General features: G+C 38.8%; 1 protein-coding gene across 1 annotated transcript; it reads right to left on the bottom strand.

Moving 5' to 3' along the window:
• Positions 1 to 43,001: 43,001 nt before the first annotated feature.
• On the bottom strand, positions 43,002 to 46,219 carry LOC131688041 (uncharacterized protein K02A2.6-like). Its single transcript, XM_058972167.1, has one exon. It carries the CDS (start codon positions 45,981 to 45,983, stop codon positions 43,002 to 43,004), a length of 2,982 nt encoding a protein of 993 aa, XP_058828150.1. The 5' UTR covers positions 45,984 to 46,219.
• Positions 46,220 to 72,089: the final 25,870 nt, after the last annotated feature.

The raw sequence follows: 72,089 nt of genomic DNA, 5'->3' as shown, positions 1-72,089 counted from the left end.
ATATATATATATATATATATATATATATATATATATATATATATATATATATATATATATATATATATATATATATATATATATGCCAATTTCTCTCGCCAGTAATTCGTTTGTAACTGGACGCGTATGGTGCTACTTCAGGTTCGAGTAATTCTATAACTATTTTGGATGAGCTTTGGATGATTCTTTTGGATGATCCTTAGATCCAGCTTGGATGCCAAAATTTAAAAATTTTCGGGAATTTTGGTGGCTTCTTCGTATTAACAAGTCCGGTTCAGATCGAAAAATTTCGGAATCAGATTTTGAAAATACCGGGTTCGGGTTTTACAATATTTTTATTTTCTGGTTCGGGTCGGGTTCAGATTTTGCAATTTTAAAATGTTTAAAAGCTTTCGGGTTCGGGTCGGGTTCGGGTTCGAAAAAATTGAAACCCGACCATCTCTACTGGCAAGCTGCGATCTCCGCTATATATTCCTCGTATACACCTTCCTAAAAACCATTAACATACAGATTTAACTGTCCCTATTATTTTTCTTATCATTCTCAGAAGTGCTCACCTTCGTCTGTACCGTACACTATCGAGGGTTTGATGCCACTTTAAGGTGACACGAACATCTTTGTCGTATGAATTAACAAACACGAGACCTACAGCACGAAAATCAAACGCGCAACTCGGTGTGTTGCCGATCCGCATTTAAGCTGTACTGCGAAATCGTTAGGAGGAACCCCTACCAAGGACGAGGATCACCAGGCACCCCTTCTGATGCTTCCTGATGTTGGCCATCCGAATCTGTAATTGATACCATTGATATTCCGTTGCCGGAGACTTGGATGTTGATATTTTTCTCCCCCTATCATCATCGTCCACTCTCTCTCTCTCGCCCTGTCTCTGAGACCTAGATGAAGGAACTCACCCCTCCTCCTGAATGTCTCCCCAAATATACCAAAAATATTTGCCCTCTCTGTGGTTTTCCAGTTTTATGTATTCAATTCTACAATCTCGTTAAGAAACAAACTGTACTACTACTCTTATAAATAGCTCTAATTGACTCCCCTAGACTTAGTAAAATTCAATCACTCCTTCTAGTATATCAAAAGGTATTCCTAGTTTAAAGCTGGTTGTAAAATTGTTCCCCTTAGTTTAATATAGTTAATTGTCGCAACATTCTACCTTGATAAAAATTCATAATTAGATTACTACTCATAAAAACAGCTCTAATTGTTCCTCTAATCTTAATAAAAATTATATTATCTCCTCCTGTAAATGTATAGGATATCTGCAAACAAAACATATTTCCATGTATAATCCCCTAGTTTTAAGACATTCAAAATGTATAACAAAGAAGTTGGCACAGCAAACCTAACGCAATTGTGCCTTATCAACTAAAGCAATTGAATAAACAAAGAGATCCAGCAGTGAGGCCACCATGGACGAATTATGTACAGGCATCTATTAATGAAAACCTGCAGCCGTTGCGTGTTCTCCACTGATACGCACCAGGTTTCACTGGCATATAGCAGTACAGATTTCATGTTCGAGTTGAATATTCGGGTTTTGGTGCGTCGACTAATCTGATTGTTTTTCCAAATATTTCTTTAACTCGCAAAAGCAGCCCTCGCCTTCTTGATCCGTGCTCCTATGTCGATCTTGGTGCATCCATCAGACGCCATTTGGTTACCAAGATATTGGAAGCTTTCGATATTCTCCACTGCTTGCCCAGCTACCGTAAAGCTGGAAGGGTTGACCATGTTTTTATCCAACGATTTGGTCTTGTTGACGTTGATTTTGAGACCTGCCGCTGAGGATCATCAAGCTTACTCTACATGTCAGAGCGCCATTGTGCTAGGAGAGCAATGTCATCAGCCAATTCGAAGTCATTCAGATACTCCATAGTAATAGTTTGTCACAGCAACCCACGATCTGGTTCGCGGTCAATCGCTCCTACCAGGATCTCGTCGATTACGATGAGGAACAGTAGCGGTGATAGAATACATCCTTGTCTAACTCCAGCCACGACCCGGATGGGGCCAGACAAGACACCATCGTGCAATATTCTGCACGAAAATGCCCCGCACTGTGCTTCAATTAAACCGATGATTTTCTCAGGGACTCCCTTGCGTCTCAGGGCTCCCCACATATTTTCGTGATTGAGACGGTCGAAAGCTTTTTCGTAGTCGATGAACACTAAATAGAGAGACTCTTGGAATTCATTGACTTGCTCCAGGATGATACGGAGCGTGACAATATGGTCCGCACAGGATCGTCCGGCACGGAATCCTGCCTGCTGCCGTCGGAGAGTTGCGCCAATCTTCTCCTGTATCTGGTTCAGGATCACTTTGCAGCGAACTTTGAGAACGATACACAGTAACATGATGCCCCGCCAATTATCGCATACAGTCAGGTCACCCTTTTTGGGTACCTTCACTAAGACACCTTGCATCCAGTCGGCCGGAAAAGTCGTGGTGTTCCAGATATTGTAGAATAATTTATGCAACAGTTGTGCAGATAGTACGGGGTCAGTTTTGAGCATCTCTGCTGATATGCGATCGAACCCGGGGGCTCTGTTCGATTTCATGCACCGGATGGCTGCTTCTATCTCTTGCAATGATGGAGCTTTGGTGTTGACGCGGATAATACGTCGAACCCTTGGAGGATAATGCCGAGTTGTTGGTGGCGTGGCCGACACTTGAAAAAGGTTTTCAAAGTGTGCGAACCAGCGTTTCAGCTGATCAGCGCGGTCGGTTAACAACTGTCCAGGCGTGTCTTTCACGGGTATCGTAGCATTAATCTTTGTCCCACTAAAGCGGCGTGATATATCGAAGAGGAGAGAGATGTCGGCAGTGTTTGCGGCTTTCTCACCTTCGTCGGCAAGGGAGTCTGCCCACGCTCTTTTGTCCCGTGTACATGAGCGTTTCACTTCCTTCTCTAGAGCCGAATAGCGCTGACGGGCTGCGGCTTTGTCTCCCCGTGTTTTAGCTCGCTCAATCGCGGCTTTGGAGTCTCTTCGTTACTCCATCTTATTCTAGGTGTCATCTGTGATCCACTTTTTTCTCTGGGTACGTAGCTCACCCAGATTATTCTCGCCGGTGGCGATGAAGGCGTTCTTGATGGCGGTCCATTGATCTTCTACGCTTCCACCTTTCGGAATATCTGTAGCATGGTTCTTCATCTCCTCGACGAAGGACCTTCTTACCGCAGCATCTTCCAGACGACGTGTGTTAAACCGACGCCCGATCTTCTCCTCCAGCCGGATCTCGCCGATTAGGAGATGGTGGTCGGACGCTATATCGGCGCTACGCTTGTTACGCACATCAAGGAGGCTCCTTCTCCATTTTCGGCTGATGCAGATGTGGTCGATTTGATCCTCCGTGAAGTCATCGCGGGAAACCCATGTCACTTTGTGTACTGGCCGATGGGGGGAAGAGCGATCGCCCGATCACCATGCCATTGTTGCCACAAAACTCTGAAAGCAGCTCTCCGTTTTCGCTCATTTCTCCGAGGCCATGACGTCCCATGACGTGTTCATAGTCCGAGTTATCGGAGCCCACCTTCGCGTTGAAGTCTCCCAATTGGATCTTGATCTTGATCACCTTTCGGAATTTTATCCACGACTGCATTCCGTTGACTGTAAAAGTTCTCCTTTTCTTGCATTTCGGCAGTATCAGTTGGCGCGTAACATTGGATCATGGTAAGGTTTCGAACCCGTGTTCTAAATCTGGCAACGATTATTTTCTCATTAATAGGCTCCCACTTCATTAGCACAGTGTAGGCGAACGCGCTGAACAGGAAGCCAACTCCACGGTGACGAGGAGCGTGTTCACCTCGTAGACCAGAGTATAGCAGAATTTGACCCGACGGCAATCTGTGTCCTCCAAAGTACGGCCAACGCTGAGTTCTAGGATCTCAAGCTTCATGTGACATGCCTCATTGGAATGTTGTGCCAATTTACCCTGCTGGGCTACGGTTAATACATTCCAAGTTCCAATTCGTGTCCGTTGTTTCATGTCAAAAGTCGCCGTTTAATGTGGTTAGCCTATGTATGGAGAACCAAAAATCCGGATACTCAATTGCATTGCTGCTGGGCAGTTACATATCAAATGATGTGAACTACGTAATCGGATTCACAAAGATCACACGGATAATGCTCAGCACGCTGACTAGTAGCCATGTCATATTTGAGTTTGTAATGTTCAGACTTGAATACTGCAACTGTGCTTGGAAAAATGCAGCAAATTCTTTGAAATTTTTGGACTCGCATCCGGCAGAAAAGTCGTTGTTGTTGCAAACTACGCCAATGGTAAGCATGTTCGGATGCTGCCCAAGAGCGAATCTTGTGCTTTATCCAACTTATGGAAAGTGGCTGAGCTGGTTTTGAACTAACGAAGTCAGTTGCAGCGCCCGCTCTAGCCAATTCGGCCACCGATTCATTTCCAGTAATATCGGAATGACCGAGATGTCAGTTGCTAAGCATTGCATGTATCCAGTTCGTGATATATGAAGGTACTCCATGGCCTCGTGCTGCTTCCAAAATGGATTCGAAAGACACGTTGTCAAAAGTACCTTTAATATCGAGAAAAATTCCTGAACTTTTTTGAAAAAGCTTTTTCAATGTTGTTGACAACATAGTGTAACAGGGTGGAAGAAGGCTTCTCCCGTTGATATGCATGTTGCATTGCATGCTGTAGGTGCTCGCCCCAGCTAGCATCCCGAATGTAATGGTCGATTAAACGTTCCACTGATTTGAGAAGGAAGGAGGTCAGACCGATCGGTCTAAACAAACTTATTTGCCTCCTCATAAGTGACGCGGCCACTTTTGGAAATGAATTTTACAGTTATTTCCCGCCTCGCCAATGGAATGTATCCTGTTGCAAGACTACCAGTAAGAATCTTTTTTGAAATATGGTTGAAGTGTTCATATCATCTTGGTAGTAGAACTGGAATGATTCCATTTTTTCTCGAAGACTTGTACGGAGCAAAACTATCAATCGTCCATTTGATCGATTCAGTTGTAACAATTCTACGAGCAAATACCCAAGAATCACTCAGAGGTAGTCGTTAGCGATGGTGCCGTACAATCTGGAAAGTGTGTGTCAAAAAGACAGTTGAGTACTACATCTTCGTCAGATGAGTATTCACTATTAGCAGTTCCAATCGAACTGACATGAAAGTCTTTCGATTTCGAAAGTAACTTATTTAATCTGCTAGTCTCGTTGAGACTTTTGTGCAGAGGCTTTTCCAACTATTTCGCTCAGAGGATCGAACGGCTCTTCTGTATGCTTTGCGAGCCAACTTAAATGTGTCCGAGCCGTCCCTGCGTTTGCAATTCCAAGCTCTCCAGCATAACTTTTTGAGTCGAACAAGTTCGGTATTCCACCTAGGTGTTCCTCTAGAAGTACGCATAACTCGAAACGGACAAGCCTCTTGGTATGCTGCTACTATGAGTGAGCTTGTTTTATCCACGACCTCATCCAAGTCACTTGGAGATTCAATCGTCGGAAGATACCCACGAAACCTAGTCGCCACGCCCTCTTCGTAGAGGTCCCAGTTCGTAAGATTTGGGATTACGATATGTGACGATATCTAGTGAGACGTTTAAATGATCAAATACGATGTACCTATGATCAGATAAAGACGGTTCGAACTTGTTTGGTACGAGCCAGTTTGCCAACTCATGCGTAATACCGTCAGAGCAGAGAGTTACATCTAATATCTCTTCTCTGCCAGCTCGTGCAAATGTTGGGCGGTTTCCTGCATTAAGAATGTGAAAATTTGTACTGCTTAAGTATTCCATTAATTCGGTGCCTTTCGATATCTGCCCTAAATTATGTGGTGGACATTTGCATCACTGCCGATTATGAGGTGAAACCCATTTCTGCCACAGTATGATACAACCCATTTGAAATCATCAGAAGGTGATGGTTCATTATGCGGCAAATATGTCGAACAATAGACGTATTTCTTGTTTATATTGTCAACCGTCATATTTACCGTGATAGCACAAATATCGCGAGTTGTGAGGTCGGATATAGGACATGCGCCAATAGCACTATTCGCAAGTATACATGCACGAGGCATTTCACGTGGATTTGTCATGCCATTTTTGTTGAAAGCTACGAAGACGGGGTTAAGTAACTTTCCAACATAGAAGCTTCCTTTATGGAAATACGGTTCTTGAACCAATGCTATGGAAGCTTTTCCTTCCTGCACAAGACGGGATAGATTCATAGTTGCAGTACGTTTATGCTAAAGATTGATTTGTGCTACTCCATCCATACTCGATCACTGTACTACATATTTCATCATCAGCACTTGTTGTACAGCATCTAGGAGATACCATACATGCTGGCTTATAATCGCCTATAGCGAACCCCAACATTGGTATTAGGGACATGACCATCAATTGAATGACCATCAATTGAATCCCGAATTGCGAAGAAACAAACGTCCACTCTATCAGAGATTTGCGAAACACAGCGCGACACTCCGTGCGCTACTGGCATATTTTAGTCCTGACAACCATTCAGTCGTCTTCACGGAGAAACACCTTGACTTGAGGACTCCTGTTTTCAGTTGTCTATTACGATATGAGAGTAGGAACCCAGTGGATTAATTCTTGGTTGAGATACTTCAATCCGCCGGATGCCACACGGCCTCTAGGTTGGTTTTGTCCGGAGAAAGATAATAGACTGTTTTCGATCTCCAAGTGGACCACAGCCGGCAGTTGATTTTTCGAAAATGCTTAAATTTAATGCAAGTTTGATAAATTAGTGAAAAACTAATTTATCAAACTTGCATTAAATTCAGAAACAAAGTTAGTCAAACAGATGTCTTTTATAATTTCTTTTATAATATGTCAATGAAGTGAAATAATGCAAATACAGAGTGCACTTTTAAAGTGGAATAAATGTTCAAAAACTTTTCTAACGGTCAAGATCGCATAATTTCGAAACCATGTAACCCGTCAGGGTAACAATTTAGCACTGGGTGGAAATATACCCTTTTTTGCGTATACACTCCGTAGAGTGTATTGTTTACGTAATGTTATGCTCACCGCTGTTCGATGCCGTTCACATTTAGTTTGTAAATTTTTTGTTCATTTTCTCGTTTGTGAACGGTTTTGTTTGTGTTTGTTGTGGTCGAGTGCGGAAGGCGGCCATCGTAAAAGTTTTAGAAAGTGACGGACCACGAACTAGAACAAACGTCCAGAATATTCACGTTTCAACGTTTAACCGGAAGGTGAATTGCGAAAAGTGCCGGCTCGTGGTTCGGGCACAGTGCATAGTGTGGTGTCGGTTCGCCAAAAGGGGTTAGCTAATTTCAAAGGAGTTCTTTCGCTACCCCGGCTAATTAACAAGGAACCGAACATCGACCTTTCTCGCTATAGAGGACAAGTCGAACGAGCTTAGCTCTCCTCTACAGCTTATGGCCAAGGAGAACGAAGCAGGGACAAAGGAAGTTTACTGCGGTAACTTCCGGGATCGTTTACGGCGAGTAGACGATCCGGCGATTCGTCGCCAACGTCGCTAGGGAGGTTCCAGCAAAGGAGCCAAGCTCACCTTCCTAGCTAAACGCCAAGGACCGCTGCCGGAGCAGCCAACGAAACCCAGACGAGTACGCGGCCGTTATTGTCCCGGCCTGCCGGAAGGAAACCGCCCGCCTTCCGTTCACCAGCAGCATTGGGATCCCGCATCAGCAGCAGTGGAGAGTAGGAGAGAAATAAACACGGTAAATTTAATTCATTTGTTTGTTTACTTTTTTTGTTGTTACGAAAATCCGAAATTCTGTAGAGGCACCTAGGCCGGGCAAACAAGAACCCGAGTAGTGGAAAACCCCTACTTACAACCATCAACGTTAAAGGTTTAACAACCTCAAAGAAGTTTTCCAACATAAAAAACGAATCATTTGATATAGTCATTTTGGTGATCGAATCTCCTAAAGGTAAGTATGGCTTTACTACTCTTCAAAAATAGTAAGAGACGTGGTGTCTTCAGCAAAGTTGTTGATAATGTCATTTAAAAACAAACTTTGTTGAAAATATGAAGGCTACATAAATGCAATATATCGAGATATAAAAGGATATTTAAGAAATTTCGACTGTAGAGGCTTTAACCTTAGGATTTTTTTGCGCTTTTCTATGCTTATATGCGGGGGTTGGGAATCGAACCTAGGAGAGCTACGTATAAGGCAATCGACTTACCAACTACGCTCTGCCCCATTCAGCAAAGTTGTTTCGAAAACTTTATGCTGAAGACTACACTCGAACTAAACTTATTTTGAAGAATAAATACTTTATAATTATTTACAGGAGCATTAACCAAAATATACACCATTAAGGGGAGATTCTCATTCAAATGACCGAAAAGTAAGCAAAATTTGGATTTTTTGTGGGCCAATGAAAAAACTTAGAATGAACTTAGGTTTCACAAAGCTTATATTTTTGTCAGAATTTACAATTTTTTCAAGACAAAATAGCGTCGTTGGTGACGTTTCGTACAAGCTTAGGTGCGCGTGGAATTCCAAAACTGCGTACAGCTTGCTTCCTAAGGATCGATCTGAAACACAAAACTAAAAATAAGGCTCTAAAGAAAACTAAATTTGTTGGAGTAATGACTTAAGAAGGGGTAAAGAACTTCAAAGTTCATGTAATGGTGTGATCTAAAACTTTGAAATCGATCTTTTAGCCCTTTTTTCCGCTTCAAGGCTTCACTAAAAAAATAATGCAAAGAATTTCTAGATTTTTTAGGTCATTCCTCCAATGAAAAAGGTTTACTTTCGAGAGGTGACCTCGCACGCAGTTTTGAAAAGTCATGTTTTGAGATAAACGCGTTTAAAGTTTTGAGAACACTTTCGTGGTATAATGTCAATATTTTGTAAGAATTACATGTAATTTTGGGACATCGCTGACTAGAAATCTCAAGTTAGTTTTTCGAAATTCAAAATGGCCGATTCAATATGGCGGACTACTACTAAAAAAATTACTGCTATTTCAGCCAAAATCAAGAAATAAAGGCTTTGTGATTTATAAACCACGAATTTAAGTTTATATGTATCAAAATCAAAAAAATATAATTGGCGATTCTAATAAGACGGGCTAAAATGTGAGTTTAACAATTTTGACCAAAATTTTTCGTTTTTTCACCGTTCTCTGTGGTTTCATACTTCATGATTAGTCGACCATGCCAGTGGCGTCCTTTACAGATCAAGCCGTGAAATGCGTTTTCAAGACACATGTACAGTAGGGAGGGACAAAAATTAGATTCCTGCAACTTTTTGGATTGTGTATGTATATAATTCGACCGTCAGCAGCAGTGATGCTATGAAAATTGAAATTTTCATCAATCAATAGAGCATCAATTGGTTTTTGCCTAATTCTATTTTCCACAAGCGTCAGATTGTTTGACAGTTTTTGAGACTTTGTTTCCTTGATAAATTTCCTATGAAAACAATATATAGATTTATTTTTAAAAGGTTTGGTTGGGCGACTCCTGGAGGAATTATTTTGTGAGTCAGTTTCTCCATATGAAATCCCATGTAAACTTTAAACAGTGAGCGCAAAAATATAGTTTCACTGATCGAGCTAAGAATTTGCACAGTTGTTCTGGGGCCTAAATAGTACTCAAAAAGTTGCTCGGAGCATTTTTTTTTATATAACCGTGTCACACTCTAATGTATAGTGCAACGCGAAGCATTCTGCGAACGAGCATAATGCCATAAAAAGGTTTCTACCTGAGGCGCGTGCCTCGAGCCGAGAGCGTCCCGTGGAAGCCAGGATGCCGCTTCGAACAGCGGCTTGTAGACATTTTTGAAAATTTTGAATGATAATCTCCCCTTAATAGCCGCTTACTTCAAAGATTTCAATTTTTTTTTCTAATCCTGCTTAGAGGTTATTTATATAATTTAAAATACAACAAAAATCAAATGCTCATAAGAACCGATGCTGACCTACAAAACGAAACCAAACGGAAAACGTTATTTTTCATCATTTCCAAAATATGATTATCGTTGTTAATAACATTGAGTTTTGCTCCACGCATTATCAAAAATACAGTGAAGGTATATTATACCGTTCTTGCAATGCCGCGTTTCGCTGGAATAAAGAAACAGTAAATGCTAAAATCGTTGATATGCCGCCTGAAAAATATATGATTAAACTGAATATAAGTAACACTCCCGATAGTCAGTTATCCGGAGTAAAAGTTGCATATTTTACAAACTGAGAATTTTCCGATTTTCATCAAGAAACGATAAATCTATCATAAATTTTCGACAGCGGGCTGCCCAGAGTAACAAATACATAATAAAATTTCTGAGAGTTGCATAGATTGTACCTCTTATCAAGATGAATCCAGATTTCTTTAACTCTTTACCCCATCCCTATAACAAAAACTCTTTCCCGTGGCAAACGTGCAGATGCAGAGGTATACACGGTTTCCATAACAATGTTTGTTAAACCTTCCCCGATGACTGTAAGGACGTGACCAGCGTCGTTATTGACATTTCAAAGCATGGAACTCTCGAAATGTGCACATTGAAGATGGAGAGCTAGTCCCAGGCTCCATTTGTTAATTATCTGTGTAATTTCGCTTGTTCTGGTTAATCACGGAGTAGCAACTATGAATTGTATGGTCATCACTCTCGTGCTCATGCCCATCTTTAGTCCCACATATTTCAAAATGCACTATTTTACAATAGACGAATCTACATCTCATCCCAGGTTAATAATGCGATACACTAGTGTAATCAATGCAAGATAACCAATAATCTCCGAATAACGTGAAGAATGTGCCGTTTGAGTCAGTTTGTTCTGATTGCTGTCTTCGGCGTTCCATCGATTTGTGCCCGGCGTTCCATCGAACTGTGCCCGTACCATCGGTCGACACTGTTGCGAAATACCAGAACACGGTTCAATACTCGATTGTTTGGCCGGTTTCAATTCTGGTCCAATCTATGCATCTTCCCCTACCTCGTAACTCCATTGTGCAACTCGCAACTCTAAAGCTGCAGAGATACCGGGATGCGAAACGGGGGCGCAATTAATGGCGTTTTTCGATATAGGATAAACTAGCCTCCAACTGGTTGGAAAATCGATTTTGTTCAGTTTAGTCGTAAAAGGGCTGCCTGCCAAGGCTGGAGAGGATACAAGCCAGTACATCCTCGTCGTCGTGCTGGGATTTCGTGTAGAGTTCGGTGCATGGCGGGGTAGAGTGGTTTTCCACAACAGACAAATACGAATTGATGTCCTGTCGTTCGCCGACCGGCTTGTAAGGGCTTTTTGGCCGATTGGTTATTCGTTGATGGCAGTTGGAAATGAGTTGATTTTAATCTTGATTTCCCGTTCATTTACGTTCCTACCAGTCCTTTCCATGACGCGATGCGGAGCTTTTCGCAGTTCATTTAATTTTGCCGGCTTGAAATTGGGCGACTTTTCCAATGCGGACGTTTGGATTCTAGACAGCGCGAATTCGAAGGCGATCGTTAGCGTGACAGGGACGATTGAATTTTAAATTTATTGGCTATGAAAATTACACTTTTACCGGGTTGGATTTGATGTTCGGTAGTACAATACGGTTAGGCGGCTTTTGTTTTATATAGCCGTCAGTATAATACTTTATGGTGCCAGCACATTGGAGAGACATAAAAAGCGTTCGAGAAATATCGTTTCAAAACAGATAACGAAAAAGTAATGAAAAGTTTAGAGAAAGAAGGGTCGATTGGCTCGTGCAACATTCCTCGGAGTTTAACTAAATTAAAATTGCATAACTTTATCACACCAGTCACGCCTGGAATGCTATTAAAATGGCAATTCTACTAATAATGAACCATTCCTGAAGCCAGACTAAAGCAAGGAAACTGCAGGATAGGATCTTATAATTCACAGCACACCTTCTCAGGTGGAACTCGAAAACGCAGCCAATCTAGAAGAGCAGCACTTTATTCCATTCCTTTAGTTGGCATCGGATGCGGAAGAATCCTTTTTCCCACGTTTTCATTAAATCTGAATGCATACATGCAGATTGAAGATGCAAGACCGCGACGATGAACACGCACTGCTCGAGCCACTCTGGATGATGACGTTAGAGAAAATGAATATTTTCCAATTAGTGCAAGTTCTACAGTTTTGCTCATCTGCACATCCTAGACATAGCTAGAGGAAAAGGTTCTCTCGCAGTACCTAGAGAACTAATATAGCAATTATCAATTAATTGGTGAAAAGCACTCGAAAATGAATGTCCACTAAAGAGGGACTCATGTGCTGGCAGTTTTATTCATTCTTATCATGCTAGGATTTAATCGGATACTAACCAATTTTATAGGATTTCGTAGTATATTGATCACTGCTGTTTCAAACTAATCCTGTTTCATCTGCAATCAATCGGATACTAACCAATTTTATAGGATTTCGTAGTATATTGATCACTGCTGTTTCAAACTAATCCTGTTTCATCTGCATTCAATTAGGATAACTGTGTGTATAATATTTTTTGTTTTGATACGATCCAGTTCATTAGCTTAACTGCGCCATGGTGCATTTATATTTTTACATGGTGTTAGTTATGAAAATTATAATTCGAATCTACTGAAGCAAGCGGTCTGTCTCACGTTGCACAGCAGGAAGAAGCTATCAAAAACGCGGCTTTACTTAATGCCTTGATAGAGGGCTAAGTGCTGTTACCCAAAATGCGTACTCCTTATGTAAAAATGTGTGAAGAATTGATTTCATGTATTTAAAAAGACCGTAAGATAAGCTATCTTGATCGTTTTGTCCCAATTCTTGTTTGTGTTCATTTTCGAGGCTGGCTGTATAACTTGGAATCAAACTGAATGAGGTCGGCCAACGTTAGTGTTCCTTAGGTGAAAAAGTCTGTTCGACACAGTAGGATTGACCGCACGAAACGTTTATTCCGTTATATCCCAAATCTTCGCAAAACTCAAGTTTATAGTTGAACCTGACTGTTTGTTTCGGAAGGAGGCTGAATGCTACTGAATAAAGGTAATATTTTTTTTGTAAAAAAGGTCCAGGGAATATATTGCAGGTAGTTAGAATGACCGCTCGAAACGTGTGTATTCCGTGGTGTCTATGGTAGAAGATATTTAGACAAAAAATCAGTATCGCTAAGGTACTTACTAATCAAAAGCATAGATACTCCTCTTTCATTTGAGCATAATTTTGAAGTGTTCTACCGGGGGGTCTAGAACGTTTATTTTTTAACATTTTGATGATCAATTTTTTAGATAATTTTTCAAGGAGGTTAACTCAGAGAACACACATTATCAGAAGAACGGAGTAATAACGTTATTGAAATCCTGCGAAGACACCATTTAGCTAGTTTCGCGTTGGTAATTAAGTGTCTTGAAATTTGTAAAAGAAAACGTTTCCATTAACTTATTTTTCTTCCAAATATATTTTTTCTCGGGGCTCCTATGTTATTAATTTCCGAATTGTTTATTTGTTCAAAGTAGCAATTCTCTTATAGGAAATATGGGAAAGTTGAAATTTTAAAGAGCACTTTATCAAGTATTTGATTCGACGAAACAAAGGATCTAAATACATCAAATAAAGGTAAAATAGTCTTAGAAATCCGAAAATGATATAATTTTGAACAAGAAAAACGCTTTTCATACGTCTCCCAACCTTTGAACGGAACGGATCGTTATATTTCACAGTGGTGTTCGGTGTGTAAATTTCAGTGATTGAAGGTCATCCTTTGTTCGTTCGTTAGCTGCCATTCTGCTGGTGCCGGCAGTAAATCCAGTACATTGTTTTCGCTGGTGCGGAACAATCGACGTTGTTTGCAGATAAGTTTTGCTTTATTTTTTTTCCTCGTTTGCTTTCTTTCCTTTTCCCTACTTTTACTCTACCTTGTAATCAAATAATAAGACACATTCCCGTTTATATAACGCTCTGCCCTCGTGCTTAAATGGCCGAGGGCGAAATACCATCTGATGTAATCATGGAAGTCCCTGATCCCCCTAATACTCGCATTGCTCCCCGTATAAAGCAGTACCCAGAAGGTTCCTCTGGGCCATGGGTGGTATATTTTCGGACCGGAGAGAAACCGGTTAATATATTAAAACTTTCTCGAGATCTGACTGCTAATTACCCGGCCGTAACTCAGATAACACGTGTTCGGGCAAACAAGATACGTGTTCTAGTGAATGATCTCGGCCAGGCAAACGCGATTGCTTGCTGTGAGCGCTTTACGCGGGAATTTAAAGCGTACGTGCCTTGTGTGGCCTGTGAAATCGATGGGGTAGTGTCCGAACCGGGCCTGAAATGCGAAGAACTGTTGGAGCACGGGGTTGGCTGCTTTAAGGACCCCTCTCTTGAACAGATGAAGATCTTAGAATGCAAACAATTGTATACCGCAAACACCGAGGGGAGGTAAGACTACCTACTCTCTATCAGGCTCGCTTCGGGTGACATTCGCCGGGTCCTCTCTTCCCAACTACATCCTCCTTGACAAGGTTCGCCTACCAGTTCGCCTGTTTGTACCGCGGGTCATGAGCTGCAGCAATTGCAAGCAGTTGGGCCACACAGCCACATATTGTGGAAATAAGAAATGTTACTGATCCTCTTAAAAGCCTTCTGATACGTTTTCTCCCTATAGTGCAAACATTTTTGAAGCAGTTGACTACTAAATGGCCCCTCCTTGCAGCGATCGTATCCTTCGATGGCTAAGTCATCGAACGAGGTCACCGATTCGATCACTGTTCTACAGTGGAACAGCAGATGTATCCTCCCGAAAATCGATTCCTTTAAATTTTTACTAAATAGTTTAAAATGTGATGCTTTCGCATTATGTGAAACTTGATTAACTTCCGATATAAATCTCAACTTCCACGACTTTAATATAATTCGTCTGGATCGAGAAAACCCCTATGGAGGAGTACTTTTGGGGATCAAAAAGTGCTATTCTTTCAACCGAATTAACTTCCCTTCGACACCAGGCATTGAAATTGTCGCTTGTCAAGTTTTAATCAAAGGTAAAGACCTTTGCATTGCTTCCATCTACATTCCTCCTAGAGCCTCGGTAGGGCACCGAACGCTTTGTAATATCACGGAATCCTTACCGGCACCGCGGCTAGTTCTGGGAGACTTTAACTCGCACGGTACAGTATGGGGTTGTCTTCATGATGATAATAGATCAACATTAATCCAAGATCTTTGCGACAATTTCAACATGACCATCTTAAACACGGGAGAAATGACGCGGATTCCTACACCACCAGCACGCGCAAGCGCGTTGGATTTGTCGCTTTGCTCGACATCGCTACAGTTAGATTGCATGTGGAAGGTGATCCCTGATCCCCACGGTAGCGATCATTTGCCTATCGTGATTTCAATTGCTAACGGTTCAAGACCATCGGAAACAATCAATGTCTCGTATGACCTCACACGGAACATTGATTATAAGAGTTATGCGACCGCGATATCCGTTAAAATCGAATCCACTCAAGAACTTCCTCCGGAAAAGAGTACAGGTTTTTGGCTGGCTTGATTCTCGACAGTGCGAATCAAGCTCAGACTAAACCAGTACCCAGCGCGAATACCCATGGACGGTCTCCCACCCTGTGGTGGGATAAAGAGTGCTCAGAGCTGTACGCGGAAAAGTCCACTGCATATAAGGCCTTCCGGGAAGACGGGTTACCCGCTAGCTATCAACAGTACGCGTCGTTAGAAAGGCGAATGAAGAGTCTAATGAAAGCCAAAAAACGCAGTTATTGGCGCCGGTTCGTCGACGGGTTAACGAGAGAAACAGCGATGAGCACTCTTTGGGGTACGGCTCGACGTATGCGTAACCGTAATAGTACCAACGAGAACGTGGAATATTCAAACCGTTGGATATTCGCTTTCGCCAAGAAGATCTGTCCGGATTCTGTCCCGGTACAGAAAACGTGCCGCGCCGCGTCTCCTCACGATACCGCGAACGAAACACCGTTTTCGATGGTGGAGTTCTCACTTGCTCTCTTATCGTGCAACAATAACGCCACAGGGTTAGACAGAATCAAATTCAACTTGCTGAAGAATCTGCCTGACACTGCAAAAAGGCGCTTGTTGAATTTATTTAACAAGTTTCTTGAGGGTAACATTGTCCCTTATGAATGGAGGCAAGTGAAGGTCATCGCCATCCAAAAACCAGGAAAACCAGCCTCCGACCACAACTCGTATCGGCCGATTGCAATGCTATCCTGTATTCGGAAGTTGTTCGAGAAAATGGTCTTGTTTCGCCTCGACAATTGGGTTGAAGCAAATGGCTTACTGTCAGATACACAATTTGGCTTCCGCAAAGGCAAAGGGACGAACGATTGCCTTGCGTTGCTTTCTACAGAAATCCAAATGGCCTATGCTAACAAAGAGCAGATGGCATCAGTCTTCTTGGATATTAAGGGGGCTTTTGACTCAGTTTCTATCAACATTCTGTCAGAGAAGCTGCACCAGCATGGTCTTTCACCAATTTTGAATAACTTTTTGCTAAACCTGTTGTCTGAAAAGCACATGCACTTTTCGCATGGCGATTTAACAACATCGCGATTTAGCTACATGGGTCTTCCCCAGGGCTCATGTCTAAGTCCCCTGCTCTACAATTTTTACGTGAATGACATTGACGATAGTCTTGCCAATTCATGCACGCTAAGGCAACTTGCAAACGACGGGGTGGTCTCTGTTACAGGGCCCAAAACTGCCGACTTGCAAGGACCATTACAAAATACCTTGGACAATTTGTCTGCTTGGGCTCTTCTGCTGGGTATTGAGTTCTCCACGGAGAAAACTGAGTTGGTTGTTTTTTCTAGGAAGCGTGAGCCGGCGCAACTTCAGCTTCTATTAATGGGTGCAACGATCAACCAGGTTTTCACATTTAAATATCTCGGGGTCTGGTTCGACTCTAAAGGTACCTGGGGATGTCACATTAGGTATCTGAAACAGAAATGCCAACAAAGGATCAATTTTCTCCGAACAATAACTGGAACATGGTGGGGTGCTCACCCAGGAGACCTGATCAGGTTATACCAAACAACGATATTGTCGGTGATGGAGTACGGGTGTTTCTGTTTCCGCTCCGCTGCGAACATACACTTCATCAAACTGGAGAGAATCCAGTATCGTTGCTTGCGTATTGCCTTGGGTTGCATGCACTCGACCCATACGATGAGTCTCGAAGTGCTGGCGGGCGTTCTTCCGCTAAAAAATCGATTTTGGAAACTCTCCTATCGATTGCTCATCCGATGCGACATTCTGAACCCGTTGGTGATTGAAAACTTCGAGAGGCTCGTCGAGCTTAATTCTCAAACCCGATTTATGGCCTTGTACTTCGACTACATGGCACAGAGCATTAATCCTTCTTCATATACTCCCAACCGTGTTCGTTTCCTAGATACTTCTGATTCTACTGTATTCTTCGACACATCCATGAAGGAAGAGATTCGTGGAATCCCGGACCATATACGCCCGCAAGTGATCCCCAATATATTTTATAATAAATTCCGAGAAGTTGACTGTGACAAAGTGTTCTACACTGACGGATCAAATCTCGATGGGTCCACTGGCTTCGGTATCTTCAACAATACTATCACCGCTTCATTCAAGCTCAATGATCCCGCTTCAGTTTACGTCGCAGAGTTAGCTGCAATTCAGTACACCCTTGGGATCATCGACACTCTGCCCACAGATCACTACTTCATCGTTTCGGACAGCCTCAGCTCTATTGAGGCTCTTCGTGCGGTGAAGCCTAAAAAGCAACTCCCGTATTTTCTGGGGATGATACAGGAGTCCTTGTGTACGTTATCTGAAAAATCTTATCAGATTACCTTTGTTTGGGTCCCCTCTCATTGTTCTATCCCGGGCAATGAAAAGGCCGACTCATTAGCAAAGGTGGGCGCATTAAATGGTGACATATACGAAAGACCAATCTGCTTCAACGATTTTTTTAGTATTTGTCGTCAGAGGATGCTCAACAGTTGGCAAACCTTGTGGAGCAATGGGGAACTTGGACGATGGCTACATTCGATTATCCCAAAGGTATCAACGAAGCCTTGGTTCGGGGGGATGGATGTGGGTCGGGATTTTATTCGTGTAATGTCCCGACTTATGTCCAATCACTACACCATGGATGCGCATTTGCGGCGTATTGGGCTTGCGGAGAGTAGTCTGTGCGCTTGTGACGAGGGCTATCACGACATCGAACACGTTGTCTGGGTATGCGCCGGGTATTGTGACGCCAGGTCTCAGTTAAAGGAATCCCTTCGGGCCCGAGGTAGACCACCCAATGTACCAGTCCGAGATATGCTGGCAACTTGTGATTTCCCCTATATGTCCCTTATCTATACCTTCATAAAAACGATAAATATCCCAATTTAGCCCCTCTCTTTTATTTCTCGTTTTTAGAGTTTCCTCTTGCCTTGTGGAACCGATCAGCTCCAGAGTGCCACTATGTAACCGCCGTCGCCCTTACCACTACGCCTGCTTAGAAGGAAACTGAAGCGAGAGCGGCTCGAGGTCCGATGACTTTTGAAGGATTCCCCGCGGGTCCGAAGAATACCATCCGCCAATCCGGTACTCGACGACTTACTAGACTGAGGCGCAAATTTGTTTCGCTGATCCCCCTTCCCCCAGTGGCAGGACTCAGAAAATCGCTCTAATTAGCATAGGACAATATCAGTGCAAGAAATCTCAAAGGTTCAATTTAATGGAAAAGCGGAAAAATGGCCCATAAAACAGAAATACAAACAAATTATTGCTAATGCTCCGTTAATAACATATATAAAATCTTCAATCAATGCATTGTGTGGGGAAAACTGAATTTTTCTAAAGGTATATATGTTGTGCTGAGTCAAAAATTCGAAAAACAAATTTTCGAATGGATTTGAAGTTCATACTTAATAGCGTTTACTCAAATTTCCAACGCGGCTGAGAACTCAGCACTGAAAAATCAGCTCTTGATATCTCGCTACCTCTGAAGTGCATGCGTGCATAGTTCAAACTTTATTACGATATCAACTTTTTCTAAAAATGACTTCCCAGTCGTATCTTTGATCTGAATTATTATCCCTAATCTTAATGCCAAATAACAAATACCCCGTTAGGGAAAATCATTATCATTACTGGAATTTTCTTTTTCACGAAACTTTTCGATAACCTTCCGTCACTTCTGTTAAAAAATATCAAATACTTTATAATTTACATAATCTTATTAGGAACAGTTGTTTAAGAAGCTTTTATAATATTGTGTAGGAAACATATAAACCCTTAAGTATACCAATTAATTTAGGATACCCTTTTAACATAAACTATCGCACGAATGAGATTAGGTTCGTCGAATTTTGGAAAAAGTCGATAAAATAACCCTTGAAAACTACCTAAAAATTGGTGTAGTTCGATGCAATCAAAAGAAAATATCCTCAGAAAATGGGATGTACCTATTACTGTGAATAATAATTTACTCAAATTCGGCCTTGTTTGTCTGCTATAGCCCACCAAACATATTTTCATATGATGCTGATAAAATTGAGGGCTGATCAAATCGGGTCTTCAATAAAGTATAATTGATAGGCAGTATTCGAAGAAGTTTCTTGTGGACGAGTGTAGAACGACTTTGTTCCTACTTACTTGGAGTCAGCGGCGTCGTCAGAAATTCGGTTTAATATTATGGAGAATAAGTTTTTTTTAAATTGTAACAGAGTTCCTGTCTTTAGCGAATTTGTTGAGACTTTCATTTAAAACAACTTTATTGTAGGCATGAATACTACGTATATGGAGTATATCAAGTTATAAAATGATATGTACGAAGTGTTCCTTAATCTAGTAACTTTCTATTGTGAGCTTCACAAACTCAAGCTTTGGATAAAATGTAAACTTTATCGTTTATAAACAATAGAAGAGATTTATCATAAACAGTGGAATCATAATAGTTCAATTTAAAATTAAATGGAAATAGTCTAAAATATGTTAATACCTTGAACACATGGAGCCTTCATGTCTTCAACAAAGTGGTTTGTAATAACACTCCCCAAAATTTTGCTGAAGACATTGAGTCTGGAACTGAATTTGTTCGAAGAGTAAATTCGCCATAAGTACTTCTTGGAGGATATAACGCCAAATTTGTTTTATCAAATGATGTGCAGTTTAACGTTTGCAAAATTTATCGAAGATACTAAACCTGCGAAATTGGCGGAACGGAAACACCATTTTTCATAAATTCCCCTACATTTGGAAGGTGGTTTTCTCGTTATTAAATCTATAACGTTTTCGTCTTAACTCGACGCATTCCGAAAATAAAAACATTTTCAGCAAATGTTGGTAGTTATCCAATTTTTCGGTGAGCAGTTCTAAGTTTCATAGGCATTAGCTCAATTCCAGTTTCGCTTCCTATTAAAAAAAGACCCTAATCCATATTACAGTACATCCCTTCAAAACTGAACTCAATATGATTGGAAATTATGATTATGATTATGATTGATTTCAGAACTCTGGAATGAGTTTCTATATGAATGTTTTAGGCAAGTATTTGATATTGATGTTATTAGACAACTGTGAGATCAAGACCAATAGATCAGTTACAGATAAGGACCGCATTCGCACAATTATTCAAAGGACCTCATGATGTTTCAAACAATAGGTTATCAATGTACTGATCAGATAGTTACCATTGTAATATTAAATTAAATCAGTCAGCATCAATAAATTTTTAACTTCAATCCAATATTTTTTTTTGGGGAGAGAGGCTACACCACTGCTTGGAGTTATACATTTCGCTTTTAATTTTCAGAGATATGTTTCAGATTGATCCGATGGTTATAAGTCAGAAAGTATGCGCAAATGAAAATTTTTGCACCGATAAGTGACAAAGTTCCATCTAGACAACTTGGAATTTTTTAGTGGTTATTCTAGCGGTTATAGATAGAAAAATGTTCGATTCATCGAAATAATATTTTGCTCATTTAAATAGATTATTACTATATTGAACAATAAATAGGCGACAAAAGGTAATCCACGAACAACAAGCCATAACTTTTAAAGTATTCGAAATAGATATTTCATGTCTTCAGTAAAGTTATTCGCAAAAGTAAGAGCTACAAATTTGCTGAAGGCATTATTTCAATACAATCACTTCCTAGAAAATTTATGAAAATATCTCATTCTTAGGAAGATTAATCAGTAAAATCACAATACCAAAAGAAAGGGCATATTGTATGCTTTAAATTCTCCGAAGATACTATTGACCTAAAATTATCTGTTTTGGCGCTAATAAAACATTGAATGTTTTATGTCTTATTTGTGGCTATGGGAAATGATAAAAATCTTTCGTCCGCATTTAATGATAAGTATCTCTTTTGGCAATGCTTTGATTTCAACAATTTATAGTTCGTTCGAAAAGTATTCGTATAAGCTTTCTCAAAATATTTAAATTGCTTAGTTGCGTTGTCAATTTCGGCAGCAAATTAAAAAAAAACTGCAAAAGCGCCATTTTTGCACCTTCAAACTTTCATATCTTGGAAACTAAAAATCAGAATCCAAAACCATTTAATAGCGTTCTGTCTGCGTGGTAGGCCTTTCATTTAAAATTGGTTTGGATAAGATCGGTTCAGCCATTGCTGAGAAACACGAATGAGAGTTTGTCCGTTACATACACACACACACAGACATTGTCCCAAATCGTCGAGCTGAGTCGATTGGTATATAAGATTCGGCCCTCCGGGCCTCGGAAAAAATCTTGAAAGTTTGAGCGAAGTCTATACATTTCTTTTCTAAGAAATGTAAAAGGTCAGAAAACAACTCTAATGACATAAAATATAAACAAAAGGGTCGGATTTGAAAAAATTCTAAAAAGTTGTTATAACAGGCTTATAATTCTATGTTGGCCCAAAAACTCATCTGTTTAAACAGTTTCACTACTTGATAGATGAGAAAAATTGCTACGTTTTCTATACACTCAGTTTTTTATGCGGTTTTCTTTGCGTGTTTTTTACGCGGATTTTCCAATGAACGCGGCTTTTTTACGCGGATTTTCCAATTAAAGCGGTTTTTGCAAAAAAAAATGCAAAAAACTTGAACTTTTTCTGAAAAAAATTTCTATGTCCTTTTAAATGCAAAGAGCTTAGAAGAATTTTGATAGTTTCTATTTTGCGCCGATTTCACAACTAACACAGTTTTTGAAAAATATATTCTCATTTTGAATGCAAAAGACTTAGAAGATTTTCGGAAAGATGGAAAAGACGGGTTTGGAAGACTCCTTATGGCCCGCACCCCAACAATATGGGTATTTTCGGAATAGACTTGACGAGTAGCTGCGAGAAATTGATTTTTGGCGCCATTTTGAAATCCAAGATGGAAACTTCTAGTTTAGCGAAATTCGCTATAACCCAACCAATATGGGTATTTTCTGAATGGTCTTGACAAGTAGGTGCTAGAAATTTATGTTTGACGCCATTTTGAAATCCAAGATGGCGACTTCCGGTTTAGCGGAAATTCTCTACAACCCATGTAATATGGGTATTGTCGGAATGGTCTTGAACAGTGCTGGGAAAATCACAATCAAAAAAATCAAACCGCAATCATGGCTGATAATTATCAATTATGATTTTTTCGAAAATTCTCACTGCCGACAAAATCATGCCGTGATCACTCTCTTAACTATCAAAAGATCATCTCACAAAAATCACTACCGATTTTTTCTTGCCCTCTATCAGTGGTGATTTTTATCTGTGGTTGAATTTGATAATTGAGAGGGTGATCACGGCATGATTCTATCTGCAGCGAGCAATTCGGAAAAAATTACAAGTGAGCATTATCAGCCATGATTGCGATTATTATCTATTTTCGAACATTATGGATATGTTAGGGGTGTCAATGAGCCAAGCTGAAATTTTTTTCAACTTTTTGGGAAAGTGTTTTATATTGAAAGGCAAGTTGAGGGCTGTTGAAAATCAATAGTTTTGGACATTTTCAATGCACAGGGGGGTCCGCCGATGTGTCAAAATGGATTTTTTTCAACTTTTTGGGAAAGTGTTTTATATTGAAAGGCAAGTTGAGGGCTGTTGAAAATCAATAGTTTTGGACATTTTCAATGCAGAGGGGGGGTCCGCCGATGTGTCAAAATGGAATTTTTTTCAACTTTTTGGGAAAGTGTTTTATATTGAAAGGCAAGTTGAGGGCTGTTGAAAATCAATAGTTTTGGACATTTTCAATGCATAGGGGGGTCCGCCGATGCATCAAAATGGATTTTTTTTTCAACTTTTTGGGAGTGTTTTATATTAAAGGGCAAGTTGAGGGCTGTTAAAAACAATAGTTTTGGACATTTTCAATTAACAGGAGGCTCTGTCGAAGTATCTAATTGGGAATGATTTCAACTTTTCGGGAGTGTTTTATAGTGAAGGGCAAGTTGTTGGCAGGTAAAAATCAATTGTTGACATTTTAAATAGGCTTGGGGTCTGTCAATGTATTACAAATATTAAACAGCAGGGGCTTTTGATAAATGTTTAAGCAAAGGAGACAGACCTCGAACAAATCTTCAAAGTAGATTTGTTTTTAAAAAGATGAATTTTTCACTATGTGAAGGACGAGGTTCTATAATTGGCAAAATAGTAAATCCTTTCTGGAGCATATTTTTCTTGTCTTAGAGATGAAAAATTAGCAAAAACCAAAAAATCATTCATTTTAAATTTTGCGCTGGAAGACTCCCTTAAGGGAAATTTTTACGAAATAATCCGAAAGGATTACAAGGCTATGTCTAGGGATGATAGAAGAATATTTTAAGAGCTTCGATTTATTAAAAAGAAAGAAAAAATATTAGAGGGGTGCGCCCCGCCGCCGCCGCCGATTGTAGGTAAAAATTAGAGGCGGCGCGCCTTGTGCCATATGTAAAACATCGAACAGTTTCAAATTTGAAGTTGCGTGATCGTAGTTCTTGAGTGTAATGTACAAAACGTTCTATTTTTGGCGTAAAGTAATCAACGATGACGGTATTTCAAAACCCACTCGTCAAACTCGTTCCAAACACAAAGATAATTACAAAAATATTGATATCCGTCATTATCCCGACGAACTAGTTATGAAAAAAAGTTCAACAGACGTATTTTTGGAGTCAATACGTTTTTATGTACAACGTATCCAACACTTAAATTTATTTAGTGCAGTTCTGTCTACAAAACAATATAATCCTAACAATAGCAAAACAAACTTTAATTTTGTTTTTACTCTTAATTTACTATAATAAACACTTAATTTACTTTTATAAACCGAAGCTGTTAATGTATTCTTCTATAGTCCCTAAACATTGGCTTATAACTTTTTCTGATTTTGTATAAATTTCACTTAAGGAGGTCTTCCAGCACAAAATTAAAAAAAAAAACTCTAAGGCACGGAAAAGATGCTCAAGAAAGGATTTGCACGAATTGGACTTGGTTCGTCTGCTAGAGCTTATCAAGCATATGTTAATATAAGGCTGACAAAAACGGGTTAAAAAGCTGATAAAATCAGGGGCTGACAAAATCGGGTTAAAAAGCTGATAAAATCTGGGTAGACAAAATCGGGAGCGGAGGGTCTTAACTTTATTAACTTTTCTAAGTAACTTGAACAATTTTGAATTGCTCGAAAAATAAAAAATGGATAACGCAATATTTAGCCTTAAATTCTTGTAGACAAAGAAAAGACCTTTATCAGCCCCCGATTTTGTTTATCCCCAATTTTGTCAGCTTTTGACAAATAAATAAACAAAACAATTTTCCAAAAAAAATCAATATTGACACATCGGCGAATTCCCTGTGTATTGAAACTGTCCAAAAGTATTGATTTTCAACTACCAACAACTTGTCCATCAATATAAAACACTTTCCCGAAAATTTGAAAAAATTCAATTTGAACACATCGGCGGACCCCCCTGTGCATCGAAAATGTCCAAAACTATTGATTTTGAATTACCAACAACTTGTCCTTCAATATAAAACACTTTCCCGAAAAGTTAAAAAAATCGATTTTAACGCATCGGCGGATCCCCTTGTGCATTGAAAATGTTCAAAACTATTGATTTTCAAAAGCCCTCAACTTGCCTTTCAATATAAAACACTTTCCCGAAAAATTGAAAAAATTCTATTTCAACACTTTCCCGAAAAGTTGAAAAAAATTCCATTTTGGCACATCGGCGGACCCCCCTGTGCATTGAAAATGTTCAAAACTATTGATGTTCAACTACCAACAACTTGTCCTTCAATATAAAACACATTCCCGAAAAGCTGAAATCGTTAGCATTTGGATTATTTTGCATCCCTACATGTGTGCTGGATCGCTCTCACTCCCAAAATCATTTGGCCAAATCATCATCATAAGGAGTTTCTTACAATAATCATATACAATACCATCAACCCCGATTTTGCATCTTTTCTATCGTACCTGATTTTCTCAACTTCATAATCCTGCTCAAAAAAAATCATATTCAGGCCGTGATCACAGGCGGTGATTTTGTTGCAATGATTTTTTGCTAGCACATTATCGCTTCAGAGAAAATCACTAGCGATTTTTTTATGGTTGTGATAGCACTGCATGATCAGCAGTGATATCACTGATGATTTTTGATTTTCGGTGATTTTCCCAGCACTGGTCTTGAAGAGTAGATGCCAGATTTTTATGCTTGGCGCCATTTTGAAATCCAAGATGGCGACTTCCGAGTTAGCCACATTCACTCTAACCCAGTCAATATGAGTGTTTTCGGAATGATCTGAACGAGTAGGTTCCAAAAATTGATTTTTGACGTCATTTTGAAATCCAAAATGACGACTTCAGGTTTAGCGAAATTCGCTATAACGTAATCAATATGGGTACTTTTGGAAGTTGAAGTTGTAGTACAAATAGATTTAATTAAACAGTTGAATTTACTTGAATTTAAGCAATGTGTTTAATTTGAATCAATTCAAACCACCAGCTCACACCACACTCACGTCTCTTTCTTCTCTCTCTTCCATTCTCACCGCACTCTTCTGGATGAACAGATAAAAATATTTTGCATTTTGCTGGGTTATGATTAGATTTTTTTTATTTCGTTTATAGAGGTTTTAACCTTTAAGGTCATTCGCCTCTTCGGGTTAGGAAAATCTCTTATGGAAAATTTCTAACCCTATGTGCGGGGTCGGAACTCGAATCCAGGTGCGCTGCGTACAAGGCAATCGATTTACCAACTACGCTACGCCCACCCCCATATGATTAGATCTTATATTTGAGGATGTTTTGGATGATTGCCCAGATTTTTCATGCAGGAATTTCAGTGAACCGGAAGTCGCCATCTAGGACATTTGTCTCCTACTTGCCAAAACCATTCCGAAAATACTCATATTGATTGAGTTGTAGAGAATCTTGCTAAACCGGAAGTCATCTTGTATTTGAAAATCGCGCCAAAAATCATTTTTCCATGGACAACGTTGCAAGGAAGGTGCAGATTTATTTATTTATTTCTGGCACCTATACGTCAAGACCATTCCGAAAATACCCCCCCCCCCCCCCGGAAGTCGCCATCTTGGATTTCAAAATGGCGTCAAAAATCAATTTCTGGCACCTACTCGTCAAGACCATTCCAAAAATACCCATATTGTTCAGGTGCGGACCATAAGGAGTCCAGATCCGTCTCTTCCATCTTTCCGAAAATCTACGAGGTCTTTTGCATTCAGAAGGACTTAAAATATTTTTTGCAAAAACCGTGTTAATTGCAAAATCCGCGCAAAAAACAGCCAAAGTTCGTTGAATTTGAAAGGACTTAGAATTTTTTTCAGGAAAAAGTTCAAAAGGGCTTACAATATTTTTGCAAAAATCGTGTTAGTTCAAAATTTCAAAAGTCTTTTGCTGAGAGTTTTTTACGCGGATTTTCGAATCAAAGCGGTTTTTTACGAGGATTTTCCAATTAACGCGGTTATTTGTACGCGGATCTTACAATTAACGCGGTTTTTTTACGCGGTACGTATCCCCGCATAAAAAAACCTGAGTGTATAGTAATATATTCAAGGTAAAAAATATTTTTCAAATTTGAATTAACATGAAATTCTAAAGATTCTAAAGTCTAATGATTTATTCCCCTAAAAGTGAGATATCTTCTGAGAGCTATTCATTGAAATGCAATCTTAAAAAATAATTACACGGTGCTACACTGCCGTTCTACGCATAATTGTCCCATGTATATAGGGAATCTCATAGAACATGGGACAATTAAGCTTATAACGGCAGTACAGTGATTGTGTACGTTTCAAATGATCTAGTATAGGTTGTAGATCTCATCAAATCGAACACAAAATAATGTATGGAAAATATTGTATACCCTCAATATCTAGATTTTTAGCAAAAAAAAAACTATTTTTCGGGACTTTCGGCACTAATTTCTGCGCTCTCATTGTTAAGCCGATTTTAAGTTTGAGTGTTTTGGAAAGGACAGGAAATGACCTTTCCAACGGTATGCTATGTCATTTTCGTTTGTTAAAAATGCTATGCGCTTTTGGGACAACAATATGAAAACAACGGCCTATTTACCTCAAAATCGGTTGCGAAATGGCAAAGTTATGATTTTTTTTCCAAATTAGAAACTTGCTCGCCTGAATTTTTAAGGGGACAATCCCATATGAAGCTTCTTAGTAAAAATGTTGAGCAATTCATATCTGCCTCATCTCACTGCTAAGTGGATTAAGTCGGTTTTTGCCAGTAGAATCAACGGAAACTCATCAGTGCCTTCTAGGTTTCTAAAAACCTTCTGCAGTTGTGATCCACCTAACACTGGAGAGACTATTTCCAGTCCGGCCACTCGTTGGCCAACGTCGCACTCTCGATTTATTCGCATCTGAACATCGGTATAGGACGACTATCTGTTATCTGAATAACAAAGTCGTAATAGAAAAATTATTTGCTCTTCACTTTTCTAGCAAATAATAATAATATTTGGGCACTCTAGCAGCAAATATTATGAAATGTTTTTTCACTACACAAGTTCTTCAACTCTATGATATTAAACCTGTTGCTAGGCACTGTTTTAGACACTAGGCAATGCAAAATTGAACTCTAGCCACTCTAGCCCTAGTTGATTCAAACTTCTAGGCAGTCTTCCCAAATGAACAAGGTTCGTGGCACCAGTTTTCTCTTACTCACTCTCATCACCACTAGCGTTGACTCTTTTTGTCTTGCAATCGTTCTAATGTGCACACCCGGCATACGTACAAGGAGGTTTGAAGTAGAGTTTGGACATCGTTCGCTTGGGTTCGATATTCGAGGCGAGCCTGTACATCCAGACGAAGCATGTTTGAGATTGAATGCGTGCACGAAATTTTGAACACAGGTACAAACTTGTCGATGTTCATGGAAAGTCTGCTTCTAAGCACTCTAACACAAGACTTTTTTGTGTTTGTGTGAATGCTCGACTTCCACCGTAAAGCAGAACCTCATTTTTTTCTTGTTACGAGGCTCGCTAACCGGAGCGGTCAGCTGTTAAAATAAAACACAAAATGTAATCAGTATCCCATTTACCTCCAATAATTCCACTTTTCTCCTCGTCGCCAATTGTAGTAATTAACGCAGTATTGTTTCCTGATTATTTGCTATATTTTCAGCAATCCAATTAATTAATATTTGTCTGCACCGCTTTCCTTGCTAAGCTCCCGTATCAACTGTCAAATCCCACCTCGTGTGTACGCTTCTGTTGAAATACACAAAACATTGATATGAGTTACGCAAGGTATAACATGTAGGTTATAATGAGCGACCTCGAGCGGCGATTTTGTGGACTGAGAGTGTTTTCCCAAATATTTTGGCCTAAAATGTTATGCAAGCTTTAAGCTCTTTGGGGAGGGGTTAGGTTTAACCAATGTGGTATATATAGGCGTGGCAGAACACACGGTTTGCTAGTGTTGGCCTAGGATAGGATCCGCCTGCCCTGCCCCCTGTTTTTGAACCTGAACCAGCTCGTAATTGGACGAAAGTGACATCAGCAAGCGTTGGGCTTGGAAACTAAAAGTACTAAAGAGCTGCTTGGAAGTGTTGTCATATTGTGATATAAAACATAAAATGACGATTGTTTACTGTGTTGTTTTTTGTTGTTGTCTCGAGATACCGCTTTCATTCGATGACGTCCGTCTGTAACTATGAAGTGCAAGGCATTATTTTGCAGACGAAATGAAACATATTATCCAGAACTGAAGTTCTACAGGTTCTCGAGCGATCCGGTAGCGCGGTTATCGTGGATTCTGTTCTGTGTGCGGAATAATGCGAAAATGCCTCTTTTCGAAATGATACCGAGTAACAGGTTGTGTAGTGTAAGTATGAATATATTTTGAACTTCATGTAAAAATTATCTTTGTTCCAGTACCGAGTAAATTGGGAGTACTTTAGAACAAACCGGGAGAAAGTTATCCCGGAAAACGCTTCTTGGTCTTCCTTTGGTATTATTGATACAGTTGAATTTTACAATTTTCAACTGCATCGATCATCGGTGTAAATAGGAGCATGTATTTTCTACTACTGTTTTCTCCAAAAAGATCACATGAAGTGCTGGAACAAGCCTATACATTGTTCGCAAGCAAAAATTAAAAAAGTAGTAGAATATTTAAAATAAATCCGAACAGAGAAGATGGATCTTGTGACAGAGATTGCTGGACTCAGAAAGCAACTTACAAAAATGAAGAGTCTTGGAAATAGTTTTCGTAATGTCCAACAAATATATATTATTTTGTTTTGCTGTAGGGCTGTATGTCGATGGAAGAAAACGTTATGATCGTTTAAATGCGGAAATAAAGACTAAATCTCTGATTTTGCCAGACACGTGAAATTGGTACATCACCCAAAATCCGACGAGTATGTTTCTATTACTTTTGGGTAAGATTCTATTGTCTTTTCGGTAACAGACCACGCAATTGCGCATTGCGGTTTTAAACTCATATTCCCGTAAAGGTAGTAAACGATGGAATGATGAATTTCGGTTGCTGTTCATGTATGTGCATCACACAATCAAACATTTTTTCAGTGTGTGTCAACCTCGGATCTGTTCGCGTGTAGAATAATTCGGTCGATTTCTATTATTGTATTAGTACCGAGTCAACCCAACCGGAATCCTGGCGGATATCCAACAAAATTCTGGAATGGCTGGAATCTACCCTAATATTGGCAGAAACCAGCCCGAATTACGGATTTTTTACTGGGTAGGTTGGATAGCGAAAAAAATTTTTTAGGCAGTTTCCGGATCCGGCCTAGTTGCCAGATCCGACACAGTTCCCGATCCGGACCAGTTCTCTGATCCAGACCAGTTCCCAAATCCGGACCTCCCGGATCCGGACCAGTACCTAGATCCGGACAAGTTCCCGGATCTGGACCAGTAACCGGATCCAGACCAGTACCTGGATCTAGCCCATCCCCTTTTCCCCTTTCCAAGTCCGGACCTGAACCAGGCCCAGACTTGGTGCTTAGATCCAGACAAGTGTCCAGATCCGAACCCTCGATTCGGACACGTGGATCCAAACCATAGGTCTTGCTTCTCGTAAACGACGGGAAGGACTGTTCATATTTTGTGTAGAGACTAGAATAACAAAGAGACGCCATGTTCCGTTTGGAATTCCAATTTAACTGTCAATGTCATTCCAAACGTAAATTTTTAGCATTATGTGGCATTGTTTTTAAGGAAGTATTGTTATGAAATTCATCAAAATTACTAAATATTTTAAAGATAAAAATTATATCCTCAAACCAAGTTTGTTACAATACCATCGTGTTTAGAAACGCCAAAGAGAAAATGGCTTGGTTTGATGGGAGGACGAAATTCAGCATGAGGGTAACGAATACCAAATGATGCAAACAATTAATTTTGGCCTAAAATGGTTTTGCTGCTGCAAAATACCATTCCTGCAGATATAACTATGTTTTAGCTGGTCGAGAAACAGACCAGAAGACGCATTAGATTTTTTTATTGGCCAGAAGAAACAAACAGAATAACAACAAAGTTTTGTGAGGCTTGCACATTTGCATTGTTGATTGTGATCTGTAGCCTGGTTGCTAGTTGTTTTCACTGAATTAAGATGGCGTCTCTCTGTTATTCTAGTCTCTTTAGTTTTGTGCAGTCGCTATCTTGCTGTTAACTTCCGTGATAGAAAAGAAATTTCAATTTAACACCGGTCGAAGTACCCCACCACTATTCCGAGTCGTTTTTTTCTGACTGTGCTTTGAAGCTACTCGGTAAAAAAATGCGGACGAACATGGTCAGGCGATTTAAACAGTTTGACGTTTAACTCAACTCGCCTGTGCTAATTGCTCCTAGGAACAAATACAATTTGCGAATGCGATTTAAAGGCAATTTCAACACTTAGACAAATTTTCTGGCGGCTGAAAAGGACTTGGTTGATTTTGCGTTTTTCAAACATGGCGGTTCATATTTGGCTTAAGCTTAAAATTGTTTTTTCGAACAATTGGCGTGTTCTCGCTTTTTTGTTTGACTAGTGCACTTCATTTAGCCAACGAATGTGGGAAATTGTGGAATCGTGTGTAAATATAGTGGAACAAGGTCTCTGACCTAATCTCTTAATAAAAGTCAAATTGTGGTAAGTTTTGGTGTGCAATGCAAATTTCACCATTGATTCTTCCTATAGTATGATGCTGATTATCTAGTGTAGTGATAACTTTATGTGAGTAGATAATGAACCCGAAAATAAGTATTATTTGTAATTTTCATATTAGGCAATTGAGGGCGATTTAATCGCGCGTTCCCTGGACGATTTAGGGGGCGACTTAACGGCGGGTAGAGCGGCTAAAAAATGACGGCGAAAATCGCCCAAATGTTGCATTTAAAATAGCCCCCTAATTGCCAGCAATTTGCTGGTAAATTGAAGGGCAATTAGCGCATCCGAGCTGGCAAATAGGCCCCCGTTAGCCAGCAACTTGTCCTTTTTGACTGGGTAGCCGAGTGTAAGCCGATCTTCAAATACGGAATGTGTCGTGTAGAAAAATCGAACGTCGTCTTTACTGTTTACTCCGCTTGAAGCGCAATACAATGACAAGCGAGGTGCTACACACTTCCAGACAATCCGACGCGTTAATATTTATTGAATAAGAATTGATGAAACATGAGTGCGACGCAGAGAAGATTTGAATGTGTTGGTAATGCCGTTTGGAGAATTTTTTGTTAGGACCGTTTTAGCACGAAACGTCTTGCTATTAGAACAATTTTTTTCTTATTACCGTAAAGGTATTACGGCCGAGTTTTGGGTGTATAGATTATTTAAATCAGAACAAATTAAGTTTTGGACACGACCGAAACAAAACAAATATTTTGGAGACATTGGTCGGGAGGGGTGTGTCGTTTTCAACAGGGATCAGCAAAATATAAAAAGAAGCCAGCTGGCGGATCCTATCCTAGGAGTTGGCAATCAAAAGTATGTAACCCTAATGCAATGCCTGCAATGTTTTTGTCACCTTAATGAGCCTGTAATGTGTTGAGTATTATTTACCTGATCTTTGTGAATCCGATTACGGAACTAGATGCGTACCTGAAATTTTTAGGCAAATATCCGAATAACATAGAAAATGCGTCATCCGAGCCAAATTAATCCTGATTCTGTATGGTTTTTTAGTGTTTATTTCAGGTCTTGTGTCCTTATGCATAAAAACTTTGGTCTTATCCAAATTAACTTGATAGAATTACAATTCAACTTCAAATATCATAAAGAGCGCCCAAATTGTCTAGGTATCAATATTCTCAACCGAATCCGAATTGGAATATCTATTTTACTTCTTTTATTTTGAATCGTAGTAGGAACAATCACGGTACGAGTGCAACTCATTCGATTATTCATTAGACTAACTCGTCAAGTCGCTTTATATTTATTACAACTACATGCTGTCTAAACATAGAATTGAAACAAGCAGAAAAGTGTGTAACGATTCAAGAAGCAGCAACGGTTTGGCCTACCGAACCTGTCCAGTTGATTTACGACAGCTAATGCGCGACGTGTTTGCTATATGTAAACATAGTTTCAGTGGGTGCCAGGTCGAATTTCGAAGAGGTGTTAATTTGGGCGATGCCGCCGTCTTGTTTATGTTCTACGGTTGACCCCATTATTTTGACTGCAGCGAAGATTGGAAGAGGTTCTCAATCCGATGAACATCTGTGTGTTATTGTTTTGGCAATAAATTGGAGAAGAATGCTTTTAAACTCTTTTGCTAGAGTTCAAAAAGATTCAGCGTATTTTTAGATACCATTGGAAATGAGCTATTTGGTGGTTCGAGAGATATGCACATTTTCGATACAACCGAAAGGTTGCTTGTCTAAATATCTGATGGTATGATCAACTGACATGTCCGATGTATGTTCCTTATGAACCGAATTTAAGAATGCAAGAATCAAACGAGTTATATCATTTGATTCTTGCATTCTTAAATTCCATAAAATCAAAATCTTGGTATTACATCCAGTCCTGGCACATGCGCTTCTATTTCAACAGACTTTGTAATCCAGTTCTAAACATAAAGAACAATGAGAAGAACCCTTCTCAAATGAGTGTCTAAACTATGATAGCTTACTAGTGAGACCAGCGCCATACCTCGGTACAACACCAAACCGGATGACGTAAAAGGTCTATTAACTATTTACATTAGCAAATACACTTAAGCCAGTAATGAGCTAAAGAGAAAAATCGGCTCCATCAGTTCGGTACCTTATCTTTTTGCCTATGCCACCTCGTGATATCGACCGTTCACCGTTGATGATGGTGCGAGGTAAGAAAAACTTTCCTCCTTTATTAAACAACCTGGCAATGGTTAAGTGAGCGAAAGCATGGAAGCATATGGCAAAAATCACGTGCTTACCAAGGATGGGCACATATGCTGGAGTCATTTACCCTAGGCACTTTTCCGCATGAGTAGCGAAGCTGAAGGTGTGCTTGTGTGCTTCATTGACGATTATACGTTAAATGAAGAAAAGGCTCTTTCGGAGCGGATAGCAGTCACGTGGGAGAAATGAACGACTTTACACCTCGAAAGATTACAGCCAGAAGCCTTTTAATGTCTATACACCATCTGAATTTATCCGTTTTTGGTCAAAATTCTAAATCTGCCAGATTGCCGCAAAACAATCACTTCCAGCATGGAACCAGTTAAATCTCATAACATATCTGCTAGCATTCTTCATCAGCGTCTTCCTTCACGAGGATTTGGTCATCAAGCCGCATCAGTTTTATGCTCGAACCGTGCCGTTCTGGTGATTGTGTTATTTTCGCTAGATCTTTTCACTTGCTTCATTTGCTTCGAGTGTTCCTTCACACTTTTATCCTTCTTCTGATGATTTCAAGCGATACGGACCGCTCATCTATATGATAATTTAATCATCGTAAAATCAGTTTTTTCACGAGGAAAATAAGGACCCTTGCCGTCACCGTAGCTCAACAGAATCTTTACTTGGGCAACAAGCGCTTTTCTTTTGGCATGCTCTGGAAAGTTTCAGAATTAAAAATAAATGTATACAAACCTTTCTATGTATATGAGAAAGGCAAAACAGTAACGGGCCAACTGATATCGGGCTTGTCAGCAAACGGAAGCGTTCTTCGACAATCTCCTCTTGGTGAAAGGAAGAAAAGTGGGCCGAAATCGATATTCGCTCGTACTGCACCATTGAATCGAACGATGACTAACAAATTTGATAACTTTTACAAATTATGTTAACGCTGGTTTGCAGTTATTGGTCTGGCCAAAAAATTTAATTTAAATGTGGACGTAAGCATACCAATAGAAAGATAGATTCCTTAGCACTGACGGATCGCCATTGAGTGAGTTTTAGTTGGTCATTTAATTTTTATTTGAATTTGTGTTGAGAGCAGCACAAGGCAATCGTTCGTCCCTTTGCGGTAGCCAAATTGTGTACCGGGCAATAAGCTGTTTGCTTCGACACAATTGCCGAGGAGAAACGGGATCATTTTCTCGAACAACTTTCAGATACAGGACAGTATTGCAATCGGTCAATACGAGTTGTGGTAGGAGCCGGGATTTCTTGGTTTTTGAATGGCGATGACATTCATTTGTCGCCAATTCTGTTGGGCAATGTTACTCTCAAGAAACATATTAAATAAATTCAACAAGCATCTTTTGGCACAGTCTGGCGGATTCTTCAACAAGTTGAATTTGATCTTGTCTTACTCTGGAATTTTATTGTCACATGATAAGAGAGCAAGTGAGAATTTTACCATTAAAAAAGCTGTCTCGTGAGAGTACACGGCGCGGTAGATCTTCTGTGCCGATGCGGAATCCGGACAAACTTTCTTGGTGAAATCGAATATTCAACGGTTTGAATATTCCACGCTCTTGTTAGTACTGATTCGGGTTTCCATCAGGGATGCCACATTGAAATCTGTGTTTTGGTCAAAAATATCTTTTTACCATCTGTGACAACTAAAACAGGAAAAAATCTGTGAAAATTTGTGATATATTTCCGAAAAATCTGTAAAAATCACAATATTTCCAAAAATTTGTGAAAATTTGTGAAATTTTCATCAAAATGACAAAAATCTGCCATCTGTGAAAAAGAATCTGTGATCAAAAATTGTGAAAAAATCTGTGACATTATGGAAAAATCTGTGAATATGGTAACCCTGGTTACCATACGCCGAGACGTGCCTTAAAGTGTGCTCACCGATGTTCCTCGCGTTAGTTCGTCGACGAACCATTAATTCCGTTTCTTAACTTTCATCAAACTGTTCATTCGAGTTTCTAACGTCGCGTACTGTCGATAGCTATCGGGTAATCCGTCATTACGATTGGCAGATGGTCGCTGCAACGGGGATCAAGGATTACCTTCCACGTGCAATCTAACCGCAGTGATGTCGAGCATGGATCCATGCCACTCAACCGGTGTTCAAAATGATTATCTGATGGTGCTAGATCCGGGCAATAAGGAAGATGCATCAGTAATTTCTAACCAACATTTTTATTGACGTATTCGGACGAGCGTTGTCGTGATGGAACACTACACTGTTGATCAAATCAGGACTTTCCCGTTCAAATTCTTTGGAGATGAGGCGCCCACACCTCAAGTTTTTTCTTCAGTGATTCAATATTGTATGTCTATGAAAGTAATTTTTAGTTCACATGTAATGTAACAACAGCTTGCGTGTCGATTATTCTCTACAATTTGAACATTGACGTCCACTTTTTCCGTGATAGGACGACGAGTAAGTGGTGCATCCTTGACGTGGAAATTCCCCAAATCTTAAACGACGAAACCAATACTCAACTGTTTTAATAGAAATGGCATCTTTTCCATATACTCCACAACAGGGTTGTTAATCGATAATTAATCGTCTTCGTCGATAACGTTAACCACCCGTCAACGTCATCGGAAACTCCGTTAACGATAATGTATCGTCGGATTCACCGCCATCGTCGATAATTCATCGGTGGTTATCGCGTACATGTTGCGTTACTTTCCCGTTTATTGGAGCTGAAGTTGATGCGGTTAACTTTCAATTGTTTAGAAATAAATAACTTTTGAAGGACAGTTGAAAACCAATAGTTTTGAACATTTTCTATGCACAGGGGAGAGGGGGGTCCGACGATGTGTCAAAATGGAATTTTTTGTCAACTTTTCGGGAGAGTATTATATTGAAGGGAAAGTTGTTGGCAGTTGACAGTCAATAGTTTTGGACATTTTCAATACACAGGGGGTTCGACGATGTGTCAAAATGGATTTTTTAAACTTTTGGGGAAAGTTTATTATATTGAAGAAGTTATTGGTAAGTGAAAATCAATAGTTTTGGGCATTTTAAATGTACCGTCGGTGCGTCAAAATAGACATTTTTTCAACTTATCGCGAACTTTTTATATTGAAGGGCAGGTTGTTGGGAGTTGAAAATCGATAGTTTTGGACATTTTCAACTCACAGGAGGATCCACCAGTGCAGAATGTTTCCAAAGTGACGAAAAGGTGAAAGAAATTCTTTGAACCACGAAAAACATTTTTTAGCTTAGTGTCTTCAGCAAAGTTTACTTATATTTTTTGCATTTAAAAAGTATTAGTTGGGTGATTAATCCCTCTAAAGCTGAGAAGCAAGTTTTTGTTTGGTCATTTATGAAAATAAAAAAAAAACTTTCTTTGGTAAAGTTGTTGAGAATATCTTAAGTATTAACTTCGCTGAAGAGTCTATGTGTCTATCTGGCGATTCTAATTTACATTTGTGGAGATTTCTTTGATATACCCCTGAAAATTGCTTTTTTCAAAATACTTTTCCTGGTAATTTTGTAGAATTTCAAAATGTTCCAAGATTTTGTTCAGCACTAGAAAATACAGAATTTTCGTAATGTAAGTTTATTTGTATCTCTTACAACTTAGAAGTTATCGAATGTTTTTGTGCCCAAAAAGCAATATTTTGGCATGGAAGCCGCAAATTTCTGCTGACGAATACCAATACGAATCTGTAAAACAAACACTATAAAAATCGTTTGGTGTGCTCTAGCCTACGTTCAAGTCAAATTCGAGTAAATTCTTTCTTTAGCATATCTTTCTTATCTTAGGGATGCAAAATATACAAAAATAATGATACTGTAGTGTACTAATGATCTTTTGTGTCATCGCGGCGCTAGTCCCGTTGTCCTTCTGGATTGTTTACATATTTTTGCTTTCTATCGTTAGCAAACAGTGTGATCTTACACACCAATTTATAACACATTGCACTCGAACAGGTAAGCAGCGTTGCCATAGTTGCGGATTTTTCCGCAATCTTGCGGATTTTCCGCAATTTGAAATAGAGTGGCGGATTTTTCTGCGGATTTTCTGCATTTGCGGATTTTTTGCGGATTTTTCATGAATGAATCAAATGATTGGCCTTAATTTTTCAATTTTAAATTGTATGTTTAATCACAATACGTACATTATATTATTTTAATAGATTAAATTATGCAATCATTGGCGTACAGGAATGTAACCGACTTTGACATATAGGGGAACATGGGGAGACTTGACCAGGTTTTCAGCTAAACTTGCATAACTCTCTAAAAAGTTTTCAATCCATCAAAACTCGTTGAGATATGATGTAGAAAGGTAATGTGCGTGCTCATGATTTTTTTGCAGAATTTTTAAATTATTTTTGCAAAAGATATAAAAGTTTTTCTGTGAACGTTTTCTCTGGTCAACTGCAGGGAGACTTAACCAAGGGGGGGAAACTTGACCAAACAAAAATTGAAAAACCAGGACAAAAAATAAAGACATAAAACATACTGTAATCCTTTTTTTCCATATTGCCCAGATCCTCAGGTAACAGTAAAAATATAAAAGGGTTGCGTTTCATAAATTTCGATTTTTAAATGTATTTCCTTTTAAAGATTATCTGTACTGCTTACATTGCATGTTCACACGTTACGAAATTATCCATATTACTGCTAACTTTGACTACTAATACTAAAATATGTAGACTGGTATTTTAGGTGGGATGTTTGTGTGACGTGATTAACATTAACAGTAGATACCACAGCGTAGTAAATATCAGAAATTTGATATCCTTCTTCAGATTATTGTCACTTGGTAAAGTCTCCCCAACATTTGTTCTTACGTTCGATGTCGTGCAAATTTTAATAATAATAATTTCAATGTTCCGATTAATTTAAAATCGTTTCACTATAAGGAATAAGATGTGATATAAGTACTTTGAATGTAATTATTAGTCGAGTGGATATGTCTATACAAAATATGAAAAAAAATACATAATTTAACTTAAATTTATTAATTACGGAATATTTTCTATAAGGAAAGGATTTTTTATTCCAAATTTTTAAAAATGGCTTTTAAAATTACGAAGCATAGAAAAAATTTTGGAACCTAATAGAATTCGTCATAGCCAATAATAGAATTCTGCGCTTGGTCAAGTCTCCCATGTTCCCCTACTCTCGTAACTCAGCTAGGAAATTTCCGGAACGAGTAAACAATTGATTTCGAAATGGCAAAGTAAATTTTGGTTGCTGAATTTCAGCGAAATAGTTTCAGCAACCATTGAGAACTCAATAAAAATACATTAGGTGTTGATTATTTTCGACCGTGTTCCTCATCAGCTTGCTATGGAAAAGCTAAGGCGGACTAGACTGCCGGACTGGCTGACTAATTGGATCTTCTCGTACCTTGCGAACCGTAGCGCCTCGGTGCAACTTGGAACTATACTCTCGAATCCTTTCCACATTTCATCTGGCGTTCCTCAAGGGAGTCATCTCGGACCTCTTCTATTTGTGCTCATTGTGAACAACCTCTGCAGTGAATTATCGTCTTCTAAAGTTATGTATGCTGATGATCTGAAAATTTACCGTGTCATAACAACTATGATAGACTGTTGTGCATTGCAAATGGACGTCGATTGGATCATTGACTGGAGTGACAGAAACGGAATGAGTGTGAATATTCAAAAATGCAGCACAATCACTTTTACAGAGTTGGACTCATCAAACGCAACACTATGCATTACGCTGGTACGCAGTATTCTAGAATATGGCGTTACTGTTTGGGCTCCTTATCACACCATACATATTAATCGTATCGAACGGGTACAGAAGAACTTTATCAGGTTTGCACTTCGTCGGTTACTCTAGCAAAATCGTTTCCAGCTTCCTCCATATGAAGATCGCTGTACCATCATCAATCTCCCTACGTTGCGAAACAGAAGGATCTTTCTGCAACGACTTTTCATTTTCGACCTTCTGACAGACAACGTAGACTCTCCTGCGCTTCTAGTAAAACTTGACCTCAACGTTCCTGGAATTTCCGAAGAATTGATTTTTTCCTACGCTCCACACATTGCACGCAGTACAATGGATGTTTGCTGTCAACTCTTCAACAGTGTCTATCATTTGTTTGATTTTAATATTAGTAAAGATTCGTTCAAATTAAAAATAGGTTTAAGTTAGTGTGCGATGTAACTTTTTTTTAATCGTCGACAATACAATACAAGTGTTGAAGTTCGACAAAAAAATACTACAACCTGAGATTGTTTCTTCGACTCCGCTTTTCTCGTTGTTTCAAGCTAAGTATTACTTTAAATTTTTAACCGTTGTGTATCCGACGCGGTACCCGGGTACCTTTTTAGGTTTCAATCAATAAAATTCCCATGTTTTATCCATAGCTGGAAATCGAAACTTTGCGACATCTTAGAACTTCACTAAGTCAAGCTTTTGGGTTAATAATATTGTTGATATAGTAAGGGAGGGAGTTAGGAGGGGCTCCTGAATTTTTTTACTACGTAACAGGCCGACGTGGGTACCCGGGTACCCACAAAACTGAAATACCAATAACTAAGGTAATTTCCAACCGATTTTGATGCTTTTGGGTGTTTTGGATTCAGGAACTCATCCGCTTTTGGACGTGGTAAAATGAATGGGGTTAATTCATTCGGTTTCCGGAAATCCGGATTTCCGGAAGCAGGTTCCAGTACTGGGATACTATTTGTGAACTTCAATGGAATACTGGCAATATGGGTATCAAAATTCTTGGAATTGTATCAGTAGGCTGTATCTCGTGGTTTTGGAACCATTTTGTGATTTGACCCCGGAACGGACATTCCGGAGCAGGTTCCCGTGAGGCCGTGAGAGGCCATTCCATTCCAATTCCATTTTTTAAATTGCCATAGGGTCCCGTAACAATAAATAACAGACTTCCGCGACAATTTGAAGAGTTTTGATACTAATATTGCTAGGACATTATTAAAATTTACAAATCATACCCTAGTACTGGAACATTACCCCGGAAAATCCGGATTACCAAGAACCAGATCCATTCATTCGGTTCAATTCAACAGAATCAAAAAGTGGACGAGTTTCTGAATCCAAAACATCTAAAAGTGTCCAAATCGGTTAAAGGAAGCCATAGTTATGAGCATTTCAAATTGTGGGTACCTGGGTACCCACGTTGGCCTGTTAAAGGTGTTTTTTTGTTGGGCACATAACTGTTAAGCATTAAAATTAAAAAACGCTAATGTTTTAAAACTTTACAGATTTAAAAGTCTATAATTTTGAAAGTATAATGCTTTAAAATCAAATTTATGAATATTTAATTTTTTGTTTTAAATTTATGAATATTTTTCTTATTGATTTTCAATTAATTAAATTTCGAAATTCTTGGATTCTCAAATTTTTGTATTTCTGATTTTTAAATTTTGAGAAGAAATGGAACATCAAAATCTTTGAATTTTAAAGTTTTTAATGTTTAATCCTTTAAACCTTATGTTTTTAAACTATTTAATTCCCAAATTTTGATATAATCTTTATATCACAAAATTTTCAATTAACAAATCTTCAAATTTTAAAATATATAAATTTTTAAATGTTTAACTTCTGGAATTCTTAAATATATTTACTTTTGAATTTAATTTTTTTTTGCAATAATATTTTAAAATTTTTATGCATTTCAATTTTTAAAATCAGAAATTTCAAATTAAATGTTTAGGCCTATTCCAGTTGAACCTGCAAAAAAAATAATATCTTAATTGTTTATTAGATTTTTAAATCTTCAATTTTTTAAATTTGTGGGTTTCAAATTTTTAACTTTTTAAATTTTTGAATCCTCAGATTTTAATATTTTTATATCTTTCAATTTTCAATTTATGATAACTTTTGAATTTTGAAATGATTTTCTTTTTGAAGTTTTAAATAACTTTTTTTTTTAATTTCATAGTTTTTAGATTTTTAAAATATTTAATTTCTAAAATTTATATCATTAAACTTGCAATTTTGAAGCATTTTGATTTTTAAATTCGTGAGTTCCTGAGTTAGATTACTTTTATTTCGATTATAGACGATTTAGCCTTAGGGTCATTTGCCTCCTTTTTCAGGATAGAAAAATCTCTTTAGAAAACTCTCTAACTCTATGTGCGAGATTGATAATTGAATCCAAGTGAGCTGCGAACGAGGCAAACGATTTATCATCTACGCTATGCCCGCCCCTTTGAATTTGATTGACGCATTCTTAAATTGTTGTGCTTTTTGGTCATTTTTCAGTTCAGGTTTTTTTAATTTTTCGATGATTTTATTTTTTAATCTTCATTGTTTTTTTATTTTTGGAATTTATTAGGTTTTAATTGTGATTTTTCGATCATTTAATTTTCAATTTTTTATTTCCAATTCATGATTTTTTTTAAATGTTCCTTATTGAAAATTTCTGGTGCGCAGAACTAAATATGCATCTGGTCGAATTTCCGCAGCTCCTTTAGTTCATTGAGAAAGTGGATTTTCTCCCACATTCAGCGGCGAGTGTGGAAAAAGTTTTCAGTCAAACATTTGAAAATTGAAAAATAAAAGTTATTCATACAAAACGATAATAGATTGTAAAAAAGCTTAAAAAGCCCTTAATAGTGGAAAAAAATTGGGCTTTTATTGCTTGCGGATTTTTGCGGATTTTTACGTCAGCCAGTGATATCAAATTTGCGGATTTTCCAAAATAAATAATGGCAACGCTGCAGGTAAGACAGTCTGCTGTACGCGAGCCGTAATATTTTTCTTCTCACTTTTCTTTCGTCGCTGTTGCTGATACTCACAACGTTCAGATTCGGTCGCTCAAGTTCTCTCAACTGAAAAAGACGATCATTTTGATTTGTGACCGAAGCTTTAGGTGCAATCTGAAGAAAAAATGACAGTCATGATATAGTGCAACTCTGCATAAAACCACTATATGTGTTTCTGAAACAAGAAGCACCTTCTTGTACATTCCATCTTAAAGTTACTGGTCTCTAGAACAGTAACCCAATAGATCGTGCATTTTGTACCGTGTAAGTCCCCGACACTTGCTTACGGATCGTCTCTATATCAGGGGAATAAAACGCGAACGATAACAATTAAAACAAACTATATTTTATCGAACACATTAAAAGCCCGGTACAACTTTATACAGGACGTAAACAAACTGAAACTGACAACCACAAAAACATTTCATTGATGCGCTTATCAGGCATCACACATTGACAGCTATGCTGCCGAGTTAGAGCCTAGCGCTGAACGGGGTACTAATTAATACACCGCGATAGGGTTGTCCTCAACATCTCCCCTCTTAATAAAGGTGGTACGGATCAAACCTGTTCGGCGGTCTTCGGGTTCGTGAAGAACGTCTAGGTAGATTTACCACGGATTCGACTTCGATGGCGGATTCGAATTCAGTTGATGTTGATGTTGTTGATGTCGATGACGTTGATGGGAAAGCCGAGACTTCCTGCTGTGGTGTAGACGACGCAAGCGCCGGCACTGAACCTAGCAAGGTATGCTCGTGACTGGAGACAGGTGATAATTCAGATCCGCTCGCAACAAGGGACGGTGCTGGCGTGCCAGAAGATTGATTTGGTAGATTCCAGGCACCCAACAGGATGTCGAGCGGTAACGAATACTGACGAGAGGCGGCTTGATTGGCAGGTTGCTTTGGTATCGAGTCGACAGCTAGGCGACTCCGGAGTTGGTTGATATGGGAACGCAGCATTCGGCGATCATCGACCCATACGTTATACAAAACGTCTCCTATTTTTTCGATGATTGTTCCAGGAGCCCACTTCCAACCGTTACGGCCATAAAGCTTAGCGTAAACCGAATCGTTCCGGCTGAAGAACCTCGGTTTTGTGTGATCGTCCGACGGTGCCACTGGAGTTCGTACCGTTGGGGGACGTAGCAGCTCGAGACAGGTGCGTATTTTGCGACCAAACATGACCTCGGACGGCGACTTTTGGTCTGGCAGTGCCCGGTTGGGTGTACTTCGATACGTTAACAGGAATATGTCTAACGCTTGCTGTATCGATCCTCTCCCCTCTCGAATTTTTGTAACAGCCCTTTTGAACGTGTCAACAAATCGTTCAGCTTGGCCATTTGATTGTGGATGAAACGGAGCAGTTGTGAGGTGTTCGATGCCGTTTGAGGCGCAGAAATCTGCGAATTCAGCGCTCGTGAATTGGGTTCCGTTGTCGCTGACTAGTGTAACAGGCATACCCAACCGAGCAAACAACCCACCGAGAATGCTGATGGTTGCTGCCGAGGTTATACGGGACGTTTGAATGATTTCTGGCCACTTGGAGAAGGAGTCGACGGCGATCAGGTAATATTCGCCTTCGATTGGACCGGCATAATCCACGTGGACGCGCTGCCACGGAGCGGTCTGCTTGGGCCACGGCACCGGTGAAGAGTGAGGAGGTGACCTGGCTACGGCCGCACAGTGTTGGCATGCCTTGACGAAGTTGACGATGTCAGCATCCAAACTGGGCCAATACACGTAGCTTCGAGCGAGGGCCTTCATACGCTGCATACCAGGATGGCCACAATGGAGCTGTTCGAGGCATCGCTTGCGATGGAGCGACGGGATGACGAGCCGTTCGGCAAACATGATGCATCCATCTACCACGGAGAGTGATTCCTGTCTGGCATGGAATCGCTGGATGTCGGATTCTGAATGTTCAGATTGCGGCCAACCGTGCTGAATGTGATGGTAGACTTTTCGGAGCAGTGGATCTGCTTGGGTGCTTTGTGCGACGGCTCTGAAATTGAGAGGCAAAGCTTTAACTGTATGAGATACTACCGACCTGAGGTTCTCTTCCAGGTTGATGCTGGCGATGATATAGTCCTCATCGGGTTTGACGTGCTGGTTGATCAACCTCGAGAGTAAGTCTGCGTCGCCGAACTTGTGGGTGGGCACGTACTCGATGTCAAAATCGTAGAGCAGTAGATTGAGCGCAAATCGTTGGAGGCGGTTGGCTGTGTAGACCGGTATTCCCTTTTTAGATCCAAATATACGGAGCAAAGGCTGGTGGTCGGTGTTCAAACGAAAGTGCCTTCCGAAGAGCATTTTGTGAAACTTCGTGACGGCGAAGACGATAGCTAAACCTTCACGATCCGGTTGGCTGTAGCCTTGTTCAGCTTTTGTGAGTGCTCTGGAAGCATGTTGGACGACTTTGATTGTGCCGTCGGGGAACTTGTGGCTAATCGTTGCCCCGAGCCCAACGGAAGAAGCATCGGCAGAGACAATGATCTCCCGCTTTGGATCATAATGTGTGAGAAGTAGATCCGAGGAGAGTATTTGTTTGAAGTGCTCGAACGCTCTCTGGCACTCATCAGTCCACTGGAACTTCGCATCGTCCTTGAGAAGGTTGTCCAGCGGATATCGTAACTTGCGCATATTGGGAACAAACTTGCCGTAGTAGTTGATAGCCCCCAAAAATGATCGCACACCAGATGCATCGGTTGGAGGCGGCATCTTGGATATCACTTCGATTTTGGCCGGATCTGGACGTAATCCGCGACTGTCGACAATATGACCCACATACTGCACTTGCTGCTTGCGGAAGGTGCATTTATCGACTCGAATGGTGAACCCGAAATCCTGAATTCGTTTTAGAACAGCCCGCAAATTGCGATCGTGGTCTTCTTCAGTTTTTCCGCCGACGATGACGTCATCGAGGTAGCCACACGTGCACTGCAGACCGGCTAGCATTGTATCGATGAGCTGCTGGAAGGCACCAGGTGCGATCTTCACACCTGGCGGGAGGCGGTTGTAGGAGTAGAGGCCACGATGCGTATTGATGGTTAGCAACTTACGGTACTGTTCGTCGACTTCCACCTGCAAGAAAGCGTCGGACAAATCGATCTGGCTGAACACCTTACAGTTAGTCAGCTTGGCGAAAATATCGTCCGGTAGGGGAAGTGGATACTGATTTGGTTGGAGCGCAGCGTTAAGCCCCGTGGAATAGTCTCCACAAATTCGAATGGAACCATTGGCTTTACGGACGACAACGATCGGAGCAGCCCACTCCGAATATTCGACTGGGGTGATGATATTCAAATTTACCAGTCGGTCGAGTTCCTGGTCAACGGCATCATACATCGCGTACGCAACCGGGCGCTTAGGGCAGAAGACGGGTCGAACACTTTTTTTCAGCTCCAACTTCACTTTAGTTTTGCTGCACAAACCGAGCTGATCGGTGAACACGTTTGGAAAAATCGATTGCAGTGCAGTGGGTGCCGCAGGAGAGCCTGACACGTGACAGCAGAAGGTGTCCATGGGCACGGACCAAAGGTTGAAACTCTCGACTAAATCGGAACCGAGTAGATGTAGTTGTTTCTCGGTAACACGGATCAGATCACGTCGTGTACTTTCTCCGATTGTGACGTCACACTCGAATTCCCCATCGAGTGGCAAAATGTTACCAGATGCTGTCTTCGCTTTGACTGTTGCTGGCAAAAGCGCAGGGCTACCGAGTTTCTGCCAACTCTCCCTGCTGATGACAGTGATGTCAGATGCAGTCGAATATCCGTTCCAGATAGGCCAACAGATACAAATCTGCATCGCTGCTCCACGCTGCATACGTCGACCACCACCACTTTGGCTGAGACGTCTCGCTTCTTACGTCTGCTTCCAGGTTTCCGAAACTTTGCACTGTCGCAGTATCCTTCACGATGTCCGACTTGGCCGCAATCGGAGCACTTATGGTTGTCGTAACTACAGTCTCGGACGAAATGTAATGCACCGCAAAGCCAACAAGGATAACTTGGCTTCCTTCCGGTAGCACTCGAAGACAGTTGTGGTGACTCTCGGTCACGCTCGCCTAATCGCTTTCCACCAAACTTCTGTATCGCTTGCACTTGGTTGTATGGTGCTGCAGACTCAATCATCGCACTGTCGTGTTTGAGGTTGTACAGACGCTGACACTCCTCGGAGAGCTGCTCCAATGTAACGTCGTTATTGTCCTCAATTTTTGTAAGGAGACGGGTACGAATCTCGACGTCATTCTCCGATTTCAGACCACACACGTATACTAAGCATTTGAACTGTTCTTCCGTGAGCTTTCCCAGTTCAAATTCTACGCAAGCCTTGTTTACCCTACACGCGAACGCCACATGATCCTCAGTAGGATTCTTCGCGATTTGCAGACATCGGTATCGACGACTGATAACCGACTCTTTCGCTCCAAACAGGCTCTTGAGCTTGTCAACTGTCTGTGCGAAACTAAAATGCTTGGGAAACTTTGGTAAAATGAAGCTTACGTACCTCTCATGCTCTGCTAAACCCAACTTTCGCATTAGGAGACGAACTTTAGCCTCGTCATCCAGCCTAGCAGCATCCTTCTCGAAAAGATCGTCGTATCTAGAGTACCACACTGCGAAAGTGGCATTACTCTCGATCTCGTACCGGAATTCCTTGATATTGCTTGCCAAGGAGTCAAGGATCTGTTCCGGGTTCGGTGGTACTTGCACGTTTATTGACGATGCAATAGTACGAAAAAACTGTTGTTGCTGCTCGTCGGACTGTTGTCAAAGAATTTTCCGCATAAGCTGTTGGTGTTGGAGCTGGCTTTGAGCAAACTGCTGTTGGCTTTGAGCAATCGTCTGTTGCATCATCTGCATTATTTGCATGAGCATATCATTACTGACCTGGGGTTGCGATTGGTGGGGCGGAATGTTTGTAAACAGCTGCTGCAGAAACGGGAATGAACGGCTGCTGTTGCTGGTGTGTAGTCACGACGGGAGCGAAAAATTGCTGCTGCTGGTGGGCCGCTGGTGCGGGATTAATCTGCTGATTCAACTGCTGCCGTTGATTTAACAGTCCTGGGGGGTCAACACCATTTTGGCCGTTCAACTCACTACCGTCATCAGCCATCGCACTCCAATTTCTTTTCTTCTGCGCGGGTGACGAAATGTTGGGTTAGTTTTGTTTATCGGCGAATAAAAACTACCCACACTCGCGAATTCTCGTCGCCACTTTTGTACCGTGTAAGTCCCCGACACTTGCTTACGGATCGTCTCTATATCAGGGGAATAAAACGCGAACGATAACAATTAAAACAAACTATATTTTATCGAACACATTAAAAGCACGGTACAACTTTATACAGGACGTAAACAAACTGAAACTGACAACCACAAAAACATTTCATTGATGCGCTTATCAGGCATCACACATTGACAGCTATGCTGCCGAGTTAGAGCCTAGCGCTGAACGGGGTACTAATTAATACACCGCGATAGGGTTGTCCTCAACAGTGCAACTAGCCACACATGACTGTAGTTGCTTGGGATGAGTATACATTTGCTCCCAGTGACCTCACACTCACACGTAGTTCTCCTATTAAAACATTCAAAGTGAGAATTCCTCCTCACGAGGAATGGCTGTCTGGCTGGATGGAGCGACAATTTGAAGAATTTATAGTTTGTTATACTGACAGTTCTTTGTTGGATGGCCGAGCCGGTGCTGGAGTCTATTGTCGTGAAATGAGATTAAGCCAATCTCATTTGCTTGGTAGACACTGTACCGTATTCCAAGCAGAAATCTTCGCGATTCTGTATGGCGTACAATCGACACTTCAACGGGGAATTCGCGGTAAAAGAATCTATTTTTGCTCTGACAGTCAAGCTGCCCCGAAAGCACTTAGTTCGACAGACTTGCGTTCAAACAAAGACTGTTCTGCCGGATGCAAGTCCAAAAATGTCAAAGAATTTGCCGCATTTTTCTAGTCAGGGCACTGACTAGACATGCAAATTCAATTATGACATGGCTACTATTCAGCGTGATGAGTGCTATTCGTGTGATCTTTGTGATACAGATTACGGAACTTCATATCATTTGATATGTAACTGCCCTGTAGTAATGCAATTGCGTATCCGGATTTTTGGTACTTCCATATTATATACAGGGAGCTGAAACTCAAGGATGTGCTATTGTTCCTAACCCAGTAAGGTAAAGAGCTACAGTTCAAGCCCTATTTGAATGACAATATCTCTTCGGGTGTGTTGTAGTTCTGTTATCTCAATATCCCCTGGGAGGTGTTGATATATCCGCTCACTATTTAAATAACAATTCTTAATCCCTTGGGGGAGGGTTGGAAGTTTTAATCCTGCTATTATACCATTACCAGATCATTCAGCATCCTTCCGGGGGTGTAAAATGCTCTGTTTTAATTGTTCTCTGCCGTTATTTTCCTTTCCCCTAACCTTACTACTTCCCCAATCCTTCACATCAGGAAAATGATGAAAAGACAAATCATGGCAAGGCACAAATCTCCGATCAACATGGGGAACGTGCCATTTGCCAGTCAATACTGATTCCTAATTCCTGATAATGGTAAAATGGACTTCGAAAAAGATTCGACATCAAGGACTCCAAGTTCCCGTTTAAAAACATATACATTGAATTTGGTCGAACCATATTTGATCTACTTTCTGATAAAAAAAACCGTGGCCGATATCTCGAAAGTTCGCCCAGATAAGATCAGACTTGTGACAGTCGTTACTAGCAACAAGTCTTTCATGGAGGACTACCGTGTCTGCATGCCCGCGTACAAAGTTTAGATCAATGCTGTGGTCACCGAACCGAACTTGTCGTGCGTGCATCTTCTGAAATACAGCGTTGACTGTTTCAAGGACACCTTACTCTAGAGGGCAAAGATGGTGAACTGGATGGGTCAAAATTATGTGTTTTTTCAAACTCAAACTTTTTAGCATTAGAAATGCTAAATGTGTGCCTATAGAGGGGACTCTACATGATCTATTACCATGACCTACGTTATAACAGCTCCCGGGGAATCTGAGGCGTTCCCTTCAAACTCTTTTGCAGTAGTAACAAAAAGCCGATGGCAACAGTGTTCCCGGATATTAGAGTTTTAAATATTGACCTGAAACCATCATTTGTTACTGTAATCTAACTCTTTGTTAAGAGGGTCCTAAAACTTCTCGGTTCTTAACAACTTTAAAAACGTCGAATTTTTTTTATTTTGTAAATCGAAGGCTGAAAGTGGAATATGTTGGTAAAATGTTTTTGATCCGTGAATTAGTTCCGTCGCTGCACGGCTTTGAACGGACCTATGTCCTGAGCGTTGACGGATACTCAGAAACAAGTTCTCCGCGCGCTCTAAAACAAGTTACTATACAAACTTAGAAAAACTGAGAATTACATATGACATAAACAATATTGCGACGTATTTGTCTTTTTCATAATAGAATTTTACATGTTTTGACATGTAAAAAAATGTGTTTCTTTTGATGTAAAACTCGGCTGAAGAAACTGAAAAAATTGTGAGCGACACATATTTTTACTTGTTTTTGAATGTAAATTCAAGTGAGTTGTGACGCTTCTTTTATGTTACATCATGCGAGATGTAAATATTTTTAAGTGTGTACCGACCGAAGATAACTCTGGTAGCCCCTCATTAATTCTATAGGTGGCAGTAGTGTTTATTAGTGTGTTTACAAGTTGCCGGCATGGCCTAACCAACAAATTTAGCTATCTCGTGAAAGAATAGTAGGGTTATCAAAGAAAAATGTCCACAACTATGCTGAAACCGTGAACAACTATCGAATCAAAAAGGCTGAAAAGCGTTTAAGCAGCGCCGTAAGAACAGCGATCATTGCGAAGCGAGAACAGCGAAGCCAGGAGAACCAATGGATTGAGGAAAAAGAAGGAATGGTGAATTAATTGTAAATTGATCATTTGAATTCTTCGAAACTACCCTTAAAATATTTTTTTAATTTTTCTCGAAAACACTTGTTTTTATCAAAATTTCATGAACATTATTCAAGATCACTTTTTGGCCGCCATATTGGATACGACATTTGAAATTTTTCAAATATAACCTCAAATGCATGATCTCAAATATCCTGATATTCAAAATTTCATTGATATTAATCAATATTTAGCGATTTAGTCCGCCATATTGGATCCGTCATTTTGAATTTTAAAAATTTGATCTCCAATTTGTGTTCAGCCACTCCAAATACCCATATGTACGAAGTTTCATTCAAATTGATAAATATTTTATTATTTTAGATCGACATATTGAATTCGCCATTTTGAATTTTCCAAATCTAACCTCAAATTCGTGTTTAGTGATCTTAGAACCCTATAAATTCACTTCTTCTTAGACAAATAGATCGAGTAACTTCAATTGTATACGAACAACTCTTTTCAAACTATGACACGCATAGATGCAAGATTTTTTGAATCTGTGGGCATTCTAGTTTTTGAACCATTCAACCAATCAACTTCGCGTTTCGGTCGCCTAAAAGAAGACAACATTCCACAGTGGTCGGAAACGCCAAAAACGTGAACTTAATTAACTAGAGGCCAAACCATCGAATATATTTACAGGGTGTCTTTGGAAGAATTTTTCGTATGAATATTCCCCATAATCCGACAACAATTGAAATTAAGCATGGCTTACTATGATCGAACTAAAAAACTACAAGGGGCAGCCCTATGGGGTTGCACGAGCTGTAGACGTAGGACTATACTACTTAATGTAAAATATTTATTTTCTTAGTACATTTATAGTAATAATAAATCAAATATATTTCTTACGTAAGGTTTAATCACAACTAATCAACATCGAATATTACATATTGAACCAAACCTTCTTGGTAATTTCATTTGTAGTAGGTGATCGACTAAACTTATTTAAGACGATCTGAAGAAAGAAAACAGAAAACTGTGACCGAACTAATATCTGGAACTAAATATTTATAGCATAAGATTAGCTTGTAAAAACTTTTCGATTGTGTGTGGTAAAAAACCCGGACCAGTGAAAAAAAATCAAATTTTAGACAATACATATAACACAATATAACCACATTTCATGTATAGACCAAGCATTCTAGTTATATTATGCCATTATTGTAACTTTCCTAAAGTACGCATACAAATATCACTGCATTCGATATCATATATCGAAATTATAAATCACGCCTTTTCTTTGAAAAGGGCCAATAAACAAAATGACTGAATCGAGTAAAATGGGTTTGAAATTTTGCTAATATATTTCAATCTGCTATTTGAAAACGAAGGCGAATTTTTTCAAAACAATGCACGCATTCGTTGTAGTTTGTTCTATACTTTGATAACATGCAATAATTTCTGGAGATTTTACTTGATTTAAGGGGATTTTTGCTCAAAAAAGATTATTGGCCCTTTACTTTCACTGTATAGCATATTGACCGTTTGTTTTTGGCCCTTCGCCAAACTTTAAATGGTTTTTGACTGTTGGCTATTATGTATGTTCTATGTTTTAGAAAGTATTCTGAACACATTTAAAATGTTCATTGCATCATTTCACGCGCATTTGATTGAAGTATTATTAAATTAGACAAACAGGAACAAGAAAAGTTCTAGTTCTACTGATTTGTCCAAATTTGATTATCAATCAAGATATTGAAGCAATTTACACCTTGTACGGTTTTTTATGTATTTGACAAGCATACATTGCTTACTATTAAACTCGATAGATTTCGATCAAAAAGTTTATTGGCCTTTTACTTCAATCTTTTAGCTTTTTGGCCGTTTACTTTTGGCCCTTTACTGAAACGTCAAATTATTTATTGGCCTTTTATTAAACTAATTTTATTACGTCTCAAAAAGAGTTATGGACATACTCAATGCGTTTTAAGCGTTAATACAATTAGCAGGGTAGTTGAATGCATTGGCGTTTTTTATTTTGCCTATTTCTTCGTTGATTTGAGATTTGTAAAAAGAGAATACTAAGAAAAATGCTTTCTCCTGTTTTATAATAAAGCACTCGATTATAAGAAATGATGTATGATTGTGTTTAAGTCATTTTCAAACGAAAAAAGTAAAGGGCCAAAAAACCAAAGCAAAACAAATATGTTTATTGTCCGTTTCCTCGAGTAAACGGCCAATGTATTATCGCACACCAAACTAATATTGGCCTTTTACTCAACATAGCCATATGTTTTTCAATTATTTTTTATGGCATTTGGGTTTTTACAGGTGATAATACTTCGAATAGAGATCCTGAATATGAAATAAAACGAAAATCCCAAATTTTGTTTATTGGCCCTTTTCAAGAAAAAAAGGCGAGAAATATACAAGAATCGAAAACAATTTTATATATGGACAATATGCGTTTTTGCAACGGTTTTTCAAGTGGCAGTGTATTCATTCATAAATAGGCTTTGTAGTATGTACCTATTAGTAGAAACAAAATACTATAGGCAGGGTGAAAATGAATCACGTGAAGGGGAAATAAATCAATTAATTGATCGAACGTAAATAATAAACTTTCGTTGTGCAATTTAGTAACAAATTAGATCTACCTGCCTACACATTCACCTCAAACATTAAACCCAAGCGCACAAAGCAAAATGAATCAACGATGATGATGATGGGTAGAGCGAAAGAGACAACTAATACCACGACACTATGTTAACCGTGTTTGCAAATGGAGCTCGCATGTACAAGCTATTTTGTGTACGAATAATTATACACAAGCACAACACAAAAGATAGCATAGTGTTTGAACGGCAAGCACAGTCGCATTCACTGGGTAGCGTACCTCCACAGGCAGTGTAACGGACTTCTAACTCAGCTGCACTGGCTGTGAAAACACACAACCCAGTGACCTGCTTCGTCTGCCGCTCAACAGGCAACTGAGCTGCTCTGGCGAAATCCGTCCGTTTAAATAGTCGATGATGACGTCATTCATAGAAGCGTAGCGCGCTAGGTACACAAATCTGTCTTGCTGGACTAGGGAAGGGCTATCTTCTGTGCGTAAATGCGCGATATTTTGACTAGGTTGCTCATTTATTTAAATTTTTAATGCCATGATATCAAACATCCTTGGGTTTATCTATCGGAATCTATGCTTAGAACTATTTCGGGGCGACATGCGCAAAAAATTTGAAAATTTATCATGAGATGGCTGAATTATATGCGTTTAAAATTGGACAACTTTTCGTTACATACCATTTTTGTAGAATTTGCAACGTGCACCCCTATATCGAAAACAAAGACGTAGTCCTACGTCAAAAATTAACTTTTTATACTGACGACGTAGAAAGTTGCTGTCTTCGACAAAGTTTTAGAAATGCTCATAGTGAAGAATATTGTTGAAGAACTTGAGCTTGTAAGACTAAAGGTTATCGAGTTATAAGGCGTTTTCTATGGCAACTCCCTTAAATCTATTTTTTTTAATATAACTTTTTTCGTTGTAACGGTTTTTAATACACCTTTTGCTAGAGCCGCTATTTTGGACGGCATTTTTGGCACCTTACGCTTTTGATTTTATAAATAAAACCTTATTAAACATTTTGCAGAATTGCGCACATGTATAAGTCATTTTGCTTCTTCAAAAAAACATCAAACTTTAGGTACTTTTGCACAATTATAGAAGAGGACCGGCTTAAGCAATCGACAATATCAATTAACAGTGTTCTTAGAACGACTGAATTTCAGTAAATACTACATGAAGACCAAATACAACAACTCACCCCAATAAGATCTTGCAAAAGGCTTCCCCAGTGCGCGCTCCATTATCAACGCCCATATTGACATAATCTGCTTGTCCATTTTCTGGCTCCAAATCGCTTCACAAAAAGAAAAATGTAGGTCTATGTAGCTGCGAATAGCCGCCACAAAATAAGAAAAAATATAATCACCGATCGGACGTCAATACAAATTCGCCCCGTCAAATTAATGACCCCCAGTACTATCTGCGGCGGAAAAATTAGCTACCATGAGACGGCCCCTCTCTGACAGTGCCAAAAGATATCACGCGTATATCTATGGTGTAGTGAATATCCCAGCAAGAGGCGAGAGAGGAAGCAAACAATAATAATATTCACATTTTATCTTCCTGTCCCACCAAACCCGCCCGGCTGGTAATCGGAGGCAGTTCCGAAACCGCGATGGTTATGTTCTGATGGTTTCGAAATAATATTTAGCACCGCGTATTTAATTGAATCCAATATTATGCGGGAAAACCAATTAATTTCTGATTCTCGTTTTCATGGAAACGCAGGGAATCAAAAATTTTTATTATTTCGCCATCTTTGACAATGGTTTATTAACACATGTTTATTATTCATAAAACATCTCACGCAATGGTTACCGCTTCCACAAAGCCACTTATCATCGCAGGCTATTTGTTTGGGTCACTCCGGGGTTTATTCCATCCCAGTAGGACAACAGCCCAAATTTGCCTCATTTACATCACTGCCAGACCCTTGGAGAGGCTCTTGAGTTATTTGCCTTTTCTCGCCAATTCTGCGTTTTCCCCTGCCTCAGTCTCACTGCAGTCTTGTCGACCAGTCTCAAATTCGCAAAAATGAAAAACAACTGCTTTCCACATTTACATTTACGTTTCCGTTCCATTCCCCCTCACCACCCTTTCGGTTTGTCGGTGTGAGAAACGGTAGTGTAAAAGAAAAATCGCCCTCCTGCCAATAATCAATCATCTCGAGTTGATCGATATAAAGCCACTTATTGTGCTATTGTCTCATTTCTCTTTGCTCTGATGGGAAAGTTGTTCTCGAGGATCGAGCTCGACGCGGCGGATGAATCTATGGAGATGCGAGCCAAGCTACGGTGTTTGACATAGGCATGGGATTTAAAAAAATGTGAGAAGGGATGAACAATGCACAGCATATGTGTATTTTGTTTCTAAACGGTTTTTTCCTTAGCTTATCTTGGATTTTATCGTTTTGATCACAATTGAAGGGTGGGATTTGACCTAATTATGATACATTATGCATTTACTTTGTTCAATTATCTGCGGTTTTACACAACCATGACTAGAGAGCGAGACATTTTTGGCGCTAATTTATGGAGCGGAACTTGATCTTATATATCGATAAACTTCTTAATCAATAAACCAACGCACATGCAAATTACAAGTCCAGTACATCGATTCTACTCAGAATTCTCCTGTTTGAAACTCAATCATATGACGACCGACTAGTGAGACCTATCTCTGATCCACATTTATGGCTCTTTCAATGTTGTACCATGCGTCCCAAGCAAAAACATCAATAACATGGTTAAATGAGATTTTCATTCAAATCAAATCACCGAACGGAATCGATCGACCGATCCGACGAACTAAAACAAACGTAGATTAGAATATCAAAATCCGACGAGATAACGTAACATGTACCGACATTTGAACCCTAATCATAGTGAGATTGACCAATCCTAAGGACGTGCTTCCTTCCACTTCTCGTCAATCTATTCAGCTATTCCATGCCGAAGAGAAAATTCATATTCCAGGCATGTCCCGCCGCATGTTCCGCATCAATTACTCCTCGTGAAACCACTTCCCTTTAAATCAATTACGGCTGTCGATTGTATGATTTGAATCCTTCGCCCAGGCACAGATCTGATATGGTTTATGTAGCTTGCTGGCTAGTTGCAGCACACAAAAGCCACTATTTCCTAATCAATACCCCCCTGCTGGCGGACGAGTAAACAGCTCCATATTTCTTCGTCAACGTCTCGTCATCCCGTTACAATTTCATTAACGAACCAACTCTGTCCTCGTCCGTCGGTCCTGTCAGAGGACGATTCTATTTTGGTCCATCCATGGTGGGGAAGAGATGCGGCTAGGGAAATCCCATTAAATTCTATGAAACAGAATGTACAATTTATTGAACATCATCATCATAATCATTTCTTGTGTGTGCCGAACCGTAACCAAGCTCTGACAGACAGGACTCGAGCTTCTCCACACCACCGAGGTGATTGTCCCATGAGGGGTGCAGAGAGGCTATCCCTCGGCTCGACTTCCCAATGGATGTTCTACCATCTCGGCTCGTATCGCACTTCCCTGCGATGTCCTGTTGGGTTTTTGCCTGGCGTGCTAGTCGTATACCCGTTCAGTTCGTGCACGCTTGAATAAATATTATACAATCGGCCAGAACGTGGCGTACAAAGTTTCAGCTGGTTCTGCTTTCGATCGTTTTACTATAGAAAAGCTTACTCATACTCATGGGACTGGCTGGCGAGCGCATATAAATCCAGATGATGCTAAATTGTGAGCCGGGCAAGGATTCTCGCTTTGGGGTAAGATGAATTGCTTGAAATAACCTTATTCAACTCAACCGTGCCGAAGTGTTCGATGGAACCCCAACACACTCTATATTTAATCTTTCCCTCCTTGCATCGGATGCTTTTCAGCGGATTTATAACTGCGAATAACAAAGGGTATAGGGAAAGAAGAGGCAGGGAAAAGACAATACAACTATTCACCAACTTGAATAGGAAGCTATAGCAACTTTGGAACAAAAAAATGAATTGATTTCTTCTTGGGAGTAGCGCAGTTTTTTGCACCACCAAACGTGATTACTGTGAACCAAATTCTCGAGTTTATCTAGATGCCAATAATACTCTAGAATTAATAATTGAATACGCTGCTTATACTGAGCGAGAACCGAAAGCAGCAAGACAAAACCTCTAGCGATGTGAGTATGCAATTGTTTAGTTGCTGGGTTCAGCAGTGTTTTGGTTTTATCAAACCCCTAGGAAAACCCTCCCGATTTTCCCATCGACTAAATCGGCTTACGTCGGCACAATCGGCCGACTATGCCACCAATTAATCTGTCGATTGCACCGACTCTTATGGGGGTTTAACATGGACGTCTGCCGACTCGACAACCTAAACCCCTTTTTAAACTGGGATTTTTTTCAAAATTTCTTCATTACGATTTAGTTGGAACCGTGAATCCCTGCCATCTTTTTATTTGTTCTGCTCCCAAGCCCAGTTCGTTGGGAAAATTCGATCAAAAATGTCCATTTTCACCTAAAAAATGTTATTTTCCTAAATTTCGCAACACTTTGTTTCTAAACTGTTCAGTCCCGTTCCAATTTTATCAAAATTTCTTCACGATGATTTAGATGGAAACGTAAATCCCTGCTATCGTTTTAATTGTTCTGCTACCAAACCCAGTTCCTTGGAAAAATTCGATCAAAAATGTTCATTTTCACCTGAGAGATGTTACTTTCCCAAATTTAACAAAACTTTGGTTTTAAACTGTGAAGTCCCGTTCAATTTTTTTCAAAAATTTCTTCAAGATGCACAGTGACGTAACTACTGCCAAAATAGCAAAAAATGAATTTTCGTGTTTTTGTCCATTTTTGTCAAAAAAATTGTTTTTCATACCATACTCTAATAAATGACTTCGAGAAAATAGCTTTTTGGATTGATAATCACTAGTTTACAAATTTGGAGGTGATTGCATGAAGTTGAGAAAAAAGGTATTTTCTAAGTCAATTTTGGGTCGCTGAACACGAAAATCATATCTATTTTCTTTTTCAAAGAACGGTTTTTGAGATTTTTTGAAAAACGTGTTTTTGAGCACTTTTTGCTGTTGTTGGACAATATCTCAGGAACAGATCCTCCGATTAGCACAATCGACTCACTATTTGAAAGGTATTGATGTGCCCATTCCAAAAATGTTTGAATTTAATATAAACAATTTAGGGTTAAGAGCAAGCAAAGTCAAAAAAGTAATGTTTGGTAAAATTACTCATTTTTAGTTGATTTTTCATAAAAAAATTTTTAGACAAAAAAAATCTTTTAAAATCTTATATGATAGACAAACTTTTCACGTAAATTTTAAACCTAAGATCACGAAAATACGATAAAAACTGTTGATGTTATTAAGCCCGAGTGAAAATTGTTCTGTTTTTCATATATTTTCCTTTGGTCTTAAATAATATTACACTAGTTTACAAGAAAAATGAAGTTGCGAGAAAAAGTATTTTCTAGATTATTTTGGGTCGCTGAACACGAAAATCATACTCACTTTCTCTTTCAAAGAAGTTCTAGTTTTTTTTAATAAACAAGCAAAACATTTCTCTTTTGCTTTCTGTTTTTTGTTTTTGCTCTATTTTTATTACAGAAAAATTAATTATTAATATTTTCAGAATCTAATGTGACCAGTGGCGTAGCCAGAAATTTGGTTTGGAGGGGGTTTTGATGAAAATCGTAAATTTTTTGAAAAAATCTTAAAATTTAATGAGTTTGATAAATTATTGAAAACTCAAAAACATAAGTAGTCTAACAGACGTCATTCCAGTCTACAAACAAGAAGGATCAACATGGAACAGTTTTCAAACCTCTATAGATTATTTTCTTGTATAATATGTCAATGAAATAAAAAATTGCGATCTTTTAAAGTGGGATAAATGATCTAAAAAATTTTCAACGTTCAAGATCACCTAATATAATAATCCTTGACTTCGAAGATTTGACAACTTCGGGAAGTTATCAACATAGAACAGCGCCTGCTTTGATATAGAAATTTTAGTGATTAATTCTCATAGAGGTAATTATGGTGAATTAATTTTTCAAAAATATTAAGAGACATGGTGCCTTCAGCAAAGTTTTTGATAATGTCATTTCAAACAATTTTGTTGAAAATATGAAGGCTACATGAATTCAACATATAGGGATTTAAATGGACTGGACATGCTATATTTCTCCTTAGTGAAGAAAAATTTAGGTGAAAACTATTTTTTGCTGCGCTACGGATAAAATTGTTTGAAACAATCATTGCGAGTTGAGAACACAAAACCTATAACTAACTTATGGATGGATGGAACTGAAACTTGCGTTTCGACTTCATCTCATCAGAATCCGACACTAACTTGGTGGGCGGAGTAAGCTAGCGCCGAATTGATGCTAGCTCCTGAAAATGGAATCACTCTTTGTGTTTTTGAGTCTGTGAATTATTTGTTTTAAATCCAGTTCCCTTATTTTTTTGTAAACTTCAAAGACACCTTGAACGCAATGTGAATTTATTATTTAATTACCGCAGAAGAGATTTATCAAATACAGTAATTTCAGAATAGCTTGTTGTAAAGGTTTTCTACTACTATATTTCGATGCTCTGAATATGTGGGATATTTATGTCTTTGACAAAGCTGTTTGAAATAGCACTTTCGAAAACTTTGCTGAAGACATTAAGTCTCGACCTAAATTTGCTTGAAGAGTAATTCTTCTCTATAATTACTTCTAGGAGGATTAACCGTCAAAATTATTCTATCAGCAGATGAACAGTTTTACGTTTTGAAATTCTTCAATGTTACTTAACATCGAAATTTGGCAGTTTCGAATGAATGTGATCGTGACCGTTAAAAATTTATCGACCATTAATTTTACTTTTCTTCATTAGTCAACCTCACAACTTGCAGTACGTAGCACACAAAATTTTAGTACGCCATTCATTGCATCCTGCTAAGAGGTTATTCATATGGTTGATAATACAACAAAAATCCAATGCTCATAAAACCGATTCTGACCTGCTAAAGACAAAATTACACCAGCTTTCAACTAGTTTCTGAAATGTTATTCTTGTTGTTAACCATATTGAATTGTTGTCTAAACTCTACACAATCTAAAAATATACATTTTCAGCAAATGTTGAAATATATGCAAGTTTTCATTAAAACAAGCTTATGTTTTATATGCAATCAACCTATTCAAATTTAGATTCCCATTCGAAAAATTGTCTCTAATCCATATTTTGAAGCATCTTTCCAAAAATGAGCTCATAATAATTCAGACAGTTATTTTATTTTACAATGAAGTAATTTGACAACTATGGGATTTTGGTTAAGAGATAAGTTACAAGATCCCCTTCCCACAATTTTCCAAAAGTTCTCATGACGCTTTAAACACAGTTCTCAATGTAGTGATCAGAGAATATTTTTCCAAAAATATTTTGTGGAATATTAAATTAAATGCGTCAGTATCAATTTTTTTTCAATTTAATTAATTTTGGTTTGGGGGGGGGGGGTTTAACCCCCAAACCCCCCCCCCCCCTGGCTACGCCACTGAATGTGACAGATTTTACCAATTTTAAGGGAATTGCGCTAAGCTAAGAAGAAAGGTGTTTTCTAAGTTAATTTTGGATCGCTGAATACGAAAACAATGCCCATTTGTTTTAAAGAAGCATTTTCAAGATTTCTTTGAAAAAGGGGGGAGGGCACTATTTTAGTTATTTGTCAATATCTCGTTCAAATAGGATCCGATCAAAACAGTTCAAAAGGTACTGATGTGCCATTTCCGAAAATGTATAAGATGCGTAGATCAAATGTACATTTATTATGATTACAATCGACCAAAGTTAAAAAAAAGTCTAATGTTCGATTTTTTGTTAAAAAATGCATACTTCTAGTTAATTTTTTTACAATAAATCAAGGACAAAAGAAAAATCGTTTAGAATCTAATGAGATAAATAATCTTTTTGCATAAATTTTAAGCCAATGGTCACAAAAATTGGATGAAAAATATAGATGGTATAAAGCACTGAGTGAAAATTGGAACTTTTTATTTTTCGCGCATATTTTCGGCTGAAATAATCTTCTATACTTGATAGTTATTGTTTGCGTTGGGTACTGTCTTCTCGAGCTTGCATCCATCCATCGTGCGGCATTTGGATGGTTTTGGATTTTTCATTGTACAACTAAGTGCTCTTTTTAAAATGTGGAAATATTCGTTGGAAGAGTTTTGTTTTGTCTGTGGTGAGTACATATTTAGCAAATTAAAAGAATTTTCGCCTTCTGCTTCAAAAGGCTTTGAAGCCGATTCTCAGTTCACAGAACATTACGTGGCTGAGACTCCTTCCCGATAGGGACTCGAATATTTGACGACTGGCTTATGAGACCAGTGCTACACCCTCTAAACCGCCGCACCAGTGCAAGGCCTGCTAAAATCATACAATTTCATACATACATACAATTGCATCATCATTTTGCATCCGTTATTAGTGATATTAGGCTTAAAATTAACGTAAACATATTATCTGTCATTTTAGATTCTAAAAGTTCCGAAAAAAAAATTATTTTTTTTTGTAAAAAATCAATTAAAAATGATTACCTTTTAAAAATGGTCAAAAATGAACCTTTTTTAAACTTTGGTCGCTTGCAGCACTAAAAATTTTACATATGATCGACACATATAATATGTTTTTGCAACCTGCATGTTGACTAAATTATTTGAATGATTTTGACACGAAATATTGACCAAAAACTAAAAAAAAGCACTCAAAAACGAGTTTTTTGAGAAAATCACAAAATCGCTTCTTTTAACAAAAAAATGAATATTGTTTTCGTGTTCAGCGACCCAAAATTAGTCTAAAAAATACTTTTTCTTGAAGCTTCATTTTTCTTGTAAACTAGTGTAATTTTTGTATGTAAGTATTTGAAAATGATGATTTTTTTACGGATTTTTTAACTTTGAATAACATTATTCCACAATTTTTCATATTGCCCAAAAACTAAGTATATAAAAACAACATCTGACACAAAACCATGATTTTCCCAACAAACACCAAGAACTTTGACCAAAGGAGACCTTTGTTTGTTATGTTTTGTTTCTTTTTTGAGTTGGGGCTAAAATGCGCCAATTTTTTCAATATTAACCCTTTCATGCCCAACTTTTTTCTAGTATATGTAGGGTTTCGAAACTATTTTTCCTTTAAAACGGTGGGGTCAAGAAACACGAAAAGCCTATTTTCATAAAGATATGTGCTTCCATTGCAGTGCTAGAAGCTGGTAAATTTTCACCTTCTAATGCTCAATACAATTCTCCTAGAATAATTGCAATAGTCCAATTACGTGGAAAACGTAGCCAACGACAGTCTAAATTGATAAGTTTTATCAGTTTTCAATAATATTGCACCATAACGAAGATATATGAAAAAATCATTTTCCGTCGTCAACGTAAACTGTCTCTGGCAGCACTGCTCCATCGAAATGCAATCAGACTAATTGGAATAACTTCAATTCTAGAGCTGATCCTTGTAACTGTTAATGCTCAAATTAAAGGCAATAATCACATTAATGAGCCTTACTTGTTTTTGTGAGCAAATCTCGCCTCAATCAAAAGTTATAGCTGTTTGAAAACGTTGTTGTCCACAAACAACATGGGCATGAATGGGTTAATTAAAATTCAGTGGTGGAAAAAATTCCTTGTCGGGCATTGTCGGGCAGTTCCGTTTTAAGGACACAGTTTTTTGGGTTCTCTTCTTTCCGTTTCACAAAAAAAAACATTCCCAATTAATCCCATCACCGCTTTTACAGCAGTTTGAAAATGGCATGATTTTGCTGAAATATAGGCTAAATAAGCAACAAAGCCTTTGTTTAGGCTATACGAAACAATCAACAAGAAGAATTTGATTAGATTAATTGAAGGTATACATTTATTAATTTATTGTCTCCGTAAGTATTTTCATTTCAATTTGGATGTGGACACTTTATTTATTCGAGATAATTAAAAATTAAGAACTTTTTGCCTTTCTCATATAAAGAAAGGCTATGCAATCACTGTAAAAATCGACTTTCTAACCGAGGCCCGGAGGGCCGAGTGTCATACACCATTCGATTCAGTTCGTCGAGATCGGCAAATGTCTGTGTGTGTATGTGTATGTGTATGTGTGTGTGTCATTTAAACTCACACAATTTTCTCAGAGATGGCTGAACCGATTTTCGCAAACTTAGTTTCATCTGAAAGGTATAACGCTCCCATAAGCTATTGAATTTTTAGTTGATCCGACTTCCGGTTCCGGAGTTACGGGTTGAAGAGTGCGGTCACACAGCCAATTCCCATATAAACTGGTACCACCATGATGTTAAAATGATGTAAAACATATTAAAATTGATGTAACATTACTCTAGTTTGCGGGTCTGGATCACTAATGATCAATTAAAGCAGCTTTGACCACATTGGCCACCTATGACGGTTCATGACGCTCCCTGGGAACTCGCCAAGTTCCTAAGCTAATATCACACCCATTCCCCAACGAATTCTCTACCGATTTTTACAAACTTGATTTCAAATGAAAGATACAGTAATGCCATTGACTGCAGCTGAATTTCATTCGGTTCTGATTCTTGCTTCCGGAGTTACAGGGGTGTTAGTAAGGATACACTGGAATTTCCCATATAAATCGGTACAATCGTAATACCTCAGAGGCTAAAAAATATTGAAATGGTCACCAAATTACTTCTAATCGCAGATCTAGATCACTGATTGCCAATCAAACATTCTTTGAATATATTGTCCACTGTCGACGATTCCGGAAGTCCGGAATTCTGGGCATATTCCACAATTAAAGTCTCATCGGTTCTTCGGTGATGACTGAACCGATTTTCTCAAACCAAATCTCAAATGGAAGGCAAAATATGCAGTTGAGTATTGCGTCGCCGATGCCTCCCCCCTGTCTTGCCCTTACACCTCGCTCCTTCATCACTCCCCTCCCCTTGGACCACCCTCACGCCCGCATTTCCTTCATCCACCCCGTATACCGAAATAAGATGAAGGATTTCTGACGCATCCTCCACTCCCACTCTACTAACCCCCCATTCCCTCAACTTTCAAACCCATTCCACCAACATTTCAAAATATAATCACATGAAGATAACATTGAACTCATGCTGATTAAGCTAATTAAATATTATTCTTTTGCCTTTCTCATATAGAAAGGTTATGCAATTGCTCCAAAAACCGACTCCCTAACCGAGGCCCGGAGGGCCGAGTCTCATATAACATTCGACTCAGTTCGCCGAGATCGCAAAATATCTGTGTGGATTAAAACAGGTTTTTTAAATTTTTTTTTACAATGGAATTTTCTTTACCTATGAAATATATTTGTAAGAGGCACTCCTTAAGAAGCAAAAAAAAATAAATTGCTTTACAAAAACTTAACCTGGTAAGTCACAGCTGTCGATTCGGTGGCCCATGTATTTTCATTGCTGTGGCGTGTGCAATAGTATGCGCAGCCGCAAGCCGCTGAACGGTGTTTGACGGAATAGGGGGTCCGAATAGCCCCGTACGCTCATTTCGCACAAAAGTGGTGAGCATCTCGAAATTATCCGTGATTTTACCCAAACAAAAATCGTTCCATAGAATAGGAGCCTTAAGCTTTCCAAAACAGTTACCATTCATTTTTTCACTTTTATTTGTTGATTTAATCACGGTTTCACCATTATAATGATTTTTGTTTTGAGAATGGCAAAAAAACGAAACACGTTGTATTGTCTTTCTACAAAGAACAAATAATCAAATTCAGCTCTCAAAATTAATGTTTCATGTTTCAGAATCGCGGTTCCACGAATATGTACAATAGTTAGAAAGCTTCGCTATTTTCTTGAGAAATCGAGGGGGTCCGAATTACCACCACTGTCTTAATAGCGCCGGGACCTCCTATATCATGCTTTTTTGTACATAGTTTATTAATTAGAAAGTATATTAACATTTTTATGTAGATTACTCACAAACATCTGACTAACGGTATTAGGAAATTTTTGTTTACAATTGGTATTAGGAAATTTTGTTTACAATCGATTAAAAAACCTTTTTTTAATTATGCCTTTCTCAATCATGAACAGGAGACTTATTGAGTTGTTCATATTTTATATGTGACCGAAGGGTTTAGTCTATATTTCCGGAACCATATAAGCGATCTGTACGAAATTTTATAGATATCTGTGGGGATATTATAGCTATCATATGGGACTAAGTTTGTGAAAATCGGCCCAACCATTTCCGGGAAACTAATGTGAGTTCGTTAATTTTGAATGATGGCCGCTTTTCCCGGGCACTTCCGGAACCGTTTATGGTGGTCAATGTAGTCAACGAAAGTTTGGTTGGCCGTCGGTGACCTAGAACTGCAAATTTAAGTTGTTTGAGAGACATTTTAGCGAAATTTTTACTTTCATCGGAGTATCGGTTTGAAACGGAATTTGCTATGCGATCGCACGCCACAACCTGTAACCCGACCAGAAGGAAATAACACAATTATAACTCATGCTGATATTTTGTTACGAAAAATTTCCTATCAAATTTTGTTATAAAGTAGAATCCGTTAGGTGTTAAAATAACAAAAATTCTAACAAAAAATTCTCTACTGATATCAAATTTATAACAAACGTTGATAGCAAAATAACACGATCATAACAACTTGAGATAGCTTAAATGACCCCAACATAGTTTGTATTACTTATTGTATAATATCAACGATTTTAGCGTGCACGTCTAAAAATAGAATACAAGAAAAATAAAGCATACAGTAGGGCGCTTTTTGCTTTGGAACAAAAAGCTTCATGCAGCAAAAGCTTTTATAGCATTGCCAAATGATTGCATACCTGCTGGCTGATTGTTATTGTGAATATATGGACACGCAGATTATTATTTGTCGATAATGCCGCTTTGAACCTGGGTATTCTGAGTTTGATGGGGAAGTTTTCTGTATGAACCAACGACGTTGTTTTCGACTGATGTTTAATGTTAGCATAATATTCCACGCATTCGTCAAGGGCAAAACGATTATAGATGCAGAAGACGTTTCCAGAACGCACACATTGAACTTTGCCCAAGCCTACGTGCTGTTTGTTTTCCTGGTGTCATACGCATTGTTTTTATTCAGTTTTACTCACTAATACAGCTGCCTATATGACGATAGACTGAATAGCTTTATAATATCTTTTCAGATTAGGGGCTATTTTTAGATTCCAAATAGTGTGCTTTGGCGCTTCTCCTGTACGTTAATGTTTTTTACACGGTTTTTAAAAATATTGTTGATGCAACATGGTAACATTGAGCGGATATTTTACGTACATTATTTTACGGCGAATACGACAAATCTTATCCAGGATTCCTCTTAAATTCAAAGCAACATATGAGTTTTGAGGTTTCATTATTTTGTCTCTTTTTGGCATTTTTGATGTGGGAAAGACTAAACAAACCAGTACAATTATCTCACACCTAATAAATTGCTAGAAATGCAAAATCTTTCACAGAAGTTATATCTATCAACTGCGATTATAACAGATGTATGAGAAAATTCGAGAAATTGTTGATGTTTCTTTGATGGGACGGATTCTTGAATATTTCATGATTTTTCTGTTACACATTTTTTTCCAAATTTGATTAAATTTTAAGGAGGAAATTAACAATATTTTTGCATTAAAGTTTTTAGATATTTCAAGGATTTTCTAAAACGCATTCAAATTACTTGTCAGTTCAACCATTAAATATCAAATTTATCTTACGGGGCATGAAGAGTTATAATACTCAAGTAAACTCAAACACTTTTTATGCGGAGGATAAAATAAAAAAGTCGCAATAGTTTAAAAATTCAAAAAACGCACCACCTAGAAACCCACAAACTGAATAAGGTTTGAGTGTTCATAAATAACCCGCATAAATTGGAGAAATCGCACTGAAAGTCTTATCAATATCCTCAAAATACGCTACGAAAATTTTGGAGATCAGAATAATATATATTTGGAGATCAGTATATATCAAATAGTTTTTGTGACCTGAAAATTCGTTTTCGCAATATGCAGTTTAGATTAGAGGAAAATTAATTATATACTCATTTGACTAAGCCATAAAAACTAGTTTTAAAATGCTTTTTGATTTCAATTCGCGTTTCTTCATTTCATGTGGACTTTTTCATACTACCTCCTACTCGACGTAATGTGTCAGAGGAGTGTCTCAGAAAATAGGCAAGTGTCATCTCTTAATCCAACTGCAACCAAGTAAGTTCATCAAACACCTCACTGACAAGTTCTCCGACCACTTGCATATAAAACATGTCTATACTCAAAACACGGAATTTTGAAAATCCAAATAAAAAAAATCAATAACTTCGAAAATTCGCTTTAAAAAGTTGAATTTCGACGCATAAAAGAGACTTCAGTGTATAAGCAAATAGACTGTCATTTGTGTAACCGTTAGCATTCAAAGACGATTGTGAAAGAATATATAACTTGCTGTAACATCATCGTTGTATGCGTACATTCATATCATATAATTAATCCAATGATAGCACCAGAAGATATAATCTTGATATAAGTTTTCTTGCATTCCTGCTCGGTATATCATAAAGATAACACAGAGAGTAATAAATATCTACATGAGATATAAATTTGATAGCTTTCTGTTATGATGTTCTGATCGGATCCGGACCCGTTAGTCGGATCGGGAAGAAATTGAATAACCATTTACGGGGGCGCAACATCTTTCATTTGAAACTAAGTTTGGTTGAATCGGTCTAGCCATCTCCGAGAAACCGATGTGACTGTTATTCTGAATTTGGATACTTCTGCCGGGGCTTCCACAACCGATGATGGTGGCCAATGTGGCCAAAGAGACTTTGAATGGATGTTAGTGACCTAATACTACAAATCGAAGCAGTTGTGGTCATATTTTGGAAAAAATTTCACCTTTATGCATTCATTGCAGAATTTATTAAAATCGACATGTTCTGCGTGATCGTGCTCATCACCCTGTAATTCCGGAACCGGAAGTCGGATCCATTAGAAATTCAATAGCAGCCTATGGGAACGTTGCACCTTTCATTTGAGACTAAGTTAATCGGTTCAGCCATCTTTGAGAAAAATGAGTGATATTTTTGGTCACATGCACACACACAGACGCACATACACACATACATACACACGCACAGACATTTGCCGAACTCGACGAACTCCGGGCCTCCGTTAAAAAGTCGGTTTTCAGAGCAATTGCAATACCTTTCTATTGAGAAAGGCAAAAAGTTCATTATTGATATATTAAAAATATTTTATTCATATGAGTGTTCTATTTTTGAACCATCGACAACGAGGTTATTTTTTAGACACCGATAGAAGCATCAAAAGGCTCACAAGAAGATATCGTTTTCAAATTGTGGAACAATTTCCTGCTATTTTTATTTAAGATAAGGTTGGCAATTCATAAAATGAGCTAGTGGAAGATCTTAATTGCACTATAGAAAAACTAGCATAATTCGATCGAAAATTAAGCAATTTTAAGACAAAAAAATCTTTAATTTGAGGTGTTACATTCATAAAATCAAAACCTTTAAGTGAGAAGCCTTCTAACTGATACCCGGCATCCCCAGTAACATCGTTAGATTTGATGAAATTAAATGAGACAAGTGGGTTTTTTTTTATTTTTTACGTTGGCATTGCATTACACTACTAAGAGGATTAATACGATAATTATTTATTCATATATTGTCCAAAACTGCCAGGAATCACTTTTTACTACTCTTTGACTTATAATAAGGCTTAAAAACGTGCAAAATAATTTTAGTCAGGAATTTGGTCTCGTTACGCTACTGTGCGATGATTTAGTTGGAACCCCAAATCCCTGTCATCCTTTTTATTTGTTCTACTCCCAAGCCCAGTTCGATGAGAATTTTTTTGCAATCATTGTGCATTACAGTAAAATTTTTGATTTTCGAAAATTTTTTCAAAAATTTGTCCTTGAATCTAAAAAAAATTATAATTTGTTTTCAGCTTTTTTCGTCTGTTTTGACACTAGATGCTGATGTTTCATGCTAGTTTAAGACATATTTCGACAATTTTTTTTTTCGATTTTTAACATTTTCTTTGGATTTTTTTTTGGACTTTGTATAAGGAAGGCAAAATATTGTGGATCCCAACATCAGTAGCAGAGACCGTATCAGAGAACAATCAGAGAAAAATGACAAGGAATAAAGAAATTAAACTTGTAGCTTTGTGGCAAACGGAAGATCACTATCAGGACATCATGAACCGGATCGCCAACTGGCCTCCTTGGATCTGCTTGGAACTCTTGGGATCACATTTGGAGGTACCTGTTAGTAAGTCAACCAAAAGAGTAGATATAAATAAATTTGGAGGATAGCCAGCATATCTCGGACTAGAACCAGGTCGAAGGGATTCGTTTAACGCAGATCTGGCACTACACAACTAGAAAAAATCGTGTAAATTTATGTCTCTTGACCATGACTATACGAGCATAAAAAATGAAATAGTTTTACATTTGATTTTAATTTAACATGTTGAATTTTGCGAGTCACGTAATTTTACTCCACATATGGCGTTTGTTTAAAATGTGTAATTTTATGGCATTGCGCTTGGAAAGTACATCTTTCATGTAAAATTAAACAGAACACGGTTATATTTCGTCATTTCGTCAATTACGGTTTGTTAGATTGTGGTATTTGAAGAATTTGATTAGATTGATTAAAGGTATACATTTATTAATTTATTGTCTCCATAAGTATTTTCATTTCAATTTGGATGTGGACACTTTATTTATTCGACCAGACAACATGTTTAATGTCGCGATAGCCGTCACCGCAAGCGCAGAGAACGTTCTTTACGACCCCAATACGCCGGAGGTGCGCATTCAACGTATAATGATTGGACATGATCCGAGATGCCACCCGAAGGAAGTCACGACGTTAATCCATCCTTTTTAACCAAGGTTGGTTGATGCCTTTGGGATTCCTAAACTTCCATTATCCCACAAAATTTTCAAATTTTTGAGCGTTCTCTAACTCTAAATCTAACTGAAAAATTCGTTAAGACTGCGCGATGTTTCACAAATATTACCTTCTAATGTCTAAGTGTCCGCCTTCTCATTACCATTCTAATCTAAGTATCATTTTTCTTATTACCCGGAATGGACTAATGCGAATGAACTCAAACTAATATTTGTATCAGGCAATCCGGAACGATTTTAATACAAATAATCTAGGGTCGCCCATAATCTCTCCGGGAAAATTAGGAGTGCTTTCCATGCTCCATCGATCGAAGCGCCTACTTGGAACTGTAACGGTGTAGACATGGTCGAAGGTTTTGTAGGGAAAATGCTTAGCGCGAGTATCTTTTCTGTCAGATAAATTTGTGTGTTTGAAGAACAATTATTACGTTTATATACATTTATTATAATTTCATCGCGAAACGTCTTTCATTTGAATGTGAATTTACGTGGAATGCTGTTGACACCGACAAAGAATTCTTAGTTCCGTGTATTCCGATCAGAGGTCGAATCGAGTACACGACGTAGGGCCCAGCTGCTAGACGAAATATTGTTTCTCTCGTTCAGGAGCCAATGTCTTGATCCTCTCCGCATTTTCCACACCGTGCCTTATTTCTACAATGGGTTCTTCAATTCACAGGCGAACAAGTAGACGAGCCCCGTTCAAAAGAACAAATTTTGGAAGAACAAATCCGGCGAAAGGCTCGAAATGAGGCTGATGGAAAATAAGTTTTCTAATACTCCTCGATTTTTACTGAACACAATTGCTTGCATACCAGAATTTACGCTGACTGAAGCACAGGGGTCTGGAAGGAGCCACTCCCTATTTCGCAATCAAGGCCTTTCGAAGAGACACATTCAATCTCTACTTCCCGGGCGGGTATGCAGACAAAATACTTTTTCGTACACGGTCGAGTGTTGTATAGTTAGATCTCGCGATTTATCGATGACGTTAAATGGCTTGTCTTTGGTCCGGAAGTAGACCATCCGGGGCCGGTTGTATTAGATATAATTTGTATCGAAAATGAGACTTATTGGTATTATTTTATTCACTAAGCCTCCAATAAGCCTGAAAGGATGTCGGTCGCCGGAGATACTCATCGGCTCACACTCAGCTAGCTTCAAAGTACAGTCAGAAAAAAAAAGCCGACTCGGAATAGTGGTGGGGTATTTCGGTCGTAGTTAAATTGATTTTTTTTCTATCACGAACGTCAACAGCAAGGTAGCGACTGCACAAAACATTAACAGTCCTTCCCGTCATGTACAGAAAGCAAGACATATAGTTTGGATCCACGAATATGATCCGAGAGTCCGGATCCAGACTCTTGTCTGGATCTAAGCACTCTGGGCCTAGTTCAAGTCCTGACCTGGTAAGGGGAAAAGGGGATAGGCTAGATCCAGGGACTGGTCCATTGCCGGGTATTGGTCCGAATTCGGGAACTTTTCCAGAACCTGAAACTTATCCAGATCCGGGAGGTCCTTTTTTGGAAACTGGTCCAGATCGGAAGCTGTGTCGGATCCGGAAACTAGGCCGTATCCGAAAACTGCCTAAAATTTTTCTTTCACTATCCAAGTTACCCTATAAAAAAATCCGTAATTCCGCCTATTTCTGCCAAAATTGGTGCAGATTCCGGCCTGAATTTGGATAGAAATCCGCCAGAACTCCGGCTGGTTTGACTCAATACTAATACTATTATAGAAATCGACCGGATTATCCTACATCGTAATTCCTTACTACCTTTGCGGTAATGTGAGTTTAATACAGCAATGCGCAATTGCGTGGTCTGTTTCCAAAAAGGCAATAGAATCTTACCCAAAAGTAATAGAAACATGCCCGTTGGATTTTGGGTGTAGTATTCAACAAACACATTTTCGCTGAGCCGTCGGACAAACAGCCCTGTTAACAAAGAGTGTTTCCAAATAGCCACCAGATATTATCAGGGAATTTTCATTTTCACCTACACACGCCATATCTGAACTTTCGTCAGCACAAGGAGAAATCACTTCGAATCTTACTACCCACTCGAGAAAAAGGTGTTCCGCGGGCCTGCACAATCAACCCAAGA

Source organism: Topomyia yanbarensis, chromosome 3 (genome assembly GCF_030247195.1).
Source record: "Topomyia yanbarensis strain Yona2022 chromosome 3, ASM3024719v1, whole genome shotgun sequence".
NCBI lineage: Eukaryota > Metazoa > Arthropoda > Insecta > Diptera > Culicidae > Topomyia > Topomyia yanbarensis.
This window is presented reverse-complemented; position numbering and strand designations above follow the sequence as displayed.

Excerpts from the sequence above, each read along its gene's own strand:
- LOC131688041 (XM_058972167.1), bottom strand. The coding sequence starts at position 45,983 with ATGGACACCTTCTGCTGTCACGTGTCAGGCTCTCCTGCGGCACCCACT.